Source organism: Gavia stellata, chromosome Z (assembly GCF_030936135.1).
Source record: "Gavia stellata isolate bGavSte3 chromosome Z, bGavSte3.hap2, whole genome shotgun sequence".
NCBI lineage: Eukaryota > Metazoa > Chordata > Aves > Gaviiformes > Gaviidae > Gavia > Gavia stellata.
Window position 1 is genome coordinate 66,392,469 of NC_082637.1, and position 72,089 is coordinate 66,464,557.

Genomic DNA, 72,089 nt, shown 5'->3' on the forward strand with positions numbered 1-72,089 from the left:
CCAATGCTTCACCACTCTCTCAGGAAAGAAAATTTTCCTAATATCCAGCCTGAACCTCCCCTGGTGCAACTTGAGGCCATTTCCTCTTGTCCTATCACTCGTCACTTGGGAGAAGAGACCAACACCCACCTCTCTGCAACCCCCTTTCAGGTAATTGTAGAGAGCGATGAGGTCCCCCCTCAGCCTCCTCTTCTCCAGACTGAACAACCCCAGTTCCCTCAGCCGCTCCTCATCAGACTTGTGCTCCAGACCCCTCACCAGCTTCGTCGCCCTTCTCTGGACACGCTCCAGCACCTCCATGTCCTTCTTGCAGTGAGGGACCCAAACCTGAACATAGTATTCGAGGTGCGGCCTCACCAGTGCCGAGTACAGGGGCACGATCACCTCCCTGCTCCTGCTGGCCATACTATTTCTGATATAAGCCAGGATGCCGTTGGCCTTCTTGGCCACCTGGGCACACTGCTGGCTCATATTCAGCCGGCTGATAATCAGCACCCCCAGGTCCTTTTCTGCGGGGCAGCTTTCCAGCCACTCATCCCCAAGTCTGTAGAGCTGCATGGGGTTGTTGAACCTGATATGTAAAAGCTCCAGAGAAAGTATAAAACTAAGTGTTGTTTGACTGGCTGCCTGGGTCAGAAAAACAAAGTTTGTTCTTTTGCACTTGTAGCAGAATACAAACAGTCGTCTACCTAACTCAGGATTTATACCAGCAAAGCAAAGAGGAAAATCCAATCCAAATACCTCCGGTGGACTTGGGAAAAAGACTATCCAGTTATTCTGTATAATGAGTGCAATTAGAAGCCCCGAAAGAAATAATCAGAAGTAAACTCTACTCTTGAGTATATCTGTAATATTTGGAAAAACTGGAACAGTGTGGCTTTCATTGGAGCCACTGCTTGTACATGCCTGGTGTGAATGCGAGCAGCTGAGCTACGTGAGCGAATTCCTGTTCTGCAGTTAGAAAATGTGTGCATGATATTTCATTCAATTCAGGAATCATTCCAAGAGATTTTTGAAGGCAACATAAACATGGACATTACTGATGTATTTATCTCTTCACTGCCATGGAGAGGCAGCATGAACACATCTGTGTAGTGAAATAATTCCTGACGAGTGAAGGCTTGAAAAAATCTGATGGAAGTAGTAATCTGTAATAGAATAAATAAATCCTTCTAGTTTCTGTGCTCAGACTCTAAAAGAAATGAAGTCTACAGCATTAACAATGAAGGAGGAATTAGCTGGTTTTTTTAGGCAAAGAAAGGAAGCATTCAACAGCAAGGATAAAATTACTCCTTAATTGTATAGCACAGACAAAAAGATAGTGGAGAATGAATGCTTTCAGGCTAATGCCTGGGTATCGCTGAAATAAGTAAGTTAGAAATGCCTCTATACATATTGAAGAGAGCACTGTGGAGGCAAATGCGGGATATCTGGAAGGACAGCATACAATCTTTTGATAGTATTGATTTGTTCAATTGATTCTGTTCAATTTTTTAAAATAACACCCTTCTCCTATGTCTGCCCCCTCACCTCCTTCCAAAAAGAGGGGTTTACATTTGTTACATTGATGTGTTTAGAAGAACTGATTTTATCTCATTTTTCTGTGAACAAGGAATGGGGAAATCTGTGCAGATCCTGCTTCTACACAGAGTTGCTCATCTCTTTCTGATCCGGGCCACTTGCAAAACACCAAAAGTTGCTACTGTCCCAGCCTGACTCAAGACATGCATAGGCTGAATTTGGTCTCAACAGAATGGGCAGTGTTGTATTGTTTGCTTTAAAGACCGCTAAAAACATAGAAAGTACATGTACTTGTTTTTCCCCTTCACAGTCAAATTAAAACAGGGAACAATGTAGTGATTGTGGAGATGACTGTCTTGTTATTAATTCAAAGTTAGGAAGATTACTATGGTTTGAAAAGAGTCAGGGGAGGACTTACAGATAGGAGGGGATTATAGGAGGGGTGGGGAAGGGCTTTTACTGAGCTGTCAAGGAAAAGCAGGGCAGGTTTCTCATGCCCCAAATGGAAATATGACCATTGGAACATTGGCTCTGGACCTTGCCCAGTGACTGTGGGATATGCAGGGGAGTAGCTGGCATGGACTAAATTTATGGGACCCTTTGGGGACTGTTTCAGTGTGAGGATTAAGCACACTCTGGGAACTTCCTGAGAGTGTAATCCTTCTGCCGATATCTTGAATTGTACATACTGCATTTTTTCTGGGTAAGTTGAAACACCTTGTAGCTATCACAGCACTGATACCTCATGAAGGGGCACTAAAAACATGACACTCTGGGATTCAGTGATTTATTAGTTCTATAGCTCTTGCTGAATTTATGATAATTTCTTTTTCATGCCTTAATGGCTGGCTTCTCAACCACAGCCTGAACACTGAGGTCCTGCTGAGATCCATCTGCTTTCTATATCTTTCTCACCAGTGCAGACATTGCATGGGGCAAATTCTGCTTAGCTCTTTGTCTGAATAGCCTCAACTATTGATACACAGGACACAGTAGGAGAGATCTAGTTCACTTACCTCAGGCTCTAGTGGTGGTATAGGAATGCATAAAGTAGAGTGCAGCAGCACAGCAGTGAACAGTCCTACTTGTATGCATGTTCCTTCCCTGCAAATAAATGCAAGATGATAGTTTGAAATATCTTATCTGCATTAACAGGGCATGCAATGAGGCAGGCATGTCAAACTTTAATTAAATTATAAAAAAGTGATATGTGATGTGAATGTATGTGGGTAGCAGGAGATTGACTCAGCAGCCCAGATGGTCTCTCCTAGAACTATGTCCAAGTTAAACCCTTTAAAATGTTTAAATGTGAACATCAGAATGACAGTGTTCTGTAGTGGTACAAGGAACATGTGAACATACATACCAAAAAGCTACTAGGTCATGTAAAATGATATAATGACCCTTTTCTGTATTACCTAAAAACATGCCATTATATTCATATATATATGAATATAAATATATTCATAACATGCCATTCAATATCCATATATTGAATAACTCAGAAAATACTTGCAGATATTGCAGTTCATTTTCAGTGCTACTTACTTTTAAGAAGTTTTCTGCGAATCACTTTTTCAGTTCAAGTCTGTCACAAGAATTATGAATTAGCATTCTCATTTCCTATTTTTTGTATACACTTTAAGGGGATTCCCAGTAATTTCTGTAACTGCATAATAAATATAATTAGAACTAATGTATTCTGCTCTGCTCAGAACAATGTACCTATTTCCATACATAAATAATGAAATGGTCATTTCCAAATTATGTGATTCAGTCTGAATTGCAACACCAGAAGTTGAATGCTTTCAAAGAAATTTTTTAAGCCACTGAAGATGCCTATTGGTGTCTGCTTAATATTCCTTCTATATGTCAACAAATAGTGAGTTGCAGTAATAGCAGCTGTTTCTCACCACCTATCTCTGAGCAAGGCTTCATTGGGGCCTTCTTTATCCTGGTCCCCTCTGCTGTGGTTCCCCATGTGGGGATGAGAACCTGGCTGCCAAGAACTGGTCACAGCCCTTCTGCTGGCATGAGCAGGGGATCTGGTTCACTGTTTCTTGGAACTTCTCCTCATGAGTACCATAATACTAGGAGCTTGTTGTACAACCAGTTTCAGTTGTGTGGTACTGATGGCATTAAACATTATGGCAATTAAACCAGATGTTTTTTAACTAAATACTTATTCTTAAAATGTTTTCTGTGTGTGTGAGGAGATAACCTGCAGGATAGCGCAAGGGATAGAAAAGAACTTGTACTAGAGTTAGGTCAGTGTAACTCACTTAGTAGTTGTTATACCATCCTGTAGAAAATGGATGTTTTTTCTCAGAGCTGCTATTGAGCTGACAAGAGCTCGGAGAAGACCTGCTAACACTTAGGTCTCATGGCAGGCATTTAACTACAGGAAAAGCTTTCTAACCAGATAAGTATTGCTATTAAAGCAGTCATAGTACACATGTGTTATCTGAGATAAACATGCAAGACACCCAGAAATCCTCATGACACTTTGAAAGTTAGACCAGTGAACATCTTCAAAATGTATCTTCCAGCACCTAGTTTACAGATTCACAGATGACTAGGAGACTTTTTTTTTTTTTTTGAGCAGAATGACTTCTTACGGGACAGGAATATAAAAGGATTTTTTTGTTGTTCTTTCCATGTAGCACATCATGTTACCCAGTACAGCAGTTCCCCTACTGCTTTTAAGACTGCTTAGCTGAAAAGAGTTAATGCAGGACTCTGTCTGGCTTCAGTCTTGATGCTGTGAGGGTCAGGGGCTGAACATGCAGTTGAGAGCATTCACTGTTTCACAGGCTGCAGCACAGAGAACATTAGCAACAGAGAAGTTTTGCTGACTTATAATCAAAAGTAGCACATTTATTATTTCAGTTTGTTATTCTTAGAGATAAAAGCCGTAATTCTTCAAGAGAGAACACTATGTAATTCAATATGTATGCCCAAACCTCATATTGGTCCTGTAAAAACTGTCGCCCTTCTCCCAGAAAATTCTGAATATCACAAAATGCATCCTATGAGAATGTCACAAGGTTAAACTTTATACATGTGTGCACCAGTCGGATTTAATTTTTTTTCTTCCAAAGGATTTAGCTTCCTCTGCCTATCTGACTGTCTCTTCCTTGGAGTCTCTGGCACTGGTACCTTCTTCACCTTACCTTGTTTTCTGGCTGTGTTTTAAGAGTAAATTATTTGCTCTGCAGTCTTTGGGCCTGATACAAGGTTTTGTGATGGAATATGTATTCTAGAAGGTCAGGCTAAATGATCTGGTTGTCTCCTTTGACCTCACTCTCCAAAATGCTGTGAAGGACAGACAGATGTCATGAGCTAGATCCTTGGTTTGGCCCAAGTCGCAAATGGTTTGTAGCCTGGTTGGAAAGGTTGGGGTAGAGTGTTTATTCACCTCTAAGCTGTGTCGTCTACTGTATCATTTTAAATAGGCTAAAGACTGTGCTGGCCAAAGATTTATGTCCATTCACCCCACTTCCCTCTTCATCTCATGCTGAGCTGGATATTTTAATTAGCTGTGACAACTTCACGGTCATGGAGATTTCAGTCTCTGTTAGGTGAAGATTCCAGCTGCCCCTTGACAGCAGCCACCTTTCTGGTACGCAGTAAGTAAGTAAGTGGGTCTAGGGCCAGTATTTGAATTGGTAAACAACGGAGACTGTCTGCTGCAAATGACTTGTAAGCTGCATGTTCAAAGTCTGTATTACAAAGGAAATTAAAAGAAGTAATACAATGAGAAACATCATATTCTGTTAAATCTCTCTCTGGTGAATGAGACATTCCTAATACACTCAACTGAGAATATGCAAAAATCAATGCCATCGTTTTGTCTGTCTCTAAAGATGTACAATATTATTAGAATATTCTTGTTAACACAATTCTGCAAGAAAATAAGTTATCAAAAAGCTATTTTCCACTGCCTTAATTTCTTTTCTGTGCTTTGGCCACTTTCTCTTAGGTCTTGATGCTGCTGCTTTTTTTGTTTTAATTTTCTTCTTATTCTCTCTGTGATAAAGTGTTCCCAGATTTTTGGAATGAAATTAATTTCTAGGTCAAAAGTCTCTGCCTTTTAACTCTGAACAAGCTGATATCTTTGATCTCAGACAGATGTTGTCATTGGCTTTGGCACAGTTTTTAATATTTTTGTTTGAGCTCTATAAAGCAGCATACCTAAGCAGCGTTATTGTTATACACCTTAAGTTTAGTGGCGAATGAGTTAAGACATTTTATTTCATTTGTTTAAGTGACTTGGTTTCAACTGTTACACAGTGGTTGAATCATCATGCCATTTCCTGAGAAACAGGAGATAAAACACTTACTCCCACTGTTTAACCAGGAACCACATTTTACTAAGGTCATCTAAGTGGTGGGACCGATGACCACTGAACATTTTTACCCAATTCTGTTAATTTCTACAGAGATCTTTTGGAGAAGCCAAGATCAGCTACTCAGAGCCTAAGAAGGGCAGTTACATGAGCATCTGATCCTGTGAGACTGGGACAATGATAACAACTGTGGGATGTCTTGTGAGAGGTGTGATATTTGGTAATGTCTATGCAAAATCTAAGCATGATAGGCATCTAGACCAGACTCTGCTATTTAACTACCTCATACTTAGGGATTGCAAATATAAAGAGCAAAAGGATGTTTTAACACTCCAGGTTCTACTAATAAAGCAACACAATACATAATACGTGTGAAAATACAATGAGCTGGGCCACACTTCCCTATGGTGGAACCCATAGTATGACAAAAGACATAGCAATGAACCGTTAAGTTTCCCTTAAAACTTATTTTGAAATGTCCCAGAGGGCGGTAGGCTTGACAGCTCTAAGGCAGTAAAGTTAACCTGAGAGCTTGCAGGGAAAGGAAACTCAGCTCCACAGAGAGACAACTTGTCCTTCAGGGATTGCTGCTTCTGCATTGTGTTGTGTCCCTTGCCCACATATCTGAGGCACTCAGGTCTCAATAGGAATCACACTGTGTGTGTCCAAAGTCTTCTGCAGGTCTTTCTGTCTACCTACCTATCAAAAAATGTAAGAGTTTTACTGCTGTGGCTTTTGTTCTTCCTCACCATTATCCTTACCCACAGTCAGCTGCTGTATTACAGTGTTTATTTTCCAGCCTAGTGATCAGCTGAGGGACTGCTGAACGGCAGCATAATTATTTCTTTAAAGCCTGCTATCTGCTGGTTCAGACTGTAACACTAGGCAGCTGGGAAACCCTTCATTTACCCAGGAAGCACCAGATTCCCTCTTCTAGTCTCTATCTGATAAATGCAAACTCAAGAGATGCATGACATTGTGCCTCCTTGTTTCTCTAAAGAAATTTTTTCTGGTCTCCAGATAACCATTGTGTTATTTCCCTGTCCCTCTCTATTTATGTACAGCCATGTTAAAAGCGGGAACTGTCAGCTGAGATTTGCAGAAAGCTTCCAAACCTCAGAGAATTAAAACTGGAGTTTTAATTGTTCACACATTAGCTCTTCACAACAAGTTTTGCGATGAACATAACCTCCATTCTTTGTTCACACAGTATCATTGAGCTTACTTTGACCTTAGTAGGGTGTTTGCTCCTTTAAATGTTAGTGTGAAAACACCTCTCTACTTACGCGTTGTGTTTGCTTTTTGCTATTTGAGACTTCGTCCTTTGCAAAGGGCCACAATAAAGTCCTAGTGATGTTTAACTCCCTCTTATGATGGCAATAATGTATTTCTTCATTTATTTATGTTGATAGTATCATCAAAGGCATCTATGCTGCATACTTTAGACCCACAGAAAACTCTTTCTCAGGCTGATGATGAAGGCCTGAAACAGATCAATGTAAAGAATTAGGTGGATTTTTTTACTTTTGGCTTTAGGACAGAAATAGGTAGAAGGGAAGGAGAATCGTAGAGGCAAAGTCTTAAACAATCAGGTATCTAGACCTTGCTGTAGTATTCTAAATTAGGGTGACTATTGGCCCTAAACTATTACTTTGAATTCATCTGATCAGGAAACAAGGCTCATTCATGTGACGTTTCAACAGGAATTTTAAAATCAGTTCTACTAGCTAGCTCCTATTTTATATTCCAATAAGTTATCTAGGACATATGTAGCTTATATTTAAAGGTATTTAGGTGCCTGGCACAAAAGGGCTTTGGGGAAACTTCTAAGAGTCCAGCCCTTAGCAGAGAGAGCAAAATGCAACTGCCAGAGGAGTGTTCAAGTGGAATGCAAAGATATTCCTGACAGACACAACAACATGAATGTCTTTCATGGCACTTTTGCTTCCTGCTGGCAAACTAACCATTTCCAAACATTTTTCAGAGCATGGATTAAAGAAATTGAGAAAGTTGCCTATTTTCATTTTTGATAGAAAAACACTGCAAATACTTTGGCTGAGTTTCCAGTGTTATGACTTGTCTACTGTGCATTTATTTTAAGTGCTAAGGGCACCTATCACTTTTGCATAAATACTCAGGTATTTAAAGAGCTTCCTATTCCTCTCATTTATCCTATCCTCCTGTGGAAAGAGATTGGGATGTCTGTCAGCATCTCTCTGCCATTATGCTTTCTGAATCTGTCTTTTAAGGTTAAAATTCTTCAGGGCATTAACTGAGAATCTGCTTCCTGTTTGCATTATTCAGTGATTTGATAAACAGGGAAGTAAATGATAAAGGACAATATCAGATCTTTTCAATGGCTTGTGCTTTTTACAAAGTTACATGTGAAGTACTCTTCCTCTTAGAAGCCTGAAAGCAAGTTATTTTCTGCTGATTTTGACAGCAGACATTTGTCAGGAAGACTTTATCTTCCTTAGAAGAGAGGTAAAAATAATGATTAATGAGTAATAAGAGTACTATAATCGGGCAGTTATTTGATGTGTACAGTATTTTATTACATCAAAACATTTGTATTTATTTGTTAGCATAATTAATGATGACAGCACACCACTTGGAAAGTATAAATTGAAAGACAGAGATTACAAAGTATATTTAGTAAGTCTTTCAGTCTGTTAGTGCCAGATATAAACCCTGCTATTCAGATCTCAGATTCATTACCTGGACATCAAAATGAAACAAGCTCTGATACTGCAAGAATATCAAATACGAACAAGATGTAGAAAGAACAATAGACCAGGTCAGCCTGTAAAATTACAATTCTGAAGGTTTGTGTTCAAAATCCTTGAAGACTGGCACAAATTATTGTCCTTTATAAGTCATTTAAGCCTTCCTTGTTAATTCTGTTTCTTCATAATACCCCATTTTCCACATTTTTTCTTTTTCAACATACGATTTTACTTCATGCTTTTTTGAGGATCCTATCTAAGAGGCTACTAGCTGCGGTGGTCTTTCAAATTCTTGTTTTCAAAGGTGACCTGGTAGCTCACTGTTCTGTCAGATATCTGCATATTAGACACGCTTGACAAATTACTCTTGACTTATTGGGATACAACATGTATGAACAGCTGGTTTTGGGGCTCATTGACTCTCACTGTCTTCTAATGACAGTTTTTCTGTTCCTGCTGCCTTCCTGTATTCCTCATTGCACTCCCAAAGAGTGCTTGGTTTTTTTCTAAAGTGAGTGATAAAAGATGGAAAGTTAGAAAATGTCAGATCAAAGTCTGGAAAGGAAAAAAAAAAAAGCCCTGAACTGTGGAAAAGTCAAGTGCAAACCAAAATAGATCGTTATGACACTGTAAAAAGAAATAATCTGATATATGTGTTTTGGCTCATTGTTAAAGGGGCAATAGTAACTGTTGTAGCTATTTAACATTCTACCCATTAACATAAAATATCTAGGAGAATTTCTAAGGTACTATCTAGATAGATTTACAAAAGACTGAACATGCAAAAAATCCCTTAATTATAATGATTGGAAAATAATTTAAGAGAAGACCAGTCAAAGTTCTGAGTTACTTAAATTAGTCAGCTTTTATGAAGTTATTCAAAAGTAAAGCTGATGTATTTCCAATTTGTGCCTCCTTACTTTGAGTTTGAGAATGAATACAATCTTCTTTATACTGCCATGTTTCCCCAGTATCTTGGCAGTGTTTCCTGCCTAATCTAAATCTTCAGACCCAGAGAGGTAGGGAAGAACAGCATGATATTGTTTCTGGCAGTAATGTCAGCACAGGTGCACAGGCTTCTGAAAGGAAGAGAGTGCACTGCTGTGTAAGTGATATAGTCTACATGACTCATGTGTTTGAATTTGTCTGATACTCCATTGTGGAGAGATGTTGTAATAGCTTCTGCTATGAAGACCCTGATTTCTGAAAAGGCTTTGCTGTTAAGAGAGATTTACATACCGTCCTCTTTGCAAGGGGTATAGGTGCTTTGTTTAACTCCGGTGTAAATCTTCTTCACCAAAGTTTCACTGCATAAGACTGTCTGATTCCTGTTTCTGTGTAAAATAAACACGAGGAAAAATTAACCTCTATTATAAACAGGTGTGTCAGATAGATGCAACATTTGATATACACCAAAGCATAACTATTACAGGTAATAGACCCCTATAAGCAATCCTCTGTGGTAGACACAGACATCCTAAATGAATGAATTTATTTTAGTGACAAGGTTATACATTTAGCAGGCTTCTACTGTAGCACAAATGCAAATCTTCAGGTAATGAATGGGAGCCTGGACTGTGCGAGGAGGAGGTAAATTGTCACAGCAATTCATCACAGGGTCTTTTTGATTATGTTTGAAGAGGCTCAAGAATTTTTGGATTTCTATAGAAATAAATTGGCTTCTCCTAAACAGTTTTTTGTAAAGCACATATATCCTCTGCTCAAATGGTGTAATGATTTTGCTGTGCTCTATGTGAGTTCATTTTTCTTCAGCAAACATGCCCCAGGGAGACGCAAATGGATCAGAAATGGAAATTGGCTATTGGAATGCAAATTTTTTCTGAAACTGACCATTTCTGCCTAGCACGTTATGCTATTTTCTGATTCACGGACAGACAGGATGCAATTGAGGAAAAATCAGCACATCAGCACTGCCAAAGGCCTCAACATGTTTTACAGCGTGCTGGATGAGTTTATCCTTGAGGATATAGCATGTAGAAACAGCCCACTGCCTAAATCTCTGCATGCAGGTCCTGAGCATGCCTTGGGCTGAACACAGGATCAGACTCCTCCCAACACCCTTCTCCCACAAAGGGCCAGCTCTGGGTAGTGTATGCTGAGTGTATCCTTCAAAACATGAGAATGGCAAGGCCAACAATCTGCCAGTTCCACCAGCTTGTAATAGGTCAATTCTGGGACCCTTAAATGCTGGATGTCATTACAAACACAAACTGCATTCAATTTTTAATGATGAATTATTGTTAGAGCCTAATGGGAATGATTCTGCCCTTCCTGGCAGGAATTTGCTTATCTGGTCCCAGGTCTCATCACTCATAAATGAGTGGCTGGTTGCTGGTTTGAGAGTGGTCCTGGTAGACTGCTTGTAGAAAGGAGTTTTCTCAATCTTGTTGAATTTGGTGCAGCAGCCGTTTATTAGCATCTGTTACATGCTTATGTGAAAATGAATTTATTGGGGTGATGTTTTTAATAGTAGAGAATAATGGTATTGTTACATATATATGAAGAGCCAAACTAATTTTAGCCTTTTTGCTGAGGTTAATAAAGTCAATTACTTTATTAACAACAGTCACCCTAAGCAGGTTCTTTAAGACCAGTCACTAGTATACTCTTAACTCTGCCATTATATTAGTTTAACTTTGACAATGTAAGTACTAATGTAGATGTTTTTATTTTGGAATAAGAGTGCACAAGACGGGTAGTTTTACTGGTGTTCCTCTAGCCATATAATTATCCTATTAAAAAATTTCCAATACATATTCTTATATAAATAACTTCTTGAAATTTCTGACATAATAAATAATGTCACTGTACATGAGAAAATAGGAAATACATGGAGTCATAAATTTACTAGAGTTTGCTGGAGATGATAATAGCAGAAAGTAAATCCATATTTATCTAGCCAAATACATTCTTTTGATGGTAACACAGTGGTGCTTGGAATGTAGGTCATGTGATTTTGGAATAAAGAGTTTCACAAAATTTTAAAAGAGAGAGTATTTAGAGTAAGTAGCGGGCTGAAGTTCAAGAAGCTTAAATAGTGGAAATAAAAACTAACAACTAGAAAAAATACTTCAGATCATCTTATAATAATTTGTATCAATAAACAAAATCAACTGAATTATGCTGTCAAAATGAAAGAAATATACCAGTGAGTATATCCCAGAATATTAGTTAAAATATCCCAGAATCAGCAATATCTGTCTGCTATTAGTGGAGAAAAGTCAGATCCTGAATCTTTAGCAACTGGATTTTGAAAAGCCCTCAGGAACAGGCATTGTCCAATCCAACACCACATATGTGGTTAATCCTTCCAAGTCAAGGTGTTTACTGATTCCTTGAGAAAACTGCTAATCATCATCCTGGAGAAAATGCTGAGAGTTGCAATAATTATCACTGTCTTTCATTTATTGATGCAAAAAAGTGAGGCATTGGCTAGAATCCCAGCAGAAAACCTGGAATCTTTTTTACTGCAAGCATAAAATTATCTAAAAACCAGAATAGCGATTTTAAAAAATTTTGCACTTTCTCTTTCTATGAGATGTGTGAACTGTGAATTATGATTTAATACGAATTAACTGATTTTTCCATGCAAAAAGACCTCACTTGTACAACAGGCATTGCTTTAAAGGAGGGAAAAGCTTTTGATACAGGTAGATGGAAATTTCTGCTTAAAACAAATTAACAAATATACAAGCGATTATACAATTATACAAAAAAGAGAAATTTTGCCAGCAAATTATCCTAAACACAGCACGTTACTACTGATATAGTAGAGTAAAATGTTTGCTTCAATGGTGTTCTCAGCAGGACTGGCTAGTACATACAGATGAAAAGAAGTTGTCAGCTCTTTTAGTGTGAATCTGAAAGTGAACAGCAATACTTCCAGTTGCTAGCTGGCCTTTATGCCAATGGTGTAAAATCGGTTGCAAAATGTAGTATAGGAAATTTCCAGCTGAAATGTTTACATACCACATTTGAAGCTGCAAGAAAGGTTTAGGTTTGTGAAGCTGAATTTTGTCATATGAGTTAGCATGATGTTTGCAAAACTGCTCAGCTGAGTGAGCTCATCATTCTTTCCTTCCTCTGCCATTTCTCAAGGATCAGAAAGACTTTAGTCTTTAAACTCAAAGATTCACCTTCAAGCTGTCCTTACCCACATCAGTTTAGAAGTCTTCCGTGTTGTCACTGTGTGATTCCTTATACTCTTTGTGCCATAAACAGTGGAAGACATTACTGTGCCCGATTCCTCTGTTTCAGCAGCAGTAATATTCTTGAAGTAAATGGAGCTGACCACTGACATAAAATTGCTGGAAGTGAGAAGTCGATAGAGATAGACGAATACCATCAACATAGCCTTTCCAAAGGATAAGTGTTGAGGTTGAAGTTTTGCTGCAGAGCGACCTGGTACAACCCCTATGCTCTATCAGTTTTCTGACAGCTTTATTTGTCCTGCTGACTTGTATCATTCGTGTTTGAATACCTCCAGCTATGCACATAAGCCGTAGTTTTGACTTGGAAGGCTTACCTTATCTGAATTCACATGGCCCTGAATAGCTAATTTTACATGGGGAGGAACTAGAGATGATACTTAATAATGTTACTGCCTGTCTAGCAAAAGATTTGTAAAACAGAATATTTATTAATACTGAAATTATTCTGTCAGATCAAATGTATAAAACTGTCTGACAGATATTGCTGGTTTCTCCCCTAAATATCTGAGCACATTCAGCATCCATGTTTTCTCCAATTTTCTCCTATTATTCTTAATTCTGTCGCTGTTAGTTCTTAGTAAGAGTCATTCACAATAAGTCTGGGTTGCCTCAGAGCAAACAGATGGCTTTATATAGCAGAAGGCAAGCAGAAAGAAATGCTCAGTTCTGTGAATCAAAATTGGAGGTGGCTATGAATCGTGGTTCAAGACATTAACATAAAGAATGAAACCTAGAAGCAGCATGTGTATGTTCTGAGTAGGCATTAGGTATTTTGAGAATTCAGGCCATGGTGTGAAAGCTTTGCAAAGCAATGCCATTATCCTTTTACAACCATGAGAAAGAAAAATCAGTCAAACGACAGCTTTTCTTTTCCTTAGAATGATTAGGAAAATTCATGGCACCCACCAAAGAGGTGTCAGAATTTAACACAAACCGTACTTGATAATCATAGCACTTCAAGACTATGCTTTTTTAAAGTCTTGCATAAAAACAAGGCTTCATTCCCTCCATTTGTGAACAGCTTGAAGTGACTGTTTGTGTTCCCCACCTACCCATCCCCACAGAGACCTCATTAGCAAAACCAAATGACTGGTGGGAGTCCCGATCTTGAATTCTTGTAAAGTTCTGAAGTTCACAGGCTGAACTTTATTTCCCTGGAGGTGGACAAAACAACCAGGTGCCTCAGGTCATGCAGACAATGGAAAAGAAGAGGAAACAAGTGGATGAGAATTCACATGAAACAGCTCTCCTGGCAAAAGTGGGCAGCACACTTTTGTTTCAATGTATCACAAATAACAGGGCTACACCAGCTCATTCATTTCAGTGACTTTTTTTTTTCCTCCTGCTGAAGAAAAGTATGCCAGACTGCAGAAAGCAGGCCTTATAGTGCTACCTCCCTTAGAGTGTTTTTCCTTCCTCTACAGGTGGAAAAACATGGCATAGTACAAGGAACAGTCAGGAGGTTGCTACCTGCAGCAGAAGAGGGCTGCTGTGATGAGAGCAGAAGAAAGGAATCCTCAGGCAGGCTCACAAACAAAACCTGGGCTGTCATTGATTCATGGACAAAGCAGGGACAAATCCTCTTTTCAAGCACTCACCACAACTAGAAATCTGAAAACTCATCTGGTTAAATTTGTCTGCTGTATCACAGGCAGGGTAGAAGCTTGCTGAGGCAAAATATACTTACACCTCCCTGCCCCTATTTGCCAGTGTGCTCTAGCTTCTGTCTTTGAGTTTGTATTAATTTACATGTATGCTAATGATACTGTGAGAACCTCAAGTAGTTCCTGAAAACACTGGAAGATCATCCTGAAAAAAATGTCTTGATGGTCCTGTATCTGTTGGTTACTCATAAGCAATAAATTTAGAAACATATCTTGTCCATAAGAAATTGCAGCTAGTAATGCCAAAACGTTCTGCATTATGGTGACACTGACAGTATGTGGCACTTTGGACTTATGTTAATAATAAAGGAAAACAGTCACCTCCATTTCTTTACTCAAAGTATAATTCCGAAACTTCTTTTCAGTTTCTGACCTACACTCTCTGGCCTCTGAGAGAATACTTTCTCATAGTATGTGTGTACAGCATCTTGCAGTTGTATTGATCTCATAAACAAGCACGTAGAAGGTATTCTCCAGTAAAAAAAATGTTGCTCTGAATAAGTGCAGACTTAGTAAATCACTCACACTGCTGCTGGATCTGCTAGGACTTGGGAGACAGAGGAAGAAATAAAATTACTCACTGCTTTGCTTTCCTACCTGATTCACAGAAAGATTAATTTCAGTATGGTAGCATTTGAACACAGTGTTTAGAACTTGCACAAGAGAGAACTTTTTCAAATGCTGAACATTAATAAGCCTGAAATTGTACCCAGCTTTAATATACTGCAAAGTCTACCTCTGAAATAGTCCTCAGCCTTCTCATTGTCTTTTTCTGGACACCTTTGCTCAACAGTGTCCATCTTCCCACAAGGGCAGATGAAGGAGCTGCTTTTCTTCTTGTCTTACCCACAGGTGGCCAGATGCTCATTTAGCACTTTCGGAAACCCATTTCAGATGGTCTTCTGTGTGACTATCCATTCAACACCAATTGCATTGGGGTGCTGTCCTTCTGTCATTTGGCAAGCTTTGTTTTACAGCCTTTCTTTTTGTTTCATGACCCCTCAGGTAGAAAAATTCACTTTTCTCTATGATGTTGGGAAGACTGGAGCTGCCTGTGGAAACAACCTGCATTATGTAGCACACTTTAAGATTCAGCGCTCCTTATATAAACTTAAATCAAACAGTACAGTAGAGGGGATCTGATAATTACGATGGCCATTAAAAATAGATTTGTATTTAATAGGAGGAAAAGATAACTTTGTAGTGTCCTAAATTTATATATAGTATGTCTCCATATAAAGCATTCAGATCAAATTAGGAAGATTAATTAAGTTTTCTCATTTAAGTGCCCTAGTAAATTTAATTATAGCATTAGGAAGAAAAGATTCTTCAATCTTATCTACAATCTACAAACAGTCAGAAAGGAAAAAAAAGGTCAAGTAGCTTTTTCCATATCCTGTGCATGCTGCATGTGTGTTGCTCTGGTCATAAAGTTCTTTTTACTTACAACTGTTCTACCCTGTAAAAATTATCATATTGGCCACAAACTGCTAAGTTTCAGGCAAATTGTGCATGACATGGTATATCAGAGGAAAATATATGTATCTCATGTGGTTAGAAATCTAGGTATGCTAGTATCAGTTATTGTCAGGAAAAATATTTGGTAGCCAAAATGAAAGTGACCTAATGCTCTTTTCTCAATCTTTTGTTCTATTCCTCCACACGCATAGCTAGTAAATCTCTTTAAAAGTGAATTTTCTTGCTTGGAGTTTTCTATTGATCAAAAGGAAACTTTGAAGCAGCAGTGCTTTGATAGAGTGGAACCTTTCCATGTCTCTCTTCTTTAGAGTAAGCAGCTTTATGACATTTGTTTTCTTCTGGATAATACAGCAGGAACCAGGGATTTATCTGTCTAAGACTCTTATTTCCTTATATAAGCTTTAGGTGCGTGACAATATAAGGTATTTGTAATGCAAAATTGCTATATTAGCAAATTTACTCAGTATTGTTCACTAAACATAGAATAGATTTTTTTTCTAACTATAGTAGAACAGTGTGAACAGTAAATATATATTTAGACACTTGTCATGTGATTCTTTGTTGATTTGACTAACTTATGAAAATGTAACTTTCCCCTCATTTGGCCATCATTTTCTCCACTGTGTTTCCTACATTGTTAATAAACTAATCTTCTTGGTTATCTTCTAAATTGTCAAAGTAATCACCTGTCCCTGGACTACCTGCAAATCCTGTTTCATAAGTAGTGTTTGTGTTTTACTTGTCAGCAAAGTAACATCAAAAGCGTGTCAAGCGTTCCTGGAGATAACCTTATTAGATGTAAAATGTTCAAGACTGTCACAAAAACAGTTATAGTTCTAAAAGGAAGTTTAAAACTTCCTTTAGTATAATTTAGTTTAGTTGCTTTCCAAGGTGTGCTTATTTTCTCTCTTCTTACTTACTCTTTGAATGATGCGCAGAGTTTAATCACAGAGATAAGGGCTAGAGCAGTCTTCACAAACACCAGCCTTCTGCTGCATTCCTCAGAAATGTCCCGAGTATTGAAAACACTGTTTTTGTTGATGAGAGTTGAGCATCAGTGATGCCCTACCTCATATCCTCTTGGGTTTCTAGAGTTAAGTTGGCATAATTTTCTGAATAGACTTGCTGTTCCTGAGGAGTCACACCACCAGCTACCACAGGCTTTGAAGAAACGTGACAAGAGACAATAGAAGAAACTTCAAGGTTACTGCAAAAAGATAACCAAGCAATAAATACCGTTAGATTATGTGCTGATTCTTTAGTGCTTAAATGAGTGAATCCTTCCACTGGGAAGGCATAAGATCAGACTTTGTATTTATATGATAAATTAATGTGGTTATGTAATAAGCAAAAATATTTTTTCTATGCCAAAATCGGTGAGTTTTAATGCTGTAAGTTTTCTTGGTGAGTATGAGACGAAGCAGTTGACTACCTTCAGCAAGAGGGCCAAATTTTTTGTACTAATTGAGACCTTCAGGGATATGGAAGAAATAAATACTTTTGATTTCAGATCTTAGCAGTTGAGTTAGAATTCAAATAACTTTAAAGTGGTTTTTTTATACACTGCTCTGTAACATTTTACTTCAGTCTATGTTTTCAGTCAGTGAGTCCCAACTCTGGATTTGTACTCTGTAATTACGCATGTGCTTTACTGTCTGCTGCGAACTTAATGAGACCACTCACAGCTGATAAATTTAACATGTATGTAACCGTTTCCAATGTTTGTTTCTCCTTTTGGTTTCTATTTCAAAATTACTGTAGTTCATATTTAACTAGAGCTCATTTTATATACATATGATTACTCCTTGGTTACAGCCCAAATCTTATTACCACTGTTTTTAATGTACTTGCTTTTAAGCAAGCAAGCCAGTGGGAGAAAATTTGAGCTGTGCATGTGTTTACAGTTAAACAAATTATTTGCTCTGTGAAGCATCTAACCTTATTTTACCATGAAGTTTATCAGCAGTGGAGAAAACAATGCTTGGTGTAGGAAGACAGATAGATGTTCTTCTCCAAGGACTATTCTGATTTAAACTTCACAAGACCTCTGAAGATACTCTTGCAGAGCAGACCGGAATTCGAAAAGTGTTATGGCTACAATCCTTTAGCCAGATTTGCATGAAGAATCAAAGATTAAAGGTAGATTGTATTTCAAAAAGCCTTTTCCTAGCAAAATTATTTAGGGAAACAAGAAATACAAGGGAACCAAAATAACTCATATTTGGACTTACAAACTTTTTATGGCCTTGGCCTTGTGGTTTATTTAATGGGAGAATATTAAATTTCTGCTAATGGTTACTGCTGCATACAGGTATTTGGTCTTTCTTGCCATAGTGGGATGCACCTAGCTGGGAAAGGCACTGTGACTAGCTTTGAAAGCAGTGTTTTATTGCTAATGAACTGTTAAATATACCAGATACTCACAATGAGGGAATATTTAAAGGGTGGAGAATGCATGACTACTGTGAACTTTTTAGGCTTTTAAGAAATAGAGGAGGTACAGGATTTGATGCGTTAGCTTCAGAGTAATTGAGCTCCTTTTTGGTATAGGAGAGAAATACAAGAATGTGCAGGATAAAGGTATTCTGGTGTTTTTCATTCTGAAATGTCTGTGAGTGTTTAATTTATAAAAGTAGCTGAGTCTGTTCTTAACACTGTGTCAGCATATTTTTATTTACATTTATTTACCTGTCAACAGGTGTTTCCTTCTTTGTGGTTCATGTATAGTAATTCCAGAATTTCTTTCTTACTACCTCAGTGTAATGTTTAACGCACTTTTGTCAATTATGTCAATGTCTGGTCTGAAACCCATTGATTCTGTTTATCATTAATTTGTGTCACATTTGATTTTTATTCGGTACCTTGGTAACCTTACTGCTGCTTTTGAATGTCATTTGGAAATAGCCAAGCTTGTTGTCTCATTACATAATTTTCTCAGCTCTGCTGGGAGGTAAACCATGTATCTGCAAACGCTAGTAAGAACAATTAAGATGAAACAAGAACATCAGCAGAAGCCAAGTAACATACTAATGCCTGATAATTTAGGCATTATCAGAGTTTGGAAAGGAACTTAAATCTGCTTTAGAAGTTGGAGATTTTAAAAAAACATATCAGGAAACCATTTGTAACAATGATTCAGATTGAGAGTGAAGTTTCTAACTTCGGTCAGTCATTTCCCTTGTTTTTTCCCCTCACTTTTTTCTTAAGCCAGATGGAGATCCATTATATCTACTTAGCTGTTTTACAGTGTTCTCTCTTCCTCTCCTTCCTGTAGAAGGCAGAAAGTCTTTTGTATCTAGGTAATAGCCCTATGTATTTAGGTAATAAATTCTGCAGATTTAATAACACATTAAAGGACATTCACGTAAATAAGACACTAAATCCTTGCAGTAAATATGAAGAGAATATAATTGAATATAACACGATTCAACACAGACAACAGTCCTCTTCAAGTGATACTTTTCTAGGATCATTAATTTATTACCCAAAGAGCCAACAATCTCATTGCTGGCATCAAATTGTGCTGACATTCCCCTTTGAGACTTAATTCTGCATATTATGAAAACTTAATTAGATATCGACATTAATAACTTGTGGGGGTTATTTCTGCAGCATTTAGTGGAGGAATTTTACATCTGTTTGGAGTCATTAATCTCTTTCTTATTACTGTTACTTGATTGTATATATCTGTGAAGGCATGTTGTGTGTATGATCCCATTTGATTGACTGATCGTGTTATGCAGCATGTAGAACTTAACCAAGTGTGCTAAAGCACTACAAAGTGTGATTAATTACTCTGCTCACTGATATGTTGAGGCCAGCTCCTGCTTGTGGGCTTTTTAGGAGCTTTGTGAAAAATCTATTCCAACTGCTAAGATTGGAAGGGAAGGTAGCATGTCTTTTTATTTCCACCTGTCCTTGCATCTTGCTGTGACTTTCAAATTTAAACTGTTAGTGGATGTGTTAACTGCTGTTTCATGTTGATGGTAATGCTGCTGGCTTGCTGCCCTAGCTGGGGATTTTCTCCCAATTTTAGAGGCTTCTGGATGGCATTTGTGTATGGATTTTGCAGTTTTGCTATTGCTTGAATATTTTAAGATGTTATTCTTCATGAACTTCCAAACTTAAGTGAGGGTTAGATTCAGCGAAGTTCTGGATACTCTGGCCCTGATTTGGTGAAGAAGTTAATTTAATGTTCTGAATTACTTTGACTGAAATCTCAACAAAACCTGTATATGTGTGAATCTATATAATGCTCAGGCATGGATTTATGAAAGGAGCAGAGCTCAGGGGCCTTTGCTGCCTTGAACTGGCTTGTGCTTGCTAGGGACCGAGGGAGCATATAGTATGAGGTAACTGCGCTCCCTTGGAATAAGTAGCACTGCTTAGGTTCTCAGTAGCTTAAGAACCAGCACAGGTACTCGGGCAGGTTTAAACTGCACCACTAGCCCTGGAGCAGATGTTGAGTATTGTTCCTCAGGTTAGCCAAAGCTGGATTGCATTCAAACAAATCCTACTGTTTTGTTGCTGTCCTGCTTCTCTATTTGTCCATATGTCTTGGCAGTGTAGCCTCTGGTCCTCTGAAAGAAAGGGTCTGTTACGCTCTTTCCCAGGCAATTGGCTGAACTGTCTTTGTGCTTTGTTTTGAACTATGGGAAATGTGTTGGAAGACTATCAGCAGTGCAGTGGGCTTGCCAGTGTACTTCTTGCAAAATGGTTGAATTTGTGGCTAAGCTAAAACACAGCTCTGCTGTTAACCCACAGTTGCAGTCTGACAGCAAGTAAGTTGTTAGCGCACACCAGAAGCTTGTTTTTTTATTTTTTTTCCCCTGGAAATACATGTACCTAGTCTAGGTATGCTGATTGCTGTCTTATTCTCTCATTCAGTTACAGGATTTTATGATTTTCAGAAATTAATTAATAGCTTAAGCACCTGTAATATGCAAATGGAAATGTTGAACAGAAAATAGGTAATGCTGCATTTTATTTTAGTCATAAAATATAAGAAATGATGCTGTGAATGAACTATACTTCTGTATGTTCTCAAATGCTTTGTTTTTATAATGCTGATTTATATCCTAGCTGGTATATTGTGGGGTGGGAAACATGGGCGCAAGCCTGCCCAATAATGTAGTGTAATGGTTGCTGAATTTAACCAGTGTTACAGCTGAGCCCACTGCAATGACCTAGTGTTCACATTCTTACTGAAACTTGCTTTGTTAATTCTAGGGATTAAATGATAAAGGATGCCAAGGAAGTACTTCCATTTATTATCTATCTGTCTATCTATCTACCTATCTATCTGTCTATCTCTCTGTGTCTATGGAGTTAGCTAGTTTTTCTGATCTTAGCATCTTTGCCTTAGAAAATTCTTGACTTTTCTGTAAATATCAGAGAGAACATTGATTTAGCAGAAGTGAAGCTTTTAAGTAGGGAACCACCCAGAAAAAAAGAGTGGACATTTTTTCATTTGGTTCATTTGGTTCTTGACTGCATTTGTGTGGGGTTTTTTTTATTCTCCTATAGTTATATGCATGTTATGTGTGAAGCAGGAATATTCTTGTAAGAGTAGGAGATAATTCTAGGAGATAAGGTAGTGTTGCAGCAGATTTTACTTTTTTATTTTTTAATCTCTTGACATTACTTGAGGAAAATCTGAATTTTGTTTCCATCTTCCTGCCTATACACTTTAATTAATGAAAGGTACACCTTAACTCCTAAACAGAACATGGTGATAAGTACAGCTGATTATACTGTCTGCTGAGGCAAAACTTCTGGAATTGCTCCTGGGAGGTGTGTAAATGTATGTGCAATTACGTGCCCAATTGTAATTGTGAAAGAATGTAATTGCACGACCAGTGCTTGTCCAGGGCTACCTTGTTACCCTTATGTTTTTCAAGTGAATGTGACTCCAGACTTCCATCGTAACACTCTCAGCTAACCTCCTACTGCTTTCCTAATACCTCTGCCTAGTAATGATGATGGCAGAGCTTATAACAGAAAGATGACTGTGTTCCTGGAATTCACAGGGAATGCAATCCCTGTCTGCAAAAGGACAACTTGTTGCTAATATCTTTGTTACGTCCTCCACTTTCTGATTACAATACCAATCAGATGTCCTGTAAAAGCCTAGATATATTTGAAAGCATTATGTCAGCAGGAGGCTTTAGCTACAGGAACTTAAACCATTTATAGGTAGAATATGACCTTGTATTTTCTGAGCTGTTCACACATACTTGTTATGGACTAATGTCTTCAGTGATTGTGGCCACAAGTGAGTAAGTTTTGTATCAATATTGTCAGTCCTTCTGAATTCTTAAATCATAGCCTTCTATAATGCATTTTAAACTGACATATCTTTTACCTGTTTTGTGGTTTCTTTAGCTTTATGAAGGAGCTGGCCAGTACAGATACTGCGCAAATTAAATTCAGGAAAAGTGACTTAAATGCACAATTTTATTCTTGGCTTTGGTCTTTGGTTTCTAAAAGGGTTTGTGATTCAGACTTTTCTTGAGGTAGAGAGCTATTGTTCTGGCCTTGTGCATTAGAGCTGATTAGAAAATGTGTGACAGGGATTTTTCTTTATGGTCAGAAACACACAAACTGGAAAGAGAGAAAATTTTACTACAAAACTGGTTTTATGATAAATATTCCTCCAGGCCAGTTCCCTTCCCATTCCCTTTCCTTTGTTTTGTCATTCTTCTGCTTGCTCCTCATTCTGGTCAGACTCCTGCAACCATGTTCCAGTCAACTCTGAAGTGTCCTTTATTCCCTCAGGTCTGTTCTCTTTCAGCATCTTGATTTTTTCCCTTATAGTCTTTTAAAGACTTTACCTTCCTATCTGTGCAGCTTTCTCCAGTGCACATGAGAAAGTAAATAGAGATGCCACCTCTGTGGCATTATTAAAATCCCCTGGAAAGACGGTGCCCGTGGGCTGAGTGCCAAACAACCCAGAAGAAAAATAAGTTGGTTCTTTAAGACTGAGGCACTGAGAAAACATTTAGAAAACATTTAGAAAACAACTTGCCATTTTTTTTTCCCTGACTTTCTGTCTTTTCCTGTATTTCCCAGGAAGGTGTCTGTTGTTGTTAAAGGACAAGTTGCACCGTTTTTTTTCTTTGGTTTTACTTGGAGACATGCTTGTGAATAAATAACTTACCGATTTTTTGGGGTGAAATTCCAGGATGCTCCCACTTGCAGACCTGGTATCTTGGTTATAGCCGTTCACTTCACCAACCATGATGTTTTGTGCCCACTATGATTTAAAGTAGGTCAGAGTTTCCTCTCCATATGTCTAAACCACAGAGTGTTTCTCCATGGCCAGGTCTAGATAAGCTTTTGGCTCAGCTCCTGATGCAGTCTTGGGTACACATTGACATATCAGCCACTTCTTGTATTTGATTTCCCTTGATTTCCCAGAAATTTTATCTGTTTGCGGTGGAGGAAGGGGAACACCCTGATCACTGTGTGAATACAACAGCACTGAAGAGCTTCTTCAAAACATGTATATTCCTAGAGAACATGCTTTTTCAAAACATGTATATCCTCAGAGCACGTGCTTTTTTAGACTGTGTTTCATTTTCTCAGATGAAAAGCTTATTCCTTCTTTAGGAAGGCACCAGTTTTGGGCTTAGTGGTTCTGTTTCTGCTCTGCTATTGCAATCCCTTCTGGTTTTATATCTATTCTAGCTTCAGGTTTAGGAAGTTGAGAAGCTTGACAAAGAAAAGTCTTCAAAGGTGTTGATGTGGACATTGTCAGTAAGTACCGGTGAGTGAAGCTTGCTGTCCTGGGAATGCCGGGGAGCCAGAGTCCATAGAAAAACAGCAGAATAAAAAGCATTACCGCAATAACCATAGAAAAAGTACAGGTACATACAGAGATATATAACCCGTTCAAAAGGTAAGAAGTAAAGCAACAAACATTCTTGGAGTTATGGAGATACAGTTTCAACTAATTAATTTATAAGCCATTCAGAATATTAAAGGTTTCCTCTTGCTTTTTAAAGCTTTGTTACTGAAATTTCTCCTGTAGACTTTAATTTAAGCCACTTACTTGTAGAAAGAACTTGAATAGGAAAACTTAAGCTTTATTTATTGCATTTTTTAAATTTAAGTTACATGTTTCTCAGTAAGAATTTGCTTCTTAATGCATGAAAGTCCCAAAGGTTTCAAGACAGATTAATTTAAGTTTTGATAGTACACTTCTGCCGTGGTTTAAGCCCAGCTGGCAAATAAGCACCACACAGCTGTTCGCTCACTTCCCCCCTGCCCCAGCAGGATGGGGGAGAGAATAGGAAAAGTAAAAGCGGGAAAGCTTGTGGGTTGAGATAAGAATAGTTTGATAAGTGAAATAAAATAAAATAAAATAAAATAATAATAATAATGATAATAATAATAAAAATTGTAATGGAAAATAACAACAACAACAAACAAGAAAGGCAAGTGATGCAAATGAAAACAATTGCTCACCACCCTCCGACCGATGCCCAGCCCAAGCAGCGGTCCCCCAGCCAGCTTTCCCCCTAGTTTATATACTGAGCATGACATCATATGGTATGGAATGTCCCTTTGGCCAGTTGGGGTCAGCTGTCCCGGCTGTGTCCCCTCCCAACCTCTTGTGCACCCCCAGCCTACTCCCTGGTGGGGTGGTGTGAGAAGCAGAAAAGGCCTTGACTCTGTGTAAGCACTGCTCAGCAGTAACGAAAACATCCCTGTGTATCCACACTGTTTTCAGCACGAATCCAAAACATGGCCCCATACTAGCTACTATGAAGAAAATTAACTCTATCCCAGCCAAAACCAGCACAACTTCCTGCTGCTTCTAATATGTGCCACTCTTTTAATCTTATTTTTGTTGCAAATACTGACTCATTAGATATGCTCTTCTGTTCTCGATTTTCTTCACTGTAAACCTGAAGGAAAGCAATGGCGAAGGCACGGAAGGAACTTGAGATTTTGTACTTCCATTGCATGGATCAAAGCCCTGGTCCATGAAATACTTAAGCCTCTACTTTAACTATGCAAAAGATGTGGATGACTTGCATGGTTGAGTAAAAGATTAGATCAAACACATGCTTAGATTTGTGCTTTGGGTAATTAACTGTTTAATTAATTGTTTAGCTGCAATAACCTCCTCCCCACCCTATTTCTCTCCAATCCTGTGTTTGAATTTTTCAGTTTTTCTTTGTTTTACACCTGGACTGAACACACTTTGAAAAAAAAGTCTGTGCAAACACAGGACTAAAACCATAGAGTTAACAAAGTGGGGTCAAGGTGTCTCTATGCACTGTAGTAGTTTGTATAATGAAGTCTGACTTACTGCTGCATAAAGACATCCTAGAATAAGACTCTCAAGCTCTGTCTTTATTAGAATTGCCCTTTAGTTTTGCTCTTTTCTTAATTTTCCATGTCTTCAACAGGTGATGTTGTAATCCGATCTTTGTGTCAAAGGGCAGTACCTGTTCTTCTGTGTTAGTGGAGAGATAAATGTGTCTTCAAAAACTGTGTGCATGATTTCTTTTTCTGGAATTGCTCCTGAGAGATGTGCAAGAACAGACTTAATGTTCCTTGAAAGTCATACTGATGCAGTTGCACAGAAACCAGAACATTTATCTCCCTCCCCTCATTCTTGAACCCTTCATGGACAAGAGGAGTCTCCTGAGGTGAATTAGTGAAGACTAACATTTATATCAGCAATTGTTTTGCAAGATTGTTTATGTGATTAAATATAGTAATAATTAAACAGTCCCTTTTTGCTAGGGACTGTGCAAAACAATAAAAAAATTAACAATTTCACTTACGAGCTAAGTAATTTCTCTGGTTTTATCCTGGACTGGATGATGTTTTATAGCGCTGGTTGATTCCTCACTAAAGCTTCTGTTATTGAGGTCTCTATTTCTCATGCCACTTTCAATGTCAGGTTGTAATTATTTGTTCTTCTAAAAGTTTCAGAAAATAATAATCCAGTCAGTTTCCAGAGTTAAGTTGGCAGAAAAATATTCTGTAGTGCCCATAGCAACCTTTTGTGTTTTAGCTGCATCCAATTAAAATTTTCTTCTCAAGGTTTGACCAGACATTTCAATTGAGTGACTGGAGGAGTACCCTGTATCCAGTACTATGATGTTGAAGAGAGTGTATCCTGCCTTTTCCCATTAGTATCTTTTATGCTGAAGTTGTCTATGAGTTCATCCAGTCCCTCTTTGAAGGTGCTCATATTGACTGCCTGCACAACTTGCCAGGGCAGCATGCTTTGTGGAGAATTTTGTTGTGTCTTAACAATGTGTGAAGCAGTCTGTTCTCTGGCAACGTCCAGCCCTTCTCAGTGGCGAGCTTCAGTGTCGACTCACCTATCCCCTGAGCTTTATCTTTATCCTCTTCATGTGGCCTGCAGGCCCAATTCAGTTCTTGTGCTTGCCTATGAGGCTTCATTTCTGATCTATTGTGTTGAGTCCTCCCATTTTGATCATAACTGGTTCCCTCTCATCATTGTGTGTTGAGGGCTGTCACCATGGCTGTCACTTGGTCTTTCCATGACGTCTAGACTTCTAGCTTTGATGCTTTCTCATCTCCTCTCAGCTCTCTACATGTTGTCTTCTGTTCCATGAATATTCTTGCAGATTCTCTCCGTTTCTTGCTCATCTTTATCTTCTGGTGTCTCTGTCCACATCCCAAAAGTTTCACTCTGCCAACTTGAAACCTTGTCTTCTCTTGTGGGCTCTGTTTTGTCTCTGGGTGAATATACCTGTGCTCCTGCTCTGTTGTCAGTCTCGCAGTGTGGTTAGTGCTGCATTAGGCGTTTGTTCTGCCGAGTCCTGTTCTTCTGCCTTCCTTGATAACTAGCTGTACTTCTCCCTTGCTGCTTTGCTACTATTGACTCACTCCTGAAATTGACATCTCCTCCCGTGCTTTTCACTCTGTACAGTGTGTCACTGAGATATCATACTGATGAAGTGCAACTTAACTGCCCTCTTCCCAGTTCATCTTTCCTTCATCTTTTTACAGTTGTTTTCCTTTTACTCCGCTGTGGTTCTGACACCCAAGGTGCATGTACTGAAGACTTTTTCTGCAGAATATGTTTTCTCATGCAGCCACGCAGCTGAAATCTTTATCTAGGCCATCATCATCATTTGCTTACAGCAATAGGCTTTTCTCTGGCCTTGAGAAATACTCTTTGTAGCAGTGCAGAATGCACAAAGATCAGTTTTGACCAACTTTTCTCTCTTCATCTGTGTGAGGTGTTTCTCTGTAATGTCAATCATAAATGCATTGCCTTCACTTCCAAAGCACTAATGTTCCCTTGGTTATCTTTTGTTTATTACTTGGTATTGAGAAATTGAACCCTGCTTCTGAACAGGCTTTCTTAGAAGTTCTATTAATTTATGCGATTTATTTCAAGGCAAGAATTGCACTTTCTCTCGTGTGTTTACTTAAATTTGGGAGGAGCTTTCTGTGAGTGTCTGCAACCCTGATTCATTCTCATCCTTCAGACACTCTTTCATTCAAGTGTTTGCAGATGTTGTGGCAACAGACAAGTTGCTGTTTTGTGGAAACCACACATCTTGTGCTACTTGTTCACATTTCTTAGTATTTTTTTACCTACTCTCTCAGTTGCCCTTTGCATTAGACTGTGCCCTTCTTGAGGCAGGAAGCATGCTGAGTGTGTGTTCACATGGTGTTGTAAATTCCTCTTCTTTTTTGTTTGTGTTGAGGAACTTGAGTAATTTCAAGCATTTCAAATACCGAAGTGATAAGTGCCATAGCATCTCAACCAGGAATTTAGTAATTCTGTATTCAGGGTAGAGTCTGGATGCTCAATGGATTTAATATCAGTTTTCAATCTCTGGAGTCACTAATGCCAGTTCATTCATGAGCACCAACTTTGCAAATGCACCGAAGGGAGACTTAAAAATAACATTTGTTTATTTTTCACGGTAGTATTGTATCATGAAGTTGTTCTGTTATGACTGAAACCCTCATTAATGGCTTGATCTACAAACAGAGCGATGGGAGATCAGACATAAAAACGCATAGTTCTGTTAACAGAACTATTTATGTTAACTGAAAGTATGACTCTATATACTTAATAGGACAGCCTCATTTTCAAAAATTGCCTGTTCACAAATCCAGCTTCTCACTGACAGGCAGCAAATATGACAGCAATAATTTGGTATGAAAGCAGTTTTGCTCCTATTTGAATGAAGAATTGTTGGCCATAAGGGTGAGTGCCATTCTCTGGACAGAAATTGTAGCTGTTTCTCTCTGCTTCAATGAAAACAAAAGCTTCAGGGAGCCATTTTTTGGAAGGAAGTGGGGTGGGGATCAGGTTTTTTTAATTACATTTTTTCTCTTTATTATGTGCACTGGAAGGAATTAGAGTCATAGTGAGAAAAAAAAATTAATTTTCTTTTCTCTATCATGTTGTTTCTTCTGCCCCTCCTTGTCTTTGAATAATTACATTGTGACAGTAGCCCAGAGACTATTGTTGGCTCTCCAGCAAGATGCGGCATACCTTTTAGGAAAAGTCATTTTGTTATCAGACCAAACCTGACCTGAATTTACTGTGGTTTTTAATATGCACAGAAAGTGCTATATATCTTTCCATTTTGAATTACTTTGGAGGTGAGAAATCATGAAACAAATAAATGAAAATTACAACCACCACTGATTATTGTGTGGAATGTAAGATCTTAAGCAATTTCTCTGTTTTCTTAAGAGCGAAAATAGGGTTCCTGTCATCTAATTGTAACCATGAAAAAGTTAGGGACCAAACCTCCTTCTGCAATCAGTGGTGTAAAATATGTATTCCCAGAGTAGGATTCAGGTTGTGGAACAGGATGGTAGAATGTGTTCCCATTCAAGGATGGCTACTTTGCTGATATGTAAGGAGCCCATTCAATCAGCTAAGAGGAGATGCGCACTTTTCAGGTGCCTATAATTAGGTAAGACAATGAATCTCATCTGTAGCCTCTAACCAGCCACTCGTTTGCTCTAACACCTGATTAATGAGCAGAGTTCTCTAAACTGCATATGCTAACGTGAGGAGAAAAGAAAGGCTATTTAAAGTAGACTTAACAGCTAATCTTCTAATACGTATCATCAGGCTAAAATCTGCTTAGTTTGCAGTTTTTCTGAAAAAAGGGAATCATTGTTAACTGAATTTTCCAAATGGTTCTGCCATTTGTATGAAGTGTAGGTTGCTTCAGGGTGAAGGAGCTGTCTGCTTCAAGCTATTTTTCTTTTTTTTGGTGTGATAGCAAGAAAAGGTCTCAAAATGTTACATGGTAAACAGCAGAGTTTGCTTACTGCTTAGAAAATAGAAGTAGGTGGGGAATCCAGACAAGATAATTTTTAGAGTTCTTCAGAAAACTGGTGTAAAGCCAGAGAAGTACAGAGGCCTTGTAGTTAGTAGAAATGAACTTTTAACAAGATTATTTATCTAGAAGTAGTTCTGGACAAGAAATGCTTTCCAGACTGCAAAACCATGTGAGATTGATGCAGCGCTCCTGTTCTGCTTTGAATGAAGAGAGGGCAGGGGAGCTAAGGGCCCAGTCTGCTCTTTTCACTCAGTCCGGAATAACCAGTCATCCAGGGAGAGCCAGACTGAACTCCTCCTCTACCTAAGGAACTGACATACTTTTTGGAGACCCCCGAGGAGATTCCCTTCGCTCCCAGACTGTGGTGGCTCTGGGATTCATAGAATCATAGAGTCATTTAGATTGGAAAAGACCTTTAAGATAATCGAGTCCAACTGTAAACTGAACACTGCCATGTCCACCACTAAACCATGTCCCTAAGTGCCACATCTACATGTCTTTTAAATACCTCCAGCGATGGTGATTCAACCACTTCCATGGGCAGCCTGTTCCAATGCCTGATAACCCTTTCAGAGAAGAAATTTTTCCTAAAATCCAATCTAAACCTCCCCTGGCACAACTTGAAGCCATTTCCTCTTGTCCTATCGCTAGTGACTTGGGAGAAGGGACCAACACCCACCTCTCTGCAACCCCCTTTCAGGTAATTGTAGAGAGCGATGAGGTCTCCCCTCAGCCTCCTCTTCTCCAGACTGAACAACCCCAGTTCCCTCAGCCACTCCTCATAAGACTTGTGCTCCAGACCCCTCACCAGCTTTGTTGCCCTTCTCCGGACACGCTCCAGCACCTCAATGTCCTTCTTGTAGTGAGGGGCCCAAAACTGAACACATTATTCGAGGTGTGGCCTCACCAGCGCCGAGTACGGGGGGAGATTCAACTCAAGATCCACAGTTTTAATCAGAAATTCAGTCACACAGCTCTTAGATATTTCTTGATAGAGAATTTAAGTGATACAAAATGTTCTTCTGAAAACCATCAAGTTTTAGGAAAAATTCCTTCCTGATTCTTCATATCAAATTTGTTGGTGGCATGCTTTCTAGTTGGTGTCCCAATTATTAACACTCTCTCCTAAAAAGTAGCAAGTTGCTGGGTAGTCTGTGCCACACATCCAAGATATTTTTGTCTAATTTGATGATTAATGTATTTTCTCATTTTAGACTACTTTTAGCATCTTCCCCCTGTTTTGACTTCGGAGTGATGGTAGAGACATTGGTTCAGTGTCCAGTTCTTTCAACTTACCATGTCTTCCTGTGTTGGATAGAGATTAATTGAGTCAGCAACACTTATATATGTATACAAAAGTGTGTATATATGTGTGTATATATGTTTATAGACACACAGACTTATGAACCTATGTGTATTCCATACGTAAGCTCATGAGGCTGTAAGAGAAAGCAATTTTAAAAATCATTTGCATAATGTAATTATACAAAATGCAAGATAAATTACCAATATAAAACATCAGAATGTAGTAAATGCAGCTTTTTAAAGACAGGCTCTGTAAGGTGGGTGCTTTTAAAAAATAAACAGTCTAATACTTCTTGTAATTACTGAGAATGATGACCTTTATCATATGAATAGCTTTTAACTTCTGCCAGGGAGGAGTATTTTTCCTAACCAGATTACTAAACAGCATTGAGCTTTAGCTTCTTATCTTTTAAAGAATTTCTAAATGATGATGAATTTACTATTAGTTGAGAGAAGATCTAATTGTTAATGGTTAAGAAAAATATTAATATTGAATGTTATGCCTAATTTGAATTACTCCTGTTTTAACCGTAACTTCTGAATAATGAAAAGAAGATTTTTCTAACTAGTAGTCATTTCTAGCAATTGTCCCAGTTAAAAATTTCTCTTCCAATAAAAAAGAAATTATAAAGAAAAACAAGCCATCCTTGACAAACTAAATTCACAGTTCAGTCTGAGTTGAGATAAAAATTGAAATAATAATTTTTTCCCTGCTTCTTGCATAAGCTTCTCCATGTACAGTGTGTGAACTGCCATTACTGTGGAATAAGAATATGCATACCCAATATACTTTTTGCCCTTTTGAAATAAATCAGCTTCTATTCCCAACACTTGACTAATCTTTTCTTCAGCCTTTTTCTTCATCTTGAGGAACTGACATCCATAGATCTCTGTAATGACTGTAAAATTTCAGAAGTAATGGCAGCAGCTATATTAAAATTGCTTGCATAGTCTGTTATAATGGTACTATTTCCTCTCAAAGCTTTATTGTGTAATTTTCAATTATTCTTTAAAGTCCACTTTGATACACCCTGGAGTGGGATTGTGACAGTGCATATTTAATCACCAACTGGCATAATATGTCATTCTGTTACTTCCCCTTGCACATAAGTGTTAAATAAGAACAGAAATATGACTTGTTTACTGAATATGTCTCTTGTCAAGCAATCTTAGACTTTCACTGAAAAGCAATTATTATCTATCCCTGCCATCTTAAAAGGAAAAAAGTTTTTTATCACAGAAGTTAGATGATTATTAGTCTAGTCTCATGGGCTTAATTTAATGACTTCTTTATGCGTTTTTTATTAAGTTCATCTTGGGCATCTTAAGATTTCCATTTTCTGGTGTGAAATAACAAACTAAATCCATTCAGACAACCATGGGAAGACAGGTGAAAAGCCAAGAAGTTTAGATCAATTATGACTTATGAGAAACTTATATTGTAAAATACTTGCAGTAGGACTTGCCTTCGGTTTCCTTTCACACCATGCCTGGCAGGATAGTCTCCCCAAAGAGAATCGTCAACTGCTACTCTAGCAGAAATAACCTAATATTGTAAAAGTAGCCATATGCTCAAATACCTCCACACAGAGATTTATAGTGTCTTAATTGTGAATGTAAACTGCAGTCCACTTGGCATGGACTAGAAGGGACGAGTGTAAGGGCCATGGACCATCATGCCAGGCTTTTGCTGACTATAGGGTGGGCTAACCAGGAGCACTATGCTCTTCTGTGCACTGGAGGTGGGAAGAATGGATTTGAAGCCAGTTGTGACAGCTGATGGATTGCCTGCTACAATGGCTTTCAGTTCAGACAGAAAATGTATCAATAACTTGGGGGTGAAATTCAATGTTATTGCTGCTTGCAAGGACTCAATAACGTGAAAGGTTTTAAAGTTATTAAATACTTTGTGTGTATTCACACAAGTACTGTGTATGGTAATTGGTTATATAACACTGCCTGGTGCTGCAGCTACAACTAAAGTTTTTTCAAGCACATGTAACCATAATTGCACTTCAATATATTTAGAGGCATAAACCAGATACTTTTAGGAGGAAGCAGTTAGAGTGTATACTGTGAAGAAGGTTTCTTTTCATTTCTCTTGGGGCCTATAATGCATAGCACTATTTGCTTACTATGGCCCAGTTGGAATATCTCGTCACCTTCTTGGAAATGGTTTTGTGATTCTCACAGCAGGTACCCAGCACTACACAGATTTAAGTATTCATTATGAATTGAAACCAGCTTGTACAGCAGGTGACACCAAATTTCTTTTTGAGTAGGGATGTTAAGTATAACTTCTGAAAACTCTTTGGTCTGTTATTTGACTTTCATAAGGTAGTATCCCTCCTCAGCTTTTCCCTGATTTTGGAAGAATAAATGTATCTAAAGTAGATCTTTGGAATTAAGCTTGCATTTTTTTGGAAAGCCACTTGGTAATGTTGTATGGCTTGCAGTTTATCTATTCTTGAGTATTGGATGGGAAACATGATACAGACTCTGTTTCTGTCTAGGAGCTCATAATACACAAGAGCAAATGGGACATAAGTTGAAACAAATTGGCTTGAATCCGGATCTTAAGGTGCTTCAGATTTATATAACCCAAATTCTTATTATAGTACCTAGTTCTGCAGTAAAATTTCTCCTACAAGATAAAGCAAGAACTCAGAAGATTTAAGTTTAGTTTTCCTTTCTATTCCCTACACAAAACTGCACTTTCAAGGTTTGTTTTTGTTTATTTGGTTTTTTAATGTGTGTTTTGTAGGTATTTAACTAGATAGGAATTCTGAGTTCATTAGTTCATTATAGTAGATGTATGCAAGTGTTCACAATCATGTATTTTTGTGAACTTTTGTGAATAGCACAACAGGTGTCTTGAACAGTGTGAATAATTGACATATTTTTGTTATCCTGGAATTCCAAAAACTTTGGAGAAGGAGGAAAAAAGTATCTCTGCCTTTTGAAATGTTGCATTTTATAAGTAAAATTGAAGTGAATTTCGGAAAGAATTTTAATGAATTACTGCTTTGAATTTTTGTTTCCTCAAAGCTGACTAATCTGGTGCAATTGACACAAATGCACTAAGTATTTTATTGAACATGATTCTAATATTTTTGCCACAGATGTCTGGCCGAAAACCCAGCCTTAATTTTGTCCTGCTTGTGCTGGTCATTACCTGCTGAAAATTAGTAGACTTTCTGGGGGAACAGCAGGAGAGCTTGCTGTGGGTCTGTTTAAAGAAGTTCATTAGGTTACCAGAAAGTTACAAGGTAGCAGGAACACATATGTAATTTGAGAGTTTATCTAAAAGTTACAGTTCTGTAAATTAGTTTTAGAGGATATTGGAGGGATTCTTTGTATATATACACATTACTGGAAGAGAGCGAATTAAGGCTCTGGGAGGCTCAGGTATTATTCATGACTATATTCCAAGTGTTGTGTACTGTTCAGCCATTGTTATTGCTGGTTAGTATGCTATAATGGAAAACTGCTGACATAAAAACTTTTTTAAATAATTCCTTGATGAGAACACCACTTTTGGTAGGGTTTATCACATCACAATGTCTATGACACAGAAGAGATTTCCAGAAGGCAAACATCCAATTCAGAAAAATGTCTGCTCTCAGTGAATGCGTCTCCATCAAAGTCTTTCTATTTGCTCCTCTGGGAAAGCTGCAACATTTTCTGGACATGGCCTATAAAGAAAATGTTTGGACAGTTATGAGGCTTCTCTTTTTAATGATAGAAGGGATTTGTAGGCTGGAGAACATCCCAGTAGAAGACTTTATTGGAGGTTATTAGGAAGACAGCTGCACTCTGTTTGCATTTCCCCCTTTTAAGCCTTGCCTATTTACTCGTGGATCTATTCTAAGCTGTGAAAAGCAACCTGCATAATACAAAGAGAAATCAAACTTTTCCATAAGCCTGTAGGCATCTGTGAAATAATAAGTGGTTCAAAAACTGCTGGTCATGGGAGTAGAAGAGTGGGGACTACGTATTTATGATGGAGGGTCTCAAGCAGAGGCTGTGAAAGCCAGAGGGGCATGTGATGCCCACTCAGGTCCTCCTGTGACCATGTCCTGAGGATGGATGTTGTGAGGGATTTCTCTGTGCATCAAGGACTAACCAAAGCAATACAGAGTTCATAATGTTTTAGTTCCACATGAGGGGTAAACATTTGTCTCCAGTGTAAGTCTCTTTTAATCACAACAGCTTTTCAAGGCGTATTCTCTTAGGAAAAGGGTGGTATCCCTACTGTGGTGGGAACTGCTGCTTGAGCCCTTCATCATGTTCTGACAAAATTGTCAACAACTTAATTAATCAGAAATTAGGCCTGTGGGACAAAGGCTGTCTTCTTGCTACAAATATCTCACTGGTTGTCTGGTCAATGACTAGGAGTTCATTATCCAACTGCTAGTATTTGGAGTAAAATTTGCAGAAACTTCTGAATTCTGGGTGTTGGTTACATGCTAAAAAGCTGGGTGATTTCACTAACTGTTAGTCTGATGTGCAACTGGTTTGTTTTTGTCAGTATGGTAAGTATTCCTGGCAGTTATCAAGTAGCATTTTGTAGTTTTGAAGTACAGCAATGTTTTTCAAATAAATGGTTTTACTGGTGAAATTGTTCCTTGCCTGTGTTATACATTTGCTTATAACTAATTCTTCCTGGAAGTATCAGTTATGTTAAGAGTTTACCATATACTTCTACTTTTATTAACATAAATGCATGCATGAATAGATGTTCTACCTGGGGACCAGATCTTACTAGTTCTAGACATAGTGAGTAATATTTTACTTAATAAAAGGTGCACTTACATCATTCAGATAACTTGTTGAGTAGGAAATCATTTAGCCAAGAAAGGTTATGTAAGTTCGGTTCATTAATCTGTGTGTTCATTATGAGTGTGTTTGTCTTGCTTCATGGTATATTTGGCTATGCATTAAACATAGGTTTGATGAATTGATAAGTTGTCCTTGTTTTGCTTCTATTTAAAAATGCAGTTAGCTAATTGGAGCACTGAACAAATATTATTCCCATGACAGAGTTCAGGCTTCAGCCTGGTTTTCATTCGAGGTGCTATGCAGATTACTATAGTCTTCTGTGTTGTATCTTGCTTGCACTTATGACTAATGAAAATGAGTTTGGAAGGGGAAAGATGACATGGCAATTGGCAATAAAAATTGTACCCTAGTTCAGCTGTGAACTTGAAGCCTGTTGACGTGCATGTGACCTTCCATGACTGTTATCAGTTCCAGAGTGTTAATACATACGTGCTAAGTATATTTATCACAACATGCCACTTAGTGGGTCCAAAATAGCAATTTTCTCTATTCTGGCCTGTGAGGGAAGCAGAAGAGGGGAGTTGGTAGAATAAGGTGGGGGCTTAGTGTTATATATGGTCTCACTTATTAGGTTTGTTCACTGGGGCAATACAGAAGAAAATGTGAAGGTGCTTGCCTGCATTTCCCCCAAAATTACAAGCATAGTGTAATGTTGCTGTGAGCCAGTATAGATTGTTCAGATGGGATTTCCTGTGGACGGATATAAATATCACTAACTCTGAACTGCAGCATTGATGTGTGATATTTTGAACAAAGATTGGGTCTGTTTTATTATGAAGTAAAACTCTATTAATTGTCGTATACAGATTTTTTTCCACTTTTGCTAATGTACCCACTCTTCTTTTAATTTCCCAGGGGACACTGCTTTTGCAGCTGCTCCTGAGCCCCAGCTTTGTCCTGAAGTGGTGCTGCTCTCCCTATATGCACCTTTCACAGGTACGAGACTCTCTAACTGGGGTAAGAATGTGTCTTATAATCTTCTGAACTCTGTTTTATTAGCCATCTGATACATCACTTCTCTGAAAAAATCCTCCCTTCTGCTTCTGAGAGAGTATCTTCAGTTCCAGAGATCAATATGGAACAGGCCACAAATTAAGAAAATTATGTACACAAATGATACAACTTTTTGAATATGTGTTTCTAATGATTTAAGCTTTTATCATTTTTTTGGTAAATACGTCTGTAACTCTCTGAAGAAAAACTTCATTATTAAAGAGGGTTTCACAGGAAACAGAGAAACTCTCTTTCTGCCATTAAAAGAAGTGATACATCAGACCTAACCAGAATTAAAATGACCCCAATGTTGTTTATTGGAGTCCAGTTTCTTTATTTCCTGTCACTAGAGGAAAACAAGTGATTTGCAAGCATTTCACTTCAGTGTAGCATTCCTTATATCAGCCACAAAACTGAAAACTTTGGGTCTTCGCTTGCAAAGGTCTGGTGCTGCCCTGGGGTAACTGATATACACTGTTAGCCCAACCGATCACCAGAGCTACAGCTCTTGATGGAACAAAATCTGCGCTCCAATAGATTGTCACTTGATTAGCAGATGATAAAACTGAAGGCTCTGAAAGAAATTCCCTATCTTCTTTCCATGTCCTCATACTTCAACATTAATAAGAATTTAATGCATCTTTGAACACTGCAGAATAAGAACCTTGTTCATTTAGTTTTCCACAAATAAATTTGTGTCAAGTAGAACTATACTTCTGTGTCCTGCCAGCGTTTGTGATGGTTCCCTGGTGATGAAGATGCTATTTACAGCAAAATATAGGTTCTTCCTTTAGTAAGACTTGTTCTGTATTTCCATTTGTAATTAATGTCCTGGCTGCTGAAGCATTTTATGGAAGATCACATATTTCATATATGTAGTTGTACGCTGTAGTAAAAAATCAGTCTTCAAGCTTGTTGGATGTATGAGGATATGCAACAAGTATCAGCCTACAAGAGCATAGTAAATACATGTTACTGAGTCAACTGCCTGCATTTGGAAGAGAATCCTTTTGCAAGGAAAATAAAATCTTCTCCCTTTGTTCTGTGGTCTACAGGCTGTGTGATAGCTTTGTAGAATGTTTTGAAATACGTAACAAAATCTCACTGGTTTCCAGTTTCCCTGAGACACTAGTTCTCCCTCTTAATTATTGATTGAGCTCTAAAATCTGAAAAGTTTAGGGATATTGAAAAATTTGCTTGGACTGACCAATTTCTTTCCCTACAAATGAAATACAGGTTTTCCTTGAGCTTAATTAACAGCAAGTGCAGATGAAAGGTCATGGTTTTACTCTCAAGTTTCATATTTGAAGAAAATAAGTGAAAGCATGTCTTCTGCTGGTAATACATAATCAATACATCAGGCTGCAAGAGCGTCAACATTCTTATTACTTTGCTTTGAGATGAACTACTGTGACTCTTGCCTGAAGTTATTTCAGATTTATATGGATGGAAATGATTTGGAGTCAGGTTCCCGCTTGCTGGCATAGGCCATGGTGCTTCCCTAAGTTTGGCAAAAGAATTGCAACAACAGTCCTTGCTGTCCCTTGCTGCACCTCTTGTAATGTGAATTTTGCTCTCAGAGATGCTGTTTTGCATGACTGAAATTTTTAGGTTTAAACTGGAAAAGAATAAGGATCTAGCAAAATTCAGAAGGAGTTAGAGGAAGAAACAGAGATTTCTGTACAAAGGAGAGTCTTTATGACTTATTTGTAAGTGGGAAGAATGATTTTAATGCTGTGGTGTAAAACTGAACATAAAATGACGTGAAGGATGGGTGCATGGCTAGCAGTCAAGTGTTCTTCATTCAGTTGCAGGGCAAGAGAGACCTTTTGCTCATAGTTGTTCACTTGCTTTGTTATTCACTGGTATTTATTTTTTTTATATTGTTACAAAAATGGCATTTTACAGTAGGAGCGAGAAGGAAAAGCTGATCGTTAGATTTCACTTAAATCTGCACTAGCTTTCACAAAAAGAAAAGGAAAAAAAGCAGAGGGATTAAAGAGGACTAGTAACAAGAAACCACTCCCCCAATTCTGCTGATCGCTGCTTCTGAATATGTCACACTGAAATCCTATTGAGGATGGTAAGCCAAAATCCCATGTTTTACGCATGGACCTTAGTTTCAATGATCTGTATGTTAAACAATGAATGACTGGTAGTCTTGTAAGTTACTGTGATACTGACGCAGATTGGCTTGCACTGGGTATGTTGCAAACTGCCCTTAGTTGTCCCCCTCAGCTGCACTGTGGGATGGCAACACTGGTGCACTGTGGGATGTGAAAAAGGCTGTTAACCATAAATGATACTACTTAGCTTCTTACTTCCTTCCTTTCCACACAAGGGTTACAGAAGTGCTGTGTCTCTACCAAATTAATTAATAGCCCTCTTATACTTTGTCTTCTTTAATTGATACTGTTCTGAGGATACCATCCTCTATAATACGTTAATGAAAAATTGCAAGCCTTTGGGGTCCTTGTTAACATCTATTACTAGTTCATGTACACACTACTAAGAATTAGCTCCATTACATGAGTCCAAAATATCATCTAAAACTCCTGTGTGGATAATGCCTAACTTTACCAAGTCTTTCATGATGGCAGCACAAATACTCATGTAATTATGCATTCTTACATGTAATTAAGTAAATTCTGTTTTCCTGGGATACTTTTCTGAAAGTGAAGTTAATTAGACATTTTGTTGCTCTTAACAAAGTGGACTTGTGTTCACCGTGTGGGCACTCAGGCAGAAGCATGGTCTGAAGACATTTGTTTTGCTTGCTCCAGGCATAGATGTCCAGAATTTGAATAGTTATTCTGCAAAGCATGTGTGCATTTCAAAAAGAACCTACAGGTCTCTCATGGTCTAGAAACAACTGTCAGAGTCTTACCTTAGGGCAGAAACTGTAGCAAAAAGGTCAGTGGTCACTGGTGCTTCCTAGGCGGCAACTAGAACAAGATAAACACAAGAACAGTCATTGAAATCTTACTGAGGTAAATGCATAGTTTATCTGTAATATATAAAAGACAAAAGCACAGCTATCAAAATTTCTGACTTTTTGTATCGCAATGCTGACAAGAAACAGAACTGATCCAATGATAGGCTGAAATTAAATTAATATAATTCGACACAATGCTGATAAGTGATGCATTAGGGGAAAACGGTTCACTACACACATTAAGTGATAAAACCAACCTGTTATTCTCTTTTTCTGCACATTGATAAAAACAGTGTAAATGAGTGGTTTATAAATAATGGTCTATATTCTTGTCACAGCATAAGATATCACACAGCACAGAAAAAAGCATGCTTAATTAAATTTTGAAAGTTAAAAGCTTGCTTCATTTTAGAGTATATTTTTAATGGCAGCAAAGTGTGAGGACAAAAGTGTATAAATACATGCGTAATTGCCATAGCAGGGTGCTGAACAGAGCAGAGCTATTGTTGTAAATTGGACATACAAGTAGAGAAAATATTTTTTTAATTTCACAAAACATAGTGCAAACAGCAGTTGGTTCAGTTTCTTTTTTGCTCACCAAGACCTTCCACAGATTTGATAACGCAGTCACTTGGACAGGAAGTAGAGGAGGAAGCAGACTTGCTAATTTGCTGATGTGTTCATTGTAATTACTTAAATCTTCCAAGTTTGGTCCATTTGCTAAAAATTTTTTTGCATACGTGGTTGCATCTGTGTGTGCATTGCTAATACAGCAAACTTTCATATCAAAATTCCATTTAGTCTAGACCGGTTTTTCCCAAATGAACATAGTACTCAGAATGTGAACAGCTGAAGGCTGCATGTACAAACAGTTTTGTGCACAGTCTACACTGAATTGCAGTCAGCCTTGCAGTGAGCCACAGAATATAAACTCATGTTTTTTATATGTATATACACATATATATACACACACATATATATAAAATCTCATATGTATATGTATATACAATCTCATGTTTATATTCTTGAATGTAAACCCCATTTATATTCAAGCCAACTTCTCTTATATTCAAGCCAACTAATGAGAAATATAATTTTACATTTCTCTATAAATTCAAAGCCAATACCAGTTTTGATATAGGTTTCCTATAATTTAGAAACTCATAGAAATGCACCACAGTTCATTTTTCAGTTACATCTGACTAATCTGCACTCTTGCATCAAAAATCGAAGTCATTGACGATTCAAATTTCTAGTTTGAGGGAGAGATTTAAGGTTTGATTAGCTCAACTTTTTTTGAGTTATTTCAATAATAGCTAAAATTCAATGGAAAATGCAGCATTGCAAACACTGGATGAAACACTGGAGAAAACTGTTGTCAGTATTACTACTAATTTGCAGGAAAGTATGTATGTGCCCTAGTCCTACAAAATAACAGGACTGTCATGATATTGTACCTTAAATCTCTTTCATTCCTCAGGCAGAGATGGAAATCTAGTGAAGGGCATGCTGAATCGTAAATCTTTTTCAGAAGCTTTCCAGAAATATTGAACTGCTAGTCTCATAATTCTTAGTAATTTTTACAATTTTGTAAAGACATTAGGAATAATCTGATAACAGAAATGAGTTACAGGAAAGATACACAGGAATATGTATCCTACTGCCTTTCATTGAAAATATGCAAGAGTCAAGGGAAGGATGCATAGTGCTGTTCGAGTTAGCTTCACAGATGTCCTTTAGATACATGGAAGTTACGTGCAGTGGATAGGAAGTTATTTGTGATTTCATTTTAAAAATTACCATATCACTTCCTTTAGCAGCAACACGTATTCTGCACTTATTCTTAAAATTCTTCAAAAAGCACCCTCGGGAGTTCATGCACAGCAATGTGTATACAAATGCCATCTACATAGTTCACGAGAGGCTGCAAAATTTCCTTCTTTAAGTTTTCAAAAAATGGATGCACTTTCAGAATCGTTTTTGTGCTCCTAGCCAGCCAAGACCGAATAGCAGCAGTGAATGAATGATTGCTTGAATTTACAGTCCTGAGACTGTAAATTCACAGTCTGGGGCTCAGAGTGGTGACAAGCATTAAAAAGGAAATCATTATTTTTTCTGACTGGGAAGATTTTGTTATGAAAATATAACATGGTAACTAAGTTGCACCTGGCCAGGTTTTCAGAGAGAACATATCTGTCAGTAACGTACTTAGAAACAATATCAGATGGCACATTAATTTACATCTTCAGCCTTTGCTATTTGTCTTTACAGGATAAAATTCAAAAGGCTTATATGTGAAAAAAAGAGGGGGAGGAAGAGAGGGTTTTTTGATACAAGGCAAATGAAAACAGAAAGCATAAACAACCTCTTTTAAAGGTTTGTTTGATGTCTTACTAATTATGCCAGGACCTTCTGATCAGAGTTCTTTAATACCCACTGAATTCATTATTACTTAACTTTGAATAGCACAGGAGAAATAAAGATGCTGTAGCTTGGGTTCAGGGTGTTCAGGACCCTGTGTGCAGACAAAATATTATTGATGTCAGGACTGTAAGATTTGGCCCATTGTTTTTATTGTGAATACAATGTACATTTTATTTCAGCAATGACAGTAGTAAGCTCAAAGTTCAACTGTGCAGACTGTGCATACAGTGATGAGCTACTGAGTTTTTTCTGTTCTATTTTTGTTCTAAGCGGATCAGTACATTCCTATTTATTTCTATTTTAGAAGTCATCAGTTAATTTGAATACCTTTTTTGGATGATGACCCATTTGGTTGGCTTGCTTGTGAAGCAGGAATGGAAAATTGCAATTACTTTTATCAGCCAGTTCAGTTTTTTGTCCTTGATTTACAGCAATAGATGTGAATCAGTCATGCAGCATCTTCTGTAAGGTTATTGATACGCTGCAGATGCAAAACTCCTTGAGGCAAACGTATGGAGATGGAGCTCAAAAGACCAAAGGATGAGATCATCATGAGAGAAGAGAGGTGGGAAATGAATGCTGGTCAGAGTGAAAGCCTACATTAAGAAATAGTAGTCCAACAGCAGGACAAAATAAATCTAAGATCCTGAATACTATTAGCTAATTATTAGCTAATATTACTAAATATTGGGAATCATACTTTAGAAACATAAATGAGGCTTTGGGTGGTAGTGGCACAATTGTGTGCATGCCTAATTCTGCATTCCTTGAAGTGAATCTGCCCAGTGCAAAACCCGGATGGGATAGTCTGTCCCAGAGCTGTCTGAGAGCAGACAGTGCCTGCAAAAACCCCTCTGGTGTGCAGTTCCTCTGTTGCATCCATCCTGTGCTCCAGACACATGAGACATCTCCTGACACCTTTCCCAGGCGATTCCTCTGGGCATTTCAGTTGCTCTCAGGGTGCTGTGGGAAGGGGTAATTACCTGAGTGTGTTTGAGGATTGTAGGTTGTGCTGCCATCTGTGATGGTATGGCAGGTGCCATGGACTCACCTATACCACTTGCCTACATGCTGGGCAGTGGGGCCAGGTACGCAGAGGAGAGCTCTGCCTTTCCCTCCCAATAAGGGACCACGCTATGGACGGTCCTGTTCAGTCACAGAAGGGGCAGCAATGCCTAGCACCACTGTTCTGGTTTGTGGCCTAAGGCCCATTTACAACCTGCTCTTTCATTTCATGCATATAAGGGATATTTTTAATATAATCCTATTAATGTACTATGTAAAGTCAATGCATTTGTATGTATGTTTCACTGTTTGCAATATCGGATGCTTGGCTTGTAAACATGCTGGAAGGTGGAAGAACAAATATGATTCATTGTGCAGATAATATAGTTTAATACAACTCCAGATAGAATGTCAAAGCCAAATGGCCTTTAAAAATGGCATTCAGCCATATTGACGGTACCAGAACTTCACTGCTCTTCTGATAGCAACATGGTGTTGCTGCTTACTGAAGTTCTACTTTATTGGTCACGTTTTGCAACTTCTAAAAATAAGCAGCCCTCAAAATCAATTAGCAGAAGTAGAATTTATTAAAATCATCTGAAGAAGGAAAGTCAATGGCAGTAGAAAACAAATACAAATTCTAATCTACAAAATGCTGTTACGTCAAATATCTGTCAGTTGAAATGAATATGGGGACTATATGCTTTGTTGAGACAAAACACAGACAAGGGAATAAGGTCTACTTTTTATTATAAAACTTCTTAAAGAGTGACAAGAAAATTACTTAGGAAAGAATGGATGCTGGTCATTAATAGTCCATTTCATATAAACCTCAGATATTAAATAAGACATATGGGATATTTTATTAGTATAAATATATATTTTAGAGGCTTCCTGAGCTATCATTATAAAAATGATGTGATTCTTTATTAAATTTTGTAATGTGATTCAGATTCTTCTACCCTCTATTCAATTGTGTATATACAATAAGTCATGAAGGTTCTAAACAAATGACTGAGAATTACTCTTCAGTTTATATTTGCAGAATGCCCAAAGCTTGTAAGGCATAACTTTTGAGGCTCTGTATTTTGAATTTAGTCACTACTTGCTAGGAAATGGCTAGGGGGACTAGTTCTGAGTCCCACTGAGAACAAGGGAACCTAAATATCACTTTCAATGCTGTATATTATTGACATATCAGGCCAAGGTTACAAATGTTAGGAAAATACACTGAGAAGTGATACTGGCTGTGTCATGGGAAGTGATGTGTAAGTTATGCTTGGTTAAACCATCCAAAGACTTGTTGACACCAGAAAACTGGCTGACGTATATCAAATGACTATGATATACAGGGTAGTTCCAAACAAGCATGTTAATTCCTGGCTATGCAGTTTTTCAGTTTTAGTAGGGCTTACATACGGATGTTATGTCTGAATATCACTCTCTCACTAGTTACCCCAGAACGGCCATGCCAATCATTTCCCCTGAGCTGACAAATTCATCAGGGCTATTGACTCTCACAGCCACTTCCAGCTCATCAGAGTGTTAGTTCTACCAGTCTATAAGTCTAAGGCATTACAGCAAAAGAATGTTTGCATTTCAGTCCCCTTTTCTCATGATAGGCTCCTCTTTGTCTATTCATGCCCGTATTTTTTCATAAATCTTAACTCTTTGAGTCAGTTGTTGTCTTTTCCATGTTTTTCCTCTCAAATACAGTACTAGTAACACAGAGACTCTCCAGAGGAGAAAAGCAGCCAAAGAGAAGGCACGTTCACTTGAGTGAATCTCAAGGACATTTCTCTTAAGGGTATTTAAGTTGTTGTAGATCTAACCTATCTATCACTTTCAGTGTTGGGGGTTTTTTTTGTGAATTCAGAGAAACTTTAAAGAAGTTTGTATGGGTATAACATGGCCATTGAGAAGACCACAGAAAAGAGCAGAGCACTCAATCCAAAACTCTCCTGAGTGTAGTGCTTATCAGTGTTCTTCAGGTTGCAGGTCACCAAAACGTTTTCAATGAAACTGCCACCCTCCAAACTAGTCCTAGTGACTTCCTCTCCCTGACTGTAGTGTCAGACCTGAGTGTATCAGCAACCTCTCCCTGCTACCAGACGTTCAGCTACCTGGGAAGGGAGCCAACCCTGACAGGGCAGCTGTGCGGCTGTGAGAAGCCCTGGCCAGGGATCTCACCTTCCCTTCTCTCAGGATCTCCTTTTGAGCTGAGCTCTCGCCCTTGGTCTCTACCTGAGCTACATTACAGGGATGCTGTGCCTAGTCCCATACTGCCTTGACTCTAACTTGCTGACTTGGCTCCCTGTATTGACCTTGGACCTGCTTCATTGCCAGGGCTGGTGTAGCAGACACAGGTCCCTTGGCCACCCAGGTCACTATCCCAGCCCCACATCGCTCTCCTCATTCAGATGTGGTGGACCTGTGCCCTTGTCAGTGGGTCACTACCTCTGCCGTCCTTGTGATGCTCAGTTCTGGTTCACCTTCCCTTGCAAAGCAGCCTGCGCTTGCTGCTTCCTGACACGTGCATGAAAAACTGCTAACAAGGGCAAAATAGTCTAAAGTGGTGAACATCATCTAAGAGAAGCAGAAGTGCTTATTAATGCATTCTGCCCAAGCATGCAGTCAGGAAAAGCAAAAGGGCAGAAGAATGAGCTATATTTTATTATTTTTCTGATAGTTCTCTGTTAGCACCTGGCAACTAAAGCATGTGTATCTTGACAGATTTTAATTTCATTTGTGATTTTTTTTTTGTCATGTAGGGGTTTTTTGCCTCTGGAAAGATGAGCCAGAGACCTAGCTATTATATAAAAAAAGAAAGTGAACTTTTTATTTGGGCTTTTTCTTTAAATATTACATTTTTCCTCAGCTGAATCTTCTAGAAGGTAGAGAAGAACCATTATACATGGAATATACAGGCTGAAATGTCATCCTTCATTTGAATTTCATCTTTGACATTTCCCTTTGAAACAGACTGTGTGTATATTAATACATGTTGGCAAAGGTCTGCAGTAATTAATATGTACAAGAGAAGCTGCTAACAAAACCGAAAAGGGAATAGCTTGCAAATATTAAATTCAAAAGGGTCTTTGATATAACTGTTGGTGACAACACCTGCTTACAGTCAGGAAACTGCATAAACACGATTGAAGGAAAGAGTGGGACTAGATTTGTCTTAACTTCTTAATTCAAATGCTCTTAAATATAAGGAGACATGAATTCTACCCATGCTAAATTTTGAGTTTACTAGTCAAAATTGACGCCTACAGATATTAAGCCTGAGGGCAAAGGAAACTTATTTTTTTCTAAGGTTCTAATAGTTCCTCATATTCCGGAGCTTCTGTTGAAGATTTGTCAGGATGGCATAGAACGGTTACTACATGCCCAATATGTGGATGCAGCATCAGGTTACCAGAAGCTGAGATGCCAGGAAGGGCAGTCTGGCACCTCTATTATAATGTACTCCAGCATGACACTTTGGTAGAGAAAATCTGTTGGAGGGGGAAGGAATGGCTGCTTGTTCATACATGCATGCATGTTGACTACACGTACTAGAAATGCTCCTTTTTGAACAACAGTGAAGTGGATGTCAGAGTGTTCTCTAGGTCAGCTTTGCACAGATATCAAGGGTCTTAAATCCTTCCGGAAGTCTTTCCACGTTTACCTCTTTTTTTTTCCAACTCAAATGGGATGCACATATATGCATGTTCCTTTGCACATGTGATGGAAATCAGATATTTCTGTGTCTGAGTTTGTCAGCAGATTGCATGGATAAAGTTTCACTTAACCACAATGCCATGTCATCTTCTGTGTATCCTCCTGAACTCCAGAATGCTAATGGGGGGTAAGAATCATATGAAGAAAATAATGTATGCTGTATAGGCACCAAGTCCACTAAACTTGGAGTCTTTCCTTGATTCTTGGTGACTCTGGATTTTGATGACTGATTTGTGTCTACTTTAAATCTAAGAAGCTAATTGAGAGACTGAGGCAAGACATTGAGATGGGCATTAGCACTGTGTTGAAAAGAACCATGTGCAGCAGCTGAGGCTGCCATAGCCCAAGCAGTGAAGTTGTCTGCAGTCCACATGTGACTTCAGCAGAGCAATAAGGAAGGATTAACACCTACACAGCAGCTGATCCTCCTTCCCCTTCCACATAGCGTTCTTGCAGTTGGATCCACTTTCCTTAATTCCGTAGTCCCACCACAACCCTCACGTCTGACTCTTATCTTCTTCGGCAGAACTGTGTGAGAGTTACCTAAGATAATCTGAGATTTACCCTGTGGTTGTGATCCACATGATACCTGCAGTGAGACGGCTGCTAGTGGAATGACTGGGAAACAAAAAATCTAGAAGGTTTTTCTCATGTTCTTTGGATAAAATTAACCATGAAGATAGCTATTAGAGCTATCTGTAATTAAGATTGATGTCAGTTTTAGATTGGGACCATAATGATAGTCGTGACAACAATTGTTTGAGTGTCTGAATATATCATTAATTTAAAGACAAAGTAAATTTTTGGCAGCTCCCAAATGATCCGAAAACAGACTGCTTTCTGAACTTCAAAAAATTATATAATACTAACAAAACTATTTATAATTTTAATAAGTGTTCCTGTTATCGAAACTAATTTAAAATTCATTTCTAAGCCCTTTATCCATTTTGAAATTTGTAATTCTTATGCATGTTTTAAGTTGATAAGGGATCTGTATTTCTCTGGTTTAGGACTGTTTTGTACTTGGAAAATTTCTCTAATGTACACCTCCTTCCCCATGGGAATACAAATATAACTAGCAAATTTATGTACGGATTAAAGTAGTAGTGATCAGCTTACACAGTCCAGTGAGAATAAAGTAAACAGCATGTATGGCTGAGTAAGAAAACTCTTAGGTGCCCTGACCTGTTCTGAAATGACTGATGTTATTGGTGAGACTATTAGCAATATTTAGAAGTACCTCAATCTACACTAGGTATGGTTGCAAGGAAGAAAAACGAGTAGCCATGACTACCTTAAAGAGAACTCTGGATATTTATGCATTTAGAACTCCTCACAGCTCAACATAAAAAGTACACATTGAATACTGAGCACCAAAGTATAGTTTCATTAAATTAGTTATGCGTGTAATCATGTGATTTACAGCTGAACTTTGTTAGCTAAACTGTACGTGGATATTGACCTGAAGGACGGGGATTTTCTGAGTACACTGATCACTTTATAGGGTGATCTTGAGATATTCAAAGTGTGTTTATCATTGTTCTGTCTTCTGTTATTTCTGCTGAAATCACACTCAGATAAGGGACACAATTGCATCGAGTGATTTAGACTGTGTCTTTACAAGCTCAGTAATAATACTCTATGGGGCGGGGGTGTAGGCATGTGGATATGTTCTTCTGTGTCCTTTCTCTAGGTAAATAACTGCTCAGGGGCACAGGGATGGTATCTGCTGTAGAAAACAGTCAGACGCATTTTGCATATTTTACAAATGGGCTGCAGTAGAATTACCTGCTATTTCTACAGTTGTAGTTCCCTTTTGAAAAACTCTTTCCTTTTCCTCTTTTTCGGAGTATGAACCTCACCTTTACCTTGTTTTCTAGTTCTTACTGAGCTAATACAGAATTATGCAGAGTAAGTAAAACAATGAGAAATGCAGAATGTATGACTGCAGGATTAGTTTTATTTTTTTAATGCAAACCCATTTTTAAATTACTATTTTTGTGTCAGAGATACTTGGGAATACAAACAAGAACCTTAAGTGAAGAAATTGTAAAGGAGTCAGGACTGAGCTGTTCCCGCGTAGTCTGAGCCTCCAACACAAACAATAAATCTCTAACTTGAGTTATAAGGAAGTGTAGTATTTTCCTGGTTGATATTTAGTTGATCAAAAGGAGTATGTTGTAATTCCAAATTTATGGTGGAGTCCTAATAGGAATGTCCTTAATTTTCTGAATAGCACAGAAAAATTACAGCTCAATGCATCGAAGTATGTAAGTAAGCGGGTTGGCTTAATGGTTTAGACTGATGACATGCTTAGAACCTTTGCTGGACTGGCAGTAAATGTCTTACTCAAAGCATGGAAATTGCTATTAAGAGGTGCTAGTAATTCAGTGAAACCTAAGTTGTAACTCTGGGAGTCAGCAAAGGGGGGTTGGAAAGTGGTGGTGGAGGAAGCATGGCTGCTCCTAGGTGAAATGGCTAATGCCATCTGGATGTTTTTCTTCGTGGTTGCTGTTCAAGTATCTTTATTGATGATCATTTCCATGGCATGTGACTACAGCCATATGGAAATGTTTCTGTTCTCCTACTGAGAAGAAAATAAAGAGGTGCTGTAGGCAAGAGGTGATTGGGTTTAGTTTCCTTTCTTGTCTTCAAGGCATGACCAAAGGTTTCTACCTGGTGATAAACATTGGCTGATGTTCACAGATGGTTTTCGTGCACTACTGTCTGTCTTGAATACAGTCATTAGCTCAAGAGCTGTAGGGATTTCAGTCTGATGTCACAGCCTGTACTGGGTACTTATTTTTTCAGTAAAATTTATCCACGATCTTCTAAAATATTTTTTTTTCCTGAAAAATAATTTACCCATAATGCTGTTTCTCCACCAAAGCACTTCAGGATCTACAGTTCAGTTGTCAAAGGTTTTCTTTCATTTCAGTTGTCAATCTTCAATTGGGAAGAGAAAAGAAATATGGATTTAAGACCTGAAGAGATGCAGGTGGCAGGCAGGCAGGATCATGTGATGGAGCGATGCTGATAGCGAGGCCTGTCCCTGCTGCCCCTGCTTTTTAACAGCCTTCTAGCCACTGTGATTTTGGTTTCATGCCCTTTTGCCATTGGACCTAGCCTTGCCTCCACCTGATATCCTGGGAGTTGTGTTCCCATCCGTCTACCCTTCTTTTCTTGATTAACCTCCAGGCAGCAGACAGTGCAAGTGGCACAGAATGTGTTTGCTAAATGAATGTGAAGAAGTCCTGCCAGGCTGATGGCTTTCTTGGCACAGTGCCGCACGGTAGCAGTACCTCAGCAGGGAGGATGGCTAGGCTTTAAAACGGCTGAGTTTGTTGGTCTGTTCTCTCTACCACTGCTGTGCTGGTGGGATTGAGCTGGGAATCTGTGTAGGAGTCGCAACGTTTCAGAGTCCTACTGTCTCCCATCTCTTGACACACTCTTATCATGCCCTGACAGTTGCTTTCACAATAAGTTATCTGTCACTGCATCTTTCCTGTACTTTTTATTTCCTTCCAGTGAAGTTCAGGGCATGGGGATATGTTCAGAGGCGAGGATCTGACTACCAATTTTCCCTTTTTGCTTTTGCTGCTCTTTAGCTGCACTGCAAAGGGGTTATGTCTAGGGAAAGGTCATTGTTGGGACTCAGATTCTGTAGCACTCTCCTGCCCCATAGGCCTCATAAGGTGATGGATAAGCTGCACTAAGAGGCACCTGGTACCCTACTACACTGGCAAGGTTTCTTTGGCACTGCTTTGTCCAGTTTTAGGTACAGTACTTAAAGAAAGGCATTGACAGGTTGGGGAGGGCACAGGCAGAGGAGATCCAGGCCAGGAGAGAGCACTGCTGGTGATCACCTGTCTGGCCAACATGAGCTCTGAGATACAGTTAAATGGAGTGCAGGAGCTGAGAGGACATGGTCTTCCTGTATGCACAGACCGCTGCAAAAACAATGACACTTATCTGTTCTCCCTGCTGGGACAAGATGTAATGGGTTGACATCTGTGGCAAGGACCATTCAGATTAGGTGGTAAGAAAAATTTTGTGGTGACAAAATGAAGGAGTGATAGATAGATTGTTGAGGCTGGCCAGAGTCTCTGTTTTTGGGAACCTATGAGAACAGATGAACAGGTGCCTGTAGAGACAGACGCAGTAATAGTCTTGGAGCAAAGCAACAGAGGGGACCAGAGGAGGTCACCGTGTTCTGGCCCATGCTTTTCTGATAGGGCCCAGCAGAAAGTGGCATGACAGCAAGGTTGGGACTGTAGCTCCTTTTCACAAAGCACTAGCTAGAAGCAGAGTAGATAAGTGGTAGCCACATTCGGGATTAGTCCAGGGCTATGAAGGCATATGCTCATGTTTTACATCTGCAGTTGAGCACATAGAAATTCCTGATTTTCCATGTATCTTTGAATTTGAAAGAGAGTATCTGAGACTGGCTTTGTCTGTAACCTAGATTAGACCACATGTTGAGGATACTGAAGAGTTCCCATCCTGAGCCGCCTTGCAAATGGAGTATATACTGACACAAAGGAACAGCTTCAACAGGCAGTATCAAGGGTTACCTAGCCCAGAACAAGTCTAGTGGTGAAAGCATTCCTCCTCCAGCCACTGGGTGGATGACAGAGCAGTCAGTTAAATGAACATGAAGAAACATTGTGGGTAGGTGTTGTAACTAACCAGTAATTACTTCTTCTGATCTCATTTATTCTCTTTTGCCATTGTCATTCTTTGCATGTTTGTTTCCAGGTTTTGTCTAGAAAAACCACTGACATCTTGCTGATGCAGAATAGGAAATATTTTAAGTTTCTTGGACCAGGAAGCAGCTTTCCTGTTCATCTGCTGCCACAATTTATAGCCCATACATAGAGTATTTTTCATTTGTGTCTGTGCTTCCATGTTGTCTTTTTTTTCCTAATTGCTAACTTCAGTACATTTCAACTTTGAAGACATGCAGTGGACAGAAATACTGCAACACCTTTGGCTTTGCTACATCACTATATATTCGTGAGTACTTGTTCTATATCAGCTGTTGCCTTTTCTTCAAGATACCTCAAGATACCAAATCCAATTAAAACCAAAAAGGAGGCAATAGCTGAGGGTCGTGAGTTCCAGAAAAACACCAGACTAGCATGCAACAAACAGCAGGGCATAAATAGGGTTACACTCACAAAGGAATACAATTGCCATGCTGGATTAGATGAATAATTCATCCAATCTAGTATTGTTTTTGATAGCAGCTACTACCAGTGTTTCAGGGAAAATTGCCAGAAATTACCCAATGGATAGTTACTGGAATAACCATTTGTCTTGAAAAATAGGAGTTCAGATCTGCTCCATTTTGTTTGCAAATGAACCCTATGGATGTTCTTATTAGCTACCTTGTAAAGACTTTCTGAGTCTTACCAAGTGCTGGGTTTTGCTGTCTTGTGGCTTGTAGTCCCAAACATCAACTAAGTTGTAGGAAAAAGTTTATTTTTTTAATCTGGTTTGTAATATACTTGACTTTGTCTTGTCCCAGTCATTCATCGCTTTTACTCCCATTCTTGTTCCTTTCTGTAATTAAACCGTTCCAATTTATTCTAGTCTATTCTCACATGTGTCTTTGCCTCCAGTTGGATGAAGTCTAGTGCCTCCTGTGACCTAGGGCTTAACTGTGCTTTCCTCTCTATGTCTCCTTTTGGGAGAAGTGTTGCTAGATTTGGACAGTCACATTAAATAGCTTTATATCAGAATTCACAGGGTAATATTTTTAGTGTTTTATCTTTCTTGGTTTAGTTGAATGTTTTGTTTGCTTGTTTTCATTTCTTTTCATCACTGAACAGAGATGTTTTCATTCTTTTATCAATACGCCTTCACTGTTTTCCCTGATAGGTTAATTTAGAACACAGCAATATGTATAGAATTTATCCTGTGTTGGTTTTGTCTGAAATGAATTTCTTTCTGCATTGTGATATCTGCTTTCCTAGATTTATTACATTCATAAGTGTTTTCTCAAAATTGCCTCTAATCCTAAATAAGATTTTTAATGGACAATTTTATCCTGTCCCTGGCCATGTCCTACTGTTTTGTTGTGTCATTCCCAGCAATTGTCCCACTAAGGCTAGCAGGACTGGAGGACCATCTCTTGTCAAAAACCACACTGCCACCTCCAGAACACCCCAGCCACAATCTGGCCACTGTCAAGAGCATCCCCATTGTTCCTGCCACATGCCCTTCTGCTCCCCTGTGCTTTCCCCAGCACTGAGGCACATCTGCACCCTGTGGCCTGACATAATGCCTGGTACTTAGGACTGAGGTTAGCAAAGAGCAATAATGTTCCGGGGGGCCGTGAGTGAAACAGTAGGGACTTCTCCAGTGCCAGAAACCCCTTGTGTTACCTGGCCTCTGACATCTCACCCTTTTTTTGGAGCTGACAAGGGCTGGGTGTTCCTCAGCATGGTGCTGTTGATCGCCGGTCTGTTGTAGCTACTGCTGAACCTTTCCCAGGAACTGAACGCTGCATGCTGTGAAGACAGTATGCTCTCCACTGTTTGGGTTAATGCTGGAAGGACCATGGGAGTTGGTGAGGTTTTCTAGTTGAAAATAATCTGTCTCTTGCTCTTCACATGACCTCTTTAATAATTTTCTAATCTTGCTAAATTCCAGACTCTGGTGGGTGACTGAGAAATGTTTGCCAACATGCTGCTCTGCTGCTGAGGTAATGCAAACTTGACTCCTGCAACAGGAATGACTGTGGGGACAGGATGCAATTGTAATCCAGGTCCCTCTCCTAATCACTGGGACAGGGATTGGTGGCTAGGGGCAGATGTTTATCAAAATACCCATTAACGAAGGAAAACTGGCTTTTAGACTACACGTGTTTCTAGCTAATGAGGAACTACGTGCTTGCATCTTTCCCCTCAGTAATGCAAAGCTGGTTTATTTTTCCCAATTAATGCACAGCTTTTTGGATTAAAAGCAGGCTACTTTGTGTACTACTCCTGCCAAGCACTTAAAATCTTAATTAGCGAGGCCTCTTAGGACTTGGTTCTTTTCTACCTGCACTGCCATTATTCTGGTAAAATCTGTAGTGTGGTCAAGAATAAATATGCTCTCTGCTTAGGACTTCCAAGAACACTTTGTTCATCAAGGAAGATATGTTTTGCCACCTTCACTTTGGGCATTTATTCCTTTTTTTTGGACTTCATGATAGCCTTTTCAGCTTATCCAGTCTGATTCAGCACTTGCCTGTGATCTACGTATTCCCTACCTGATCGACCCCAACATTGATCTTTGTCTAGATACATTTCACGTGTTCTTGCCAAAACTGTATCTCTGTGCATACTCTTACTCCATGCAGAGATGAGCATGGCAATGCTTTTTGCACAGCTGTCACCAGTTACTGGTGTAGCGTGTTCTTCTTAAGAAAGAGATGCTGACTTGATGGTGGGGAGGAGAAAGCATTTTGAATGAGACCTACAAGGAATTGAGTGCAATATAGCATGGTGATGATTTGGGCTATGCAGTAGGAGTTTTTGACACATTTTCAGGGCAATGCAGGTTATGTGCACTACTGGTTTGGAGGGTAACTGGGAGGCACTGGGAGGATGGGGTGCCTTCCTGTATTTCATTCCTCAGGAACTGCCAGACTTCACTGGAAGACAATCTAGTGGTTTGACAGTGTGGACAAACAGGGACTTTGGCAAGGAGCAGGTCAAATTAATTGTTTCTCAGAGCACTGGTGTGACGAGACCTTGAACCTATAACCGTAATCCAATCCCTACCATGGTATACCATAAGTAAACGAATAAATAAATCAGCACTCCCACACAAATCCAAATCAAATTCTCCTTTTAGGCAGTAAATCATCTTCCATACGGGCTGTTGGCAATTTCCTACAGACTATGAGAGGGGGATACATTGTACTATAATTATTTATCAGCAAAGGAAACGTACCTATATTGATGTATGTGTTGAGAATAACACTACTTTGATTTCCAAAGCAGTCAATCATCTACTCCTATCATTAAGCTAATTCAATGTGTACTATTTATGCAACCTTTTCAGCTTGATAAACATAATTGATAGGCCAGAATGAAGTGTTATCTTTGTACTGACAGTTTAGTAGAAACATAAGGCATTTCTACCAAGGTGATCTATTTTCAGTTGTTTTTTGAGGAAAAAAAAAGGTTACTTTTAAAGATGTGGAAGTTTATATTATAACAATTTGGCAAGGCTTAAGATGACCATCTTTTAATTTCAACTTTATTCAATCAGAACACATTTGGTGCTGAACATTAAAAGGAAAAAGTGGTGAACATCATGGATTAACTGCAGATAATATTTTGCTGCAGCACTACACAACCTCTGAAAGTGTCACCTCTGCAACAGAATAAAAAAATATAATTTTCTCATTTCAGTTTATTTAGCCAGTTCATGAAGATTTCTACCAGCTCTTTTTTTTATAAAATGCAGTGCCTAAGAACAAACAGTTTAGTTCTTTAATGATAGGTATTATTTCCAGTGTTAATCAATGAGTTTCAATACAAAATATATTTTGATAAGCTTCCTTTCTCCCTTACATATCTGGCACATTTTAGATGGCTTTGCTTAGCTAACATTTACTTAAGATATAGGTCTTTGAATTTTTAATTAACTTACAGTTTCTATTTGCATATAGTTTCATAGAAACCACAAGTTAAACAGTTCCTTTGTACACTTTTATTAACACAAAGATACTCCTGAATTAAGCAAAGGAAAGAAAGCCGTTTGGTAAAAATAGGCTGACAACCAAAATGGAAGTTATGAACTAATAATAAAGCAACTTATTTAAATGTAAAACAAAATTGCAAATAAGCCCAAAGCCAAACGCAAAGCAGCAAAGGTGAAAAGGAAGCACTTAAAGAAAATTCAGTGCAATGGAGAAATACACCTCTCATGAAGTCTAAAGGAGATTAAAAAAATACCACGACATAATAACAGAGAATGACATAAAAACAGATTAGCTGGCCTAAAGTTAGGTTAACAGCATTTAATATTAGCAAAGCTTGAGACTCCAGCAATAGAAGAGAAAATACAGCCCTGTGCCAAATTCCCAGAGGTAGAAATTCCCACAATCTGCTGATAAAGTGTTTCAAAACCAGCTTTTCAAAAACTACACTTTTAGAATGGAAAAGCATCAGTAAAGATTCAAGACAAAGAAGCAGAATGAGTTGGGTTTTGAGCCATGCTGCTGCTAGCTCACTGTTTCCATTAGGCTCCTTCCCAACCCCTTGGTATATAACACACTGACAGCTGTGGTGTTCCCCTTGTCCTTGCAGCTGGTGAAGCCAGAGGAAAGCAGAGCAGCAGCCCCACGGGGTGCCAGGGAGGCAGGTGGTTTGGGAACCCACAGACGAGCCAAAGGGGGCTTGCAGCTGAGCAACATGAGACCAGGGGAGACAATCTTTCCCTGGCACTCGCAGGGAAGGCGTGGAGTTTGTCTGTTGAAACTTGCTGAGTAGAAAGTGGAAAACCATAGTTTATCAGCTTGGTATCTTCCGTTTAGCTGTCCTACGTGTGTGTGTATTCATACATAGGTGATGGTGAGCTTATTTCTTTTTTTCAGGATTTAGTATGCTTTTTAATGTTTAATGGCTACGGTAACTCAGATGCATAAGCAGCCCATTTATAAATCAGATACCTACATTATCTATCAACAGTATCAACCACCAATGAAAGTTGCAATCCTACAGCATTTCTTTTTTCTGCTTATTAAAGGCAATGGAAGATACACTCATTAACTGTGGAAGATATATTCTTTTCTTTCACTGGTTAGGTAACTAATAGTTACTTACCTAATAAATTGCATGACAATGGTGACATAACATTTAGTCTTTTAAGGAGGAGCAACTAGAAAAATGCTAGCTGGACAAACTAGCTCTGATTCTTGGAAAGATCTGATGAAGAAGTTAATTCAATTTGTAAGCACCAGGCATGTAAATCATGTGATAAATAAATTCAATGAGCCAATTTAAAAGGTCAACAACCCAAAAAAAGCCAGTATGAATATTTTTAAGATCTGATAGCCAGGTTAATATGATTTTCTTCTTTGTCAAAGCAGCTGGCTTACTGAGGAAGATGAAGCAAGATGTGACTTGTCCTGCCTTCATAAAGAGTCCGAGAGTAGCCTGCAGAGGCACTCTTTACAGTAACATAATGAAATTTTTTCTAAACATAATGGGTTAGAAACCAGTTATTCCCTGAGTGATTGTCATGGTTTGGTATCACGCTGAAAAGCTTGAGGTGCTTTTGGTGATGTCTCCCAGGCCTTATTTAATTGGATATTGCCATTAGTGATTTCAGTCACTGATCAGAGAATGCTTGTAAGGCAGACAAGCATGCAAGTCAGTAACATGATGCCAGCCTTAAAAAAGCACTCTTCTGTGGTACTTCACTGGGGGGGTTATAAAGAAGGAGGGGAAATAACAGTGCTGTTCAGTTTGGGGCTACCCAAGTCCAGCTGTAGGATGTGCTCCTTTTTGAAGAAGCAAAACCACTACTGAGAGTCATGGGTAGAGCAGCGGGAAGAATATGTTTGGGCAATGCTGCCTGAGGTACAAAAGGTGTCGTGCAGGGAACAGTGGCGGTTCCCTAAATCCTCTGCTGGGAAGGACAAAAAGAAACTAATGCAATCTGCAGGAAAGGACTTATGTTTTATAACAGAGGCTGCTTTCTAACCATAGATGTTGACTTTATACGAATGGACAGGTTAGACAAACTGCTCTCTGAAGCAGTCTGATTGTGTGGATTTTGCATAGAAAACCAGCTAGTTTTTCAAGCCATCTTTCCTTTCTCTGCCCATTTCTTTCACTGTCTTTATCAAATTCCCTTTAGTACAGCAGTTACTCCTGTGAGCCTACCACTTTATTTTCAATACTTTTGCTTTGCCTTCTGTGCATCACTCACTATATAAAATGAATAAGCAGAAAGGTACTTAACAAATATTTTGCAATTAAGCTCTTTTGCCTAGAAAGGATTGTGAAATAAAAAGCATTATTTACAAGAAATGCAGCACATTATTTGGCAATATAATTTCAAGAGAGTTAATACATGTACTGCATTCTCTCTAAAATAATTTGGGATTCTTCTTTAGGTATCTTTTTCACCAAATTGCTTATGTGGGGTATCCTCTCACTAATGTTTTTATATCATGCTCCCTTCAGTCCTATCGGAACTAGAGGTTCTGGACTAAAATACCAAGCTGTTCTTTGTCAATATTTGTACCTGGAGAACTACATATTTCCAATATCTACTCCAAAGTATATTTGCATTGTAATATATAACTCTTTAAGCTGCATCATAAAATATGAAACACATTATTCATTCCTTATTTGCACTTGCAGCTTCCATGCCCACCTGTGATGTCCAACTCCCCTCAAAATTATGTCAAACCATTGATTCTTTAACAGCAGCAGGCCATCATCCCACTTGATAATAAAGATGTGTGCTGAGACATGAAAGTGAGCATGTTCTGAATGTCTAGTACTCTTTCAAAGGGCAGTAATTGGATGCAATTAAGAAAAAAACAAAGCTACATGAAAAGTTAGATAAGACTGATCTTATAACATCAGTGATTGATTCTCATACTGGAAAGACTGTACCCACAGAGATGGCACACAATCTGTTGTTCTAAAAATATACAGAAAATTGACTGGAGTCTAGGAGAAATGAATCTATGAACTACTGTGGGAAATAAAACCTATGATCATTAAAAGTAAAAAAAGCCTGTGTGACTTATTGAAATACAGAGTCTTTAAGCAATATTCTGTTAACAGTTGTTTCCACCAGGAAGTTGACTGCTGTCTTACTTGGAAAGTAATGGCATTCCACCTTGCACAACACTGACAGGATTTGACTTTTTCCGAAGCACTTTAAAGTAAATGGGGACAGTACAAAAGTCAGTGAATCCAGAACAGTCTGTATTGTTTACTTGGTGAGTAAGTCAAGAACTAACTTATTTTTTTAAGCAAAAAAGGTAATTTATTTTCCTTGTCCATCCCACCTACTTTTTAGCTATAGCTGATTAAGGGAAGATTGTGTTTCTGCTTGATTGATTGAATTTGGGATAAATGGCAAACTGGTCTCCAGACCTCAAGCCAGCATTTTCCCTTAGCTTCAAACAACTACTTACGGCCAGACTCTCCATAGCTCACACTACCTGCCCACTGAGGATTTCCATTGATTAAGCATCCCAACTAAAATCAGTGAGGACACTTAACACGACAAGGGTGACAAAGAAGGATAAAAACTGTCCCTTACTAAATAATATTGATATTCAGGGTTACAGTGCCTTTCTAGTTGACCTTTCTCCAATGAAAGTGACAGAAATGCAGGATTACTCAAAAGCAAGTTAAAGTTTTATCCAAAAGCAAGAAGAAAAGTTTTATACTGAAATGATCTGTTCTTTTGTAGAACAGAAATAATTAAAAAATCAGCATCCTTTGTGACACGCAAAATACAAGAGTAATCCTCAAATACAGAAGCAGGGAACATAACAAAACTATACCTAGAAATGCCTGTTTGTTGTAGATGGGCCAAAAGGCAAATAGACATCATCTCTTGAGGACATGAAGACAACTAGCTGTGCATTGTTTTTGTATCCAGGTGTCCCTTGCACTGTGCAGAAGAAAGAAAAGGGATCAAAAGGAAAATGGTACTCCAGGCTGCCTGTCATGCAAATGTTTCTGTAGCCAGTCCCCTCCTCCTCAGTAAGCTGCTTTCCTGTCAGATATCTCTCCTGTAAGCACAGAAGTCCCTCTCTTTTTTCCCAATTCCTCTCAGCAGCAGAAGTTGACCGACTCTGAAAGCGGTTGGTTTATGTCTCAGAAGACTTTATTAGTATTTATTTTTAAACTTTAAGCCTTATGTACAAATGACCACTTTCCTCTTCACCTGCTGCTTTACCCTCCTTAAGAGTGTGCAACTTGAAGTGACAGGATAGTGCCTCAGCTGGAAATGGGGAGTGGGTGAAATAAACCTGCAGGTCTTGCCCCTCTCCCACTCCCTCCCACAAGGAACTCTTGCAGTGACACAGGCACAGTCAAGCAAGAAGACTGTGAGTGGTAGAGGAGGTCACAGCCTACAGTTGGTCACCACATCCAAGGAGCAAAAGTACTTTGAGGACAGTCTTGCTGATCCCAACAGCTGAAAGACAAGGTGTCAGAACAGGACCCCTCTGAGCTGATAGATACAACAGGTAAGCTGAGAAACTGTTTTGTGCTTAGGGAAACCTACGAGTTTGCCAGTTAGGTGCTTTTAATGGCTGGAATATTTTTTGAGGCAAACACTTCAAACAAGGGGGAACTAGATTATATAATTCTTACTTATCTCTTTCTTTACCCTTTTTTAGTATTGTGCAATCCATTTTTCTTTAAGCTTCTCCAGCTCCTCAGTTAGGTGATGTTAATTTCATTTGAGCATGTTTTACTTGAGAATGCAAGTCTTTGCTTTTCCAAATCTGTGTTTCTGCTCCACATTGAGGTGAGCAGAGCTACCTAGATTGTGGGGTGCTCTTCAATACAAGTAAAACAGCTGGTTTGGAGCTTTACTGGATCAACAGCACCTCTCAAACTTTAGAAATGTATTGCTTAACTTTCAAATAATTAACAGAGTGCATTTATATTATAGCTGTGCTTGGGGATAGTGTCACATCTGAATTCACAGTATAAGCTGACGAAATACAAGTGGCAGATGGAAAATGTTGTCCTTTATTTTGTATTCCCCTAAACGACTTAATGTTGTACTCAAAAGAGCAAAGACATGAACTTTGAAAGCTTCCCCCCCCCCCCCCCCGCCTCAATTTCACTTGTGAAGACCAAGAATGAAGCATCACCTGTTAGGAACTGTTATGAATAACATAGAGACAGCAACATGCATTGTCTTGCTAGAGGTGTTTGGACAATGAATATTGTTTGTTTTAAATTCAAAACCATATGAGACTGTCATCAATGGATTATTTACATAGTTCAGTGTCTATGCCTTTCCTTCCGCTTTTACTGTAAAAACTTTATCACTATTGATCTTAGATCTTTTCCAGCTCATTAGCATATACTCCAACATTATTCTCTTCTCTAATTCTTGGCTGTGCACTCTGTCTTGTAAACTCAGCACAAGCTTATCACGACCAAACTTATTTTGATTCTGTTGCCACTTTTCTATGGCCTGTTCTAATTCACAGCTTTTGCATATCAGTATAAAATCAAAGGCTTTCTGTTGCCTGAGGATTCAAACAAGATCAAAGCTTTAAGATTATATTTGTGTTTGTTAGTCTGCTGAGAATGTGTATTGAAATACTTACTTTGTGAGAGCGATTACATGTTCTGATTGCATGTCTCAGTATACATCCACAGAAATACATTAATGTCTAATTTTTGTTGACATAGTATAGTGTGATACAAAGCACAGCATACTTCTATGATGCTAACCTCATCAAGAATATTGTTGGTAATAACCCTGCATTGCAAGTGATTGTTATATAAATACCTCTGTAAAAAGTTAACTGGGCATTTTTATTTGGGGAAAGGAAAACTTGTGCAAAACTGCTATTCTCTTCCCAAGTGTTACTACTGCTGTAACACATCTTATTATTTTTGTAAGCAGCCTTGAAATTGCTGAAATACATCCAGAGGTGCATGAAGCAAAAGTATTGAAACAGTGGATCACTCTGGCTTTGTCTTGTAAATGTGCAACTTTAGTCCATGAATATACTTTTTTACATTATAGTCTGCCATGTGGTAAGTTGCTACCACTTGTGTACCTTGCAAAAATGTTGAAGCATTTGTGCCCTAATAGTAGGACACAACACACATGCTAAAGCAAAATCCTGAAATTATGGAACATTTAGAATAAATACCTGACAACTTGCTTAGAGGAATAACTGGCTTTGTCTCTGCTCGCAGGGAAATGTAAAAAATGATAGGACAATCGATGTGGTCGTTGGCCATTTGCAGCTATGCAGCACAGTAGAGTCATGCTTGTTCTGTCCTAGTGGGGAGCTCATACAGATCAAAAAGCCAAAAAATGCCTTTAGACTGGAACGTCTGTCCATGCCAATGTGATTTTTACTAGTTCTTTTGGAAGCCCTGTGTGTATCCATATACACAGATGGTGATTGGGGTATTTTGTGGGTTTTTTTAGCAGTGCACTGAATTGAAACAGAGCCAATTAGCATGGCACTAGAGAGAAGAAAAAAAAAAGTTTTTCTTTTCAATGTAAATGGGATATTCTCAATATAAATTGGAATTTTTCCAAAATCTAGTATAAATATGAGGGTTTCTTCCACGAAAGTACTTACTGCAGATATATTAGTGATATTCCATTATAGTTACTTTAAATATACTTTAAAGATACAAACGCACTTTGACTGTGGTTTATTTTCCACCTCTTCTGATCCATATAAAAACTGGTTTTCAACTGTGTGTCATAAAAGTTAAAAATTTCTGTATCTTAAGTCAGAGATGATTACATGGCAGTGGTTTAGAAGGCATGTGAAAATTTTAATAGAAAAAATTTTTGTAAGGGTTTTTGCTTTTTCCCTACTCTCTTGTGTAAGGTTTGCCTTCTGCAACAGCTAGGCCCTTAGAGTGAACTGCAGATGATAAATCCAAATGTAAAAATAACATAACGTTATTCTGACATGACTCCTTGACACTCAGCAGATGCTATTTGCATGAAATGTTTTTGATGTGTCTAGTGTGCCAAAAGCACTTACTGAAATCAACTGTAAGGCCTCTTAAGCCCCAGCCACACCGTGCCAATGCAATGCTTCCTTTGAAGTTTGTCAGGCTGCTTGGGGTCAGGGATTAGTCACAGCCTCAGGGGTCCTGTGGGCTACTCTCTGTACCTTGTTGATGTTTCCTGTGCAAGTCTGTATGAATTGGGTCAACCTCCTGAAGCTATATCCAGGGGAAGGTTAGAGAGCTGGCTAACAATAACATACACAGGGCTGGGAAGCCAGTCAGCTGGTTTTTGTTCTTGGCTTTGCTACTGTGAATTGTATGTGACCTTCAGTAAGTCATTGTGGTGGGTGAGCCTTGTCACGCAGCCATAATCCCACCCAGCCGCTCTCTCACTACCCCACCACAACAGGGCAGGGGGAGAAAGTAGGATGAGAAAGCTCATGGGTCAAGGTAAGGACAGGGAGATCACTTACTAATTACTGTCTCAGGCCAAACAGGTTTTACTTGCAGAAAACTAATTTATTGCCAATTAAAAGTAGAGTAGGATGGTGAGAAACAAAGACAAAAATGAAAACATCTTCCCTCAACCCCTTTTCCAGGCTCAACTTTGCTTCTCTACCTCTTTTCCCTACCAGCCAGTGCAGAGGAATGGGGAATGGGGGTTGTGGTCAGTCCATAAGAGTTCCTCTCTGCCACTCTTTCCTCCTCACACCATTCCCCTGCTCTAGCATGGGTCCTTCCCATGGGATACAGTCCTTCATGAACTACTATAGAGTGGGCTCATCTTGATGGGCTGCAGTGTGGACATCTGCTCTGCCATGGGGCACCTCCTCCCGCCCCTCCTTCTCAGACCTTGGTCTTCATGCTGCTATTTTATACTTCTGTTTTTTTTTCTCTCCACCTCTCTCTGGTGTTTTTGTCCTTTCTTAAACACCCCCACTGTCAACACCTGGACACCTGCACCCAATGTAGTCATGTACCTGGTTTCGCTTTGCTTCATTTTTCCCCACCCATTCATGCTACCATTACTTTCTAGAATGTTTGGAAAGCAGATGACAGAGAGGCCTGTGTCAGTGTTGTTTTATTCTATGACTGTTATAAATGCAATTGAAAGGTGTTATTTTATTTATTTTATTTTATTGAGAGCCACAGATACTTTCATCTCTCTAAAATGGAAATCTTATAATTTTGGATAGAAGATGTTGAAAGTTACAAACTCTCTTTTAGTTAGAAAAAATTCAGGTCTGATGATTTTAAAAAAAACTCTAAACATGCTGTGCAATGTAATTTGTCGGACAAGTACTTGCAGCTACAGCTTGCCTTCACCACAGCAAATGAAAACAGTATTTAGGTTCCTTTTTCCCCAGTTTTAATAACTACCTAAAATTCTACTCATTGTAAAGTGACATCCAAGCGCCTTGCTCTGCTGCACACTGACTGAGCAACCTACAACAAATTGCTTGAGGTCATGGCAAATGTCTTTGGGCTTCGGCAGTGCAGAAAGATGTCTGCCTGTGGGCATAGCCCTGTTCAATCTCTTGCATCCCTGTGCTCTGGCTGGGAGCAGCACTTGTCTCTGGGCACCAGCTCACGTTACCTCCAAAGAAAGGCATTGGACAGGGAGCAAATTGAAGCCTGAATGCCTCAAGCTGCAAAACTAGTTTACTGTAGGAAATACTAACATATGTAATATTATGGCCAAGTGTACAACGCTGCTGGGTCATTCTCTAGACACACTAGATGTGTCTGCAACTGGCCTGTAGGTACCTGATTGCAGTGTCCTGTGTAGCAGACCCCCTCATCAAAATATAACTTGTTTTTAAATCTTGTAGCTTCTAGGAAGTGTTAGGGACACTGAAATCATGTTGTTGCTTGAATTTGAGTTAGTGATAGGATAGCTTTTTATCTTGATAGAGATCCTTAGAACTAAAAAGAGCTGAGACAACAGAAGTCTTTAAATACCATTAATTTACTCTGCATGGATAAAATTCATCCAGAATTTGTAAACTATTATTTATTACAGCAACAACTTGGGTGCTGCTCCCAGTTGGGAGATAAGGATTTTTCCCAGTAGAGTAGAGGCAAGCTGGAAACTAATGGACTTCCTCCTATTGCAATTCTTGGCAGTTCTTTAAAGCCTTGAAAATGTGCTAACTGGTACCAAAAATGATGTGTTGGCTCACTGTTGGATATAAATAACCATTAAGTGCTACAGCTGATGTAAATTAAAATTATGATGGATTTTTGAGAGTAAACACCTGCCACTTAAACGTACTTTCAACACTATTTTTTTTTTTCTGATACACTAATGTTGTATTTCACTTTCTCCAGAGACATTCTTGCTGCTGCTGGCTCACACAAATGCAATAGTCTGATCTTTGCACTAATAAGAAAGTTTCATTATGGTAAAACCAGGCACTTTTGAGAGGAATGCCAAGCCTCTGGGCATGCAACTTCAGATCCTTCTGATCCCAGTGACAAAACTTTCACTGACCTCAGGGAATCCCAGATGCCCTCGTTGGAAGCTACTGACTTTATTACAGATCTCTTTCTGGAGGAATTATTCCCTGTGCTTCTTGCCCAGTGAGTGATCCTCATATTCTTTTTATTTCTAGTTTCCTAGCTTTAACGTCTGTTGAATTTTGACCCCCTTTCCATGTACTTCTTTTTCCTGTCTCACTCAGGTACTTATTCATTTTCCAGGTCTCCTTCTGCCAAAACATTCTGCCGCCATTGTAAGCATGATATCCTCTAACTTTTTCTTATGCTCAGCAATAGCATGGGTATGCTAAAAGCTTTCCCATAGGCTCAGGGTGCTATTTTATGTAGCATGTTGGCTGACTGGAGTGTCAGACTTGGCAGAAAAGTTGAAAAATACCTATGATACTTAATGTTGAGGCATAAGTGAGGTGCAGTTGGAAGGGAAATAATCTGGAGGAGTGCAAAAGACACTCAATGTAGGGGAAAGAGTAACAATCTTCACTGAGACACTTTTGACTTTAGGTCTTGGCATGTAGGGGGCACCACTATTGCAGATAAAAAACATCAGCTCTGATATAATATTTATATTATTTTATACTACCATCTTTGAAAGAAATCCAAACAAAAATTATTTGTTGTCACACTGATGGGCATTGCATAAAGCAATCATTATCAGGACTGACAAGCGCTTTTCAGAAAGTGGTACCACCACCAATTTTCTGACACCTCTCTCTCTATGTATAGAGAGTATTTTCAGTCTCAGTTTTCAGACATTCATTGGAGCACTAAGTTGTCGGTTTCAGTAAGTCCTCTACAGCAGCTTCCACAACTCCAGCGCTGTATGCCCAGTATTTCTCACAATATTGAAGCTTATGGCATAAAAATATCAGTTGCAAAAAAGGAGGAAGGACAACAGCTCTGCCTTTGTCCTTAAGTTTGCAAAGCTTTCTTTGAGGGAATGCTATTGGAAAGCCAGGTTTCTAAGAAGTAATTTCTGAATGGTTAAGTAAAAAGTAAGTCTGAAATTATTTTTGATAGTCTTCTGAGTAGTGATAAATTTGGATATAACTGGGAAGCTTTATCTACTCCCTAGAGCCACGTTCTTCAAACATCTGATGTCAAAAATGAAATAAAGTGATTATCTATAAAGTTTTTGTTAACGTGGGTATTCAGGGGCTCTCTCTGGATGGAGAAAGGGTTGCCTCTGTGGCAGCCCTAAACAGTGTGAGCATGGCATGGTAGAATGTAAGGCCATCCTGAAACCAAAATCACTTGATATTCTTCTGGACTTGTACTGACAGAAAATAAGACAAAATTTCCATTGAGTTCTGTTTTGCAGCTTATCTTCCCTATTTATTTCCAGGTGTAAATGATGAATATGGTGCCAGTCTGTAAGCCAGCTTCAATTAAATGGATGATGCCATTACCAGAAGCTAGTGTTGATTAGAACGTCTCTTATTTGTTAAAGTCTGAAGAGAGGTCTTTTTTTTCCCCGTTCTCTTCTACTTCTCGTTTTCCTTCCTTTTGCAATCGCCAGGTATGTTTCTCAGTAAGACATTCTCTGTCAAAGTGCCTGGAGTCTAAGTGTGAAGCCTGATAGGCATTTATACAGATTAGTTGGCTTATTGTCACATTCATGTAGTGTTAACATAAACTTCTTTTTTTTTTTTACTTTAAGAACACTCTCCTTGCAAAGAGAGGGACATGTCCTTGAGGAATTAAAGTAAAAGAAACTGATACTTCAGGATGAACCCCAGTCACTTTCATGGCTTGAGTTTGCATAACAGAGATGACAGAATGGTACAAGATGATCTTAAATGTATTTTGTTCAGGAGCAGAGGCTGTGTTCTGCCGTGTCAAACCTTCTTTTCCTGGTGGTCATAAGACTGCAGCCTTTCATTTTTTGTTAAGCTTAGCAATGGTGCAGCTGCACCGCATGTCCTCCTTAACAACACAGGGAGCAATTTCCTATGGAGCACTGGCCGAGCTGAATGCTTCACGTTGCTAAAGAAAAACCTGTAATAAAGACTTGGTGGCAAGTAATAAGAGATGTACTAAAAAGGAACCAACCGCAGGGAAGCAAAAATTGCCTGGAAAGTTATACTACTTTAAGATGACAGTGAGGTTCCTGACTTCACCAGCTTGCTTTGTGACTTTGGACAGGCCAGTGTTGGGCCCACCCGCACACCCGGGGAGCCGTACTGCTATCTACAGAGTAGGACACTGCTAATTCTGTAATAAGGTTGAAGGAGTAATATGCTGTATTGGGTTTGCATGGCAAGGTTTTGGTAGCAGGGGGCTACAGGGGTGGCTTCTATGAGAAGCTGCTAGAAGCTTCCCCTATGTCTGATAGAGCCAATGCCAGCCGGCTCCAAGATGGACCTGCCACTGGCCAAGGCCGAGCCCATCAGTGACGGTGGTAGAGCCTCAGGGATAACATTGTTAAGAAAGGAGAAAAACAACTGTGCAACAGCAGCTGGAGGAGAGGACTGAGAATCTGTGAAACAACTGCAGACACCAAAGTCAGTCAAGAAGGAGGGGTAGGAGGTGCTCCAGGCACCAGAGCAGAGATTCCCCTGCAGCCTGTGGAGAAGACCATGGTGAGGCAGGCTGTCCCTCTGCAGCCCACGGAGGTCCATGGTGGAGCAGATATCCACCTGCAGCCCCTGGAGGACCCCATGCCGGAGCAGGTGGATGCCTGAAGGAGGCTGTGACACCACGGGAAACCTACACTGGAGCATGCTCCTGGCAGGACCTGTAGACCCGTGGAGAGAGGAGGCCACGCTGGAGCAGGTTTGTTGGCAGGACTTGTGACCCCAGGGGGGACCCACGCTGGAGCAGTCTGTTCTTGAAGAACTGCACCCTGTGGAAAAGACCCATGCTGGAGCAGTTCGTGAAGAACTGTAGCCCATAGGAATGACCCATGTTGGAGAAGTTTGTGGACAACTGTATCCCGCATAGGAATGACCCACGTTGGAGAAATTTGTGGAGAACTGTCTTCCTGTGGGAGGGACCCCACGCTGGAGCAGGGGAAGAGTGTGAGGAGGAAGGAGCGGCAGAAACAACCTGTGATGAACTGACCGCAACCCCCATCCCAGTCCCCCTCTGCTGCTCAGTGGGAGGAGGTAGAGAAAAAAAGGAGTGAAGTCGAGCCCAGGAAGAAAGGAGGGGTGGGGATAAGGTGTTTTAAGATTTGGTTTTATTTCTCATTATCCTACTCTGATTTTGATTGGTAATAAATTAAACTAATTTCCCCAAGTTGAGTCTGTTTTGCCCGTGACAGTAATGGTGAGTGATCTTCCCGTCGTATCTCGACCCACGAGCCTTTCATTATATTTTCTTTCCCCTGTCCACCTGAGGAAGGAGAGTGATAGAGTGGCTTTGGTGGGCACCTGGCACCCAGCCGGGGTCAACACACCACATATGCTCCTCTCATTTGTCTCTGCATTTACGCGATGGAAATAGCGTAGGCTTTCCTTTTTGTGAAGCATTTTTCAGCTCTTTGAATAAAGTGGGAAATTGTGAATTACCAGCTTTGTCTATCATTGTAATCCTTCACCATTGGCAGGCACACACGCACAGCAGTATTGCTTTGTTTCTTGCCACATTCACTAGAAATGTTTTTACCTAAAAGTTAGTATCTTATTATATCAGGATTGATTACCATGTAATCTGCTGTATATACGTGCTGCTAAAATGCCATGATTTTCATTGGAAATCTTCCATAAAACCTAGAGAATATTTTAACATAAGCTACTGTGTTAGCAGTTCTTGGGGAAGGGAGAGTACGACATGAGAAACAGTGGTGTCCTATCAGTTTGCTAAGGCTGTCTTGTTCTTCTTCCAGGCTTTGAAGGAGTGTTTAATGAGAACCAACTGTGCCAATCCTCACCTACTAAGCGTAACACAGGATCTAGGTGGGAACAAGTCCTCATCCCTGCTGATATTGACACTTACCCTTGCCCATAGTACATCTCTGTCTGGGGAGCTTAGGAGAAAATAAGAGTGAAAGAGATTTACTGGGCCACAGAGTCTAATTTACTGTATTCACAGCCAGGTATTTCATATAATCCCTTTAAAAATATGATCAAGCTCCATCTTTGAACTGGCTAGAAATAGTGATAACAGCAACCTCTGGGATGCTTTCAACTTCTGACTCCTTTATGGGTTAAAAGTCGTCTTCTGATCTCCAGTCTAAGTGTATTCACGATCAACTTATCCCACCCTTCCTCCCTCTCTGCTTGTGGTTTCAGCAAAACAGTGCTCTGAGATGTTCTAGGAATAATGTTAATTTCCTGTGACGTTTTCTTTCAGAGCTATTGCTAACTGTGTAGCTGCAAAGACAACTTTTCATTCTGTAAGGAAGCTCTGCTCATGGGTCAGTTTTTAAAATTTCTGAGTACTTTCAAGAGGAATATAAAATTGCTTAATGTCAAGGAAAAGATTCTCAGTGATGTAGTTACGCCACCATAGTTACAGTTGTCTCTTGTCGTGTTACACTTCAGCTGTGTCTATGCTCATAAGTAGTGTGACCTGGTAGGAGTTGACAAGGTTAGTGCTACGGTACTGATGTTGGCACTCTGACATTCTTTGGACGTGGGGTGAGGTTGTTTCAAAGAAGCGCTGGTCTGGTCCTTTGATCTGAATGCCCATTAGTGGTTGGAGTGCATTAGGCAAGAGCCTGGAGAGCATTTACCTCCCCTGTGTCATCCAGAAGGAGTATAGCTTTGATGGTCTGAGCCTGCTCCATGGCATAAACCAACACATGTGGAGGTGATTGGGAAATTCTCTTCAAAAGCACACTTCCCATCTGGCCTACAATGCTGATGTGTCTGTGTCCTTATTCCTTCTTAACATGGAAGATCAACAGGGATGTTCCTAAGACTGGCACTCCTCTGCTGCAGGTTTGAGGTGATGCCCTCAGAGTACTTGAGATGGACTGCCTGTATTTCTGCAAGTGAAACCCCCAGGCATATGAGGTTTAAATGTAATCAGTTTGGGGACATGTTAGTATCTCCTTCAGCATAAAATGAAACTGTGTCTGCCCTTAAGTACTCAAGTACAAACTTAGCCCAGAGTTTGTACTTGATATTCTTAACGGGACTATTGATAGGTTTGGTTCTGTCTGGGTTTTTCCTTTTTTTTGGTTTGGTTTGGTTTTTTGTTGTTTTTTTTTTCTCAGGCTGTGCTGTGACCTACTGAGTTTATAATTGGAGACAAACTGAAATAGCACCACCGGAGACTGCAGCAATGATCTCATTAAAAAGTGAACATTTTCTAATAGAGAAAAACTGATGCTGAAAATGCCTTTAGGTGGAAATTCCTAACAAATTGGGTTCTCTATAATGATCACTTATATACCTATTAAGGCTGTATTTCCTTTTGAGAATTCATCAGTTTATTGTAGAAATGCTGAATGAAGATGTCATTTCCTTTCTGACATGTCATTTAGAAGTGGACTAAGATGCCATTATTTGCCATGGAAACAGAAAAATGAAAGGCTTATAAGTCCTGAACTTTTTTTCGTACCACAATTAGTGTTGCTGCAGTTTAACTGCCCAATATCTATTTTATGTTGTTTATTGTACAGCCTGTTTTGGGTGAATGAAAAAAAAATCATTGAAAACAGGGAAAAATAACCACCTGGCAAGTAAGAAAGTTTAATGAAGACTTATTGTACTTCAAGTATTTGCAAAAAAAGGAGGAAAAATTTGTTCTTGGTTTCATGTAGGACTGCAGGTTTCAAGGCACCTGAAAGCCTTTATGTGATGGTCATTAGTTCTAATAACTGGCCTCCTCAGGCAGTTGGTTGAAAGAGTTGCTCTTAGCTGTTAGTGTGTAGAGCCCAAAATGGTTAATGAAATACCTTTAAAACCAATTCAGAGTTTTTTAGTAGGTTAATTAAAAGTGAAAAAGCTCCTACAAGCTGTTTGTGATTTCCATGAAAGATGGGCATAAGTCTCCATGGGACTGACTGTGGTTGTTAAATCCAGCAAGGCATTTCACTTTGAGCGTATAAGCAGTGTATACATTCATACAGGCTGAACTGCACTGGATTTCCTATGTCCCAAGCTGAACATCTGAGTTGAGAACTTTGTGGGACAGAGATTTGTATGAATTAAATCTATCAGTAAGAAGTCATAGAATCACAGAATCACAGAATGGTTTGTGTTGGACGGGTCCTTAAAGATCATCTAGTTCAACCTTCCTGCCATGGGCAGGGACATCCTTCACTAGATCAGGCTGCTCAAAGCCCTGTCCAATGTAACCTTGAACACTTCCAGGCATAGTACATCCACAGCTTCTCTGGACAAACTGTTCCAGTGTCTCACCACCCTCGTCATAAAAGGTTTCTTCTTTACATCCAGTCTAAACCTAATTCTTTCAGTTTAAAACTGTTGCCCCTTGTCCTGTTTCTACAGGCCTTGGTAAAAAGTCTCTTTCCACTTTTCCTTTAAGCCCTCTTTATATATTGAAAGACCACAATAATTGAAAGACCCAGAGCCTTCTCTTCTCCAGGCTGAACAACCCCAACTCTCTCAGCCTAGTAGAGGTGTTCCATCCCTCTGATCATTTTTGTGTCCCTCCTCTGGACCTGCTCCAACAGGTCCATATCTTTCCTGTGCTGCAGACCCCAGAGCTGGATGCAGTACTCCAGGTGGGGTCTCATGAGAGCAGAGCAGAGGGGCAGAATCACCTCCCTCACCCTGCTGGCCACACTTCTTTTTATGCAGCCCAGGATACAATCAGCTTTCTGGGCTGCAGGCACACATTGCCAGCTCATGTCCAATTTTTCATCCACCAGGATCCCCATGTCCTTCTCTGCTCTCATTCAAACCATCCCTCAATCTGTATTAATACTGGGGATTGGCCAGACCCAGGTGCAGGACTTGGCCTAATGAAAGTGCAATAAAGTCATAATGAAAGATTTTGTATAGCATTAATCTTTCTTGTTATTGGCCTCCTTATAAATAAATAGATAGCATGAGAGTTTAGGGAGAGAGGGACCATCCCTGGTGAAGAGAACCTGCTTAAGATAGGTAAAGTATTTCTGCAGGTATATAAATGATTCTCTGAAAATACATTTCTGAAATAGATTAAAAGAAAAATATTGGTCACAAAAAAAAGTATCAATGAAACAGCATTAAAAAAGGGGGCAATATTTAGCATTGGGAATTATTTTGCCAAAGTGGGATTTCATTTTCGTAACACCAAAGATGTTCTAGACTTCGGAGCAGTAGTTTGGCTGCGTGTTCAAATATGAATTTCTAAATGACGGTGTATGAAATCCTTTTCACAATGTCGTACTTGCCAAAATCCTCACCTGCATCAGGAAGTCCAGGATTTCACTTTGTTTGTTTGTTTCTGTGCTGGTTTTTAGGCA